Below are 69,156 nucleotides of genomic sequence, written 5' to 3' on the forward strand. Positions count from 1 at the left end.
GCAGAAAATCTCATTTCAGCAATCTTGAAAACCCAGCTGTCCTGCTTCCCCTCCTCCACCGAGCGTTTCTCCAGACTTACCAAAAGGAGGTCGGAGACACCCAAGAGATAAGCCCCTCCCCCCACACACACCCCTCCTCCATTCACAGGGACAGAGCTCAGGATTGGCCCAAGGGCCTGAATGAACACGGAGAGGGACAGCCCCAGAGTGGCCCCATGGCCTGAACTCCCCAGGTTTCTGCTGCCTGTTGAGTCTCCTTGGAGAGTTGCTGGTGTGAGTCCCCAACAGAGGATTTGGGGTTCCTGTGGGAAATCTCCAGGGCCTGCACTCCCCCGCCCCCCTTCAAGGTCAGCCCTCACTGCTGCTTGCCAGAGCCTGCGCTTTTTTTCTAGACTCTCCCTCCCTGAGCCAGGCCGCCAGGGATTTATTTCAGGAGTCTTTCTCGCCCACTCTGCCTGACGTCTGAGAAGCTGGGTGCAGGGGGAGTCCTCGCCATCTGCCCACCTCCGCCCTCAGCCAGGCAGTCCCAGAGCCAGGGGCTCAACTCCCAGGCCCGGAAAGGCAGCTCAGGCTCACTCCCCGCACCTGTACATCCTCTGCAGAACGGCTGAGGATTTCATGTCTTACCTCCCCAAAGGCAAAGGCATTGCAATGGCAACCCAGCAACCCACCCAGCCCGCGCAGGAAGAAGCCTGGAAATCTGGGATGGAGGACAAGGACGCCGCACAGAATTTCTCTCCCCGCCTACACCCTCTGCATGAAGGCATGTTGGCAGTAGCTCTGAAAACTTGAAATTACATCTTTCCTTTGACATAGCACTACACTGAGAAATTCTTATGGGAAATCTCCCAGCACACGTGCAAAGAAAGGGCGTGGGGAGAGGGCGCTTGGGAATGAATGCAGCTGAGCACTTGCCTTGCATACGTATGTGTGATCCTGGGTTTTAGCCCCAGAATCACAAGAAAAGAGAAAGAAAGTGCTGAGGAGGAGTTGGCCACAGGTAGGGTGCCTGCCTTGCACATGGCCAACCTGGGTTCAATCCATGTGAGTATGGTCCCTTGAGCACTGACAGGGGAGTGATTCCTAAGCACAGAACCAGGAATTAAATCCTGGAGCATTGCCAGGTGTGGCCCAAAAACCAAAGAAAAGAAAAAAAAAAGTGCTGGGTAGATGGCCCAAAGGACTGGAGTGAATTCTTTGCATGTGAAAGTCCCAGGTTTAATCTCCAGGACCCCAAATTTAAGTGGCATTACCAGGTATATTGGACTGGAGCGACAGCACAGCGGGTAGCGCATTTGCCTTGCATGCGGCCGACCCGGGTTCGATTCCTCTGTCCCTCTTGGAAAGCCCGGCAAGCTATCAAGAGTATCCCGCTTGCATGGCAGAGCCTGGCAAGCTACCCGTGGCGTATTTGATATGCCAAAAAACAGTAACAAGTCTCACAATGGAGATGTTACTGGTGCCCGCTCGAGCAAATCGATGAACAACGGGGATGACGGTGCTACAGTGCTACCTGGTATGTTCCACCCCGCCAAAAAAAAAAAAAAAGGTTAAAGAAGCATGTGTTGGGGCCAGAGTCATAGTATGGTGTTTGCATTGCATGAGGCCAACCAGGTTCGATCCCCAGCACCCAAAGCATGCCATGAATGTTCCCTGAATATAAAGCCAGGAGTACATCCTGAGCATCATCAGGTGTGGCCCACAAACAACAACAAAAAAGAAGTGTGTGCTGAGGTTGCTTGCTGTGGACCCTGTGGATTTAAGCAGGATTGCAGTGCTCGTTGGCAGGTGATCAGAGGGACTCATACAGTTCCTCAAACGAACGAGTCCCTGTGTCCTGACATTGGATAATGTCCTAGAAAAAAGTGAAATCAGCAAAACTGCCTCAGCATCCCCTGAGCGTGATGTAGACACACCTCTTTGATATGTGCAGAGCAAAACAACCTGAAAGATTTCTTACAAATCCTTGTTCACCATGCTGAGCTAATGCCTAAGTGTAGATTCGGTGCTTCCATTTTCTAAGCTTCTTTCACAACCAAAACCTATTACTTTTCTCATCAACAAGGAAGGAGAGAAAGGTTTTTTTTTTTTTTTTTTTTTTTGGTTTTTGGGTCACACCTGGCAATGCACAGGGGTTACTCCTGGCTCTGCACTCAGGAATTACTCCTGGCGGTGCTCAAGGGACCATATGGGATGCTGAGATTTGAACCCGGGTCGGCCTCGTGCAAGGCAAACGCCCTACCCGCTATGCTATCACTCAGCCCCAGGAAGGAGAGAAAGGTTTTCTTTTTTGTTTGTTTGTGTTTTTTGTTTGTTTGTTTTTTGCTTTTTGGGTCACACCCAGAGATGCTCAGGGGTTACTCCTGGCTCTGCACTCAAGAATCACTCCTGGTGGTGCTCAGGGGACCATAAGGGATGTCGAGGAATGAACCCAAGTCAGCCACATGCAAGGCACCTCCCTGCAGTACTGTCATTCTGGCTCCAAGATTTATTTGAAGAAAGGAAGAAGAAAACATCCCCCTCTTGCTTATCCAGGGGCTGAGGTCTTGTGATTATCCACCCTAGATGCTCCAGCCTGCAATTGGCCTTGGAAATCAGACTTGGCTGCAGCCTGCCCACCACTTCCAGCCCAGAGCTGGCTCAGCCTCCCTTTCAGCTTCCCCCTCCCATTGGCCTGTTTGGAGAACAGGCTGTCCTGGGAACTCATAGTGCTTCTGCAGAATTCTGGGTTTCCCTTTGTGGAAATGTCCATCTCAAGAAAGACTGAAGGGACTCACCTGGGTTTGATTCCCAGCACTCCATCACCACCAGGAGTGACCCCTGAGCACAGAGCCAGGAGTAATCCCTGAGCACTGTGGGATGTGGTGCCTGAAAAAGAAAAAGAAGAAAAAATAAAGACTGAGGGCCAGGAAGGTAGCTAAAAGGGCGAGAGAGAGAGAGAGAGAGAGAGAGAGAGAGAGAGAGAGAGAGAGAGAGAGAATATACAAAGTTTAAGGTACTTGCCCTCATGTGACAGACCCTGGTTCAATTCCTGACTAGGAGGGGTGGCCCAAACCACCCACCCCTCAATAAATAAATAAAGGCTAAAAATATGCTTTGCATGCAAGAACTCTGAATTAGATTCCCACACCATAGGTTCCCCTAACACTGCCTGTGTGGTCCCAACAACAAAAAATAATAGGCAAGTAAATCCTAAAGATTAAGGTGCCAGAGAGATAGTACAGCAGGGAAGATATTTCCCTTACATGCAGCCAGCCCGGGTTCAATCCCCTGTGCCAAGTATCATTCCCTGAGCCGGACCCAGAGCAATCCCTGAGCATAGAACTGGAATGAATCCTGTTCATCGCCACTGGGTATGGCTGGATATGGCCAGTTAATCCTGATTATCACGAATATGACTGGGTATAGCCAGAGAACAAAAAATAAAGCAAAAGCAGAAGGTAAAAAGAAAGATGAGAGGCTGGGTGGGATGCAGCTCAGAGGATGAACACTTGACTTACACTGTGAGTTTTCTGGGTTCCGTCCTCAGCACTGCAAAAAAAAAAAAAAAAGATGGAAAAGGACATATGGTCAGTGTGAAAAGAAAGTGAACATCTGGCCAGATTTAAGGTCAGAGCTCTGCTGGGCTTTGAAGATAAAGCTCACAGCCTCAGGAAGAGGGAGAGGGGGAGGGAGGGAGCTGAGACGGAGCCCTAATCTAATCAGGGCGGGAAGGGGGTGGAGGTCAGAGCTCTGAGATCCTGAACTTGTTGCCTGGCCCAGGACTCCAGAGAGTCGGCCAGGGGGGAAGGATCTGGAAGGAACCACTAAATAGTGTGTCCTCGGCCACGCTGCTGCCTCCCCCGGGACTTCTTTCCTTTGCCGTGCCTTTTTCTCTGCCTTCAGCACAGGCAGCAGAGGCGACTGCAGAAGGTCTGCCTTCTTCATGCTCCTGAGGGGGTTGGGGAACAGCAGGTGCCCAGAGTAAGTGCCCTCCAGGAGGACTTGGCAGGGCTAGGAGGTGGCTAGCCATGGCAGCAGACTCAGAAGGGAGCCCCAGGCTCCAAGGTGACTGACTTCCCTCAACTTCCCCCTCAAGGCCTCCGGCCCCTGTCCCACCACTTCCAATTCCCAGAGACCCCTATGTTCAGCCTCCATCTCAGTCTCTCAGAAATTCTACTTAAGGGGCTGGAGTGATAGCACAGCGGGTAGGGCGTTTGCCTTGCACGCGGCCGACCCGGGTTCTAATCCCAGCATCCCATATGGTCCCCTGAGCACCGCCAGGGGTAATTCCTGAGTGAAGAGCCAGGAGTAACCCCTGTGCATCGCTGGGTGTGACCCAAAAACCAAAAAAAAAAAAAAAAGAAATTCTACTTAATAAAACCAGGACAAAGTGATATGCATGATAGCCTTTCGGTAACAGTACTGCAAACCAGAGTACTAACAAGGGAGGGAGGAAAGAGAGAAAGAGAGAGAGAGAGAGAGAGAGAGAGATCAACATCAACTATAGAGGCAAGCTGGGCAAGGGAGGGGCAGGGGGAGCGCAGGAAGGGAAACTGGGTACTTTGCTTTTTTTTTATTTTTATTTTTTACTTTTTGGGTCACACCTGGCGATGCACAGGGGTTACTCCTGGTTCTGCACTCAGGAATTGCCCCTGGCGCTGCTCAGGGAACCATATGGGATGCTGGGAATCGAACCCAGGTCAGCTGCGTGCAAGGCAAATGCCCTACCCACTGTGCTATCGCTCCAGCCCCTACTTTGCCTTTTGGGTCACACCCGGTGATGCACAGGGGTTAATCCTGGCTCTGCACTCAGGAATTACTCCTAGCAGTGCTCAAGGGACCATATGGGATGCTGGGAATCGAACCCAGGTGGGCCTCGTGCAATGCAAATGCCCTACCTGGGTACTATGGTTCCAGGAAACATACACACAGGGTTGAGTGTTGGAACACTGTATGATTGAAACTCAATCATTGAACAACTTAGTAACTGTGTATCTTGTGATGACTCAATAATATTACAAAAACCATTTAAAATTTAAGTCCATCAAAACTTTAGTATCTCTCTGATTTCTAACTAAACATGCCTTGGTTAAAAAAAATTTTAATTAAATAAAGTTAAAATAGAGGCCATAGAGATAGTATAGCAGGTAGGGCGTTTGCCTTGCATGCAGTCGACCCGGGTTTGATCTCTGGCATCCCATATGGTTCCCCAAGCACCTCCAGGAATAATTCCTGAGTGCAGCAGAGCCAGGAGGAACCCCAGAGCATTGCCGGGTGTGCCTCCCCCGCCAAAATAAAACCAAATAAATAAAAAATAATAAAACTGGGACAAGGAAACTCACTACAATTTGCTCTTGCCCTTGAGCCCACCCCATTCTGAGTCAGCAGTTCCCGTGCAGAATCCCTGAACAGAATCTCTGCAGAGCTGGGTAACCCTTTCTCCTGTCCAAACCAGCCCAATCCACTCGCTGTAAAAGAAGGTGAGCCCTTCCCTCCCCACTCTCCCTCTCTTTCAGGGACCAGGGCGGAGGAATCTTTGTTTTTGTTTTTGTGCCACACCCAGCAGTGCTCAGGGGCTGCTCCTGGTTCTGTGCTCTGGATTGCTCCCTGGCAGTATGCAAAAGATCAGTGAGTGCTGGAGATGAAAGCTGGGCCTCCTACATGCAGAGCCTGAGCTCTGTTCATTGCACAGTCTCTCCAGGACTGTCCCCAAGTGCCCTGTCAGAATGGAGCTATCTTTTGTCGATTTTGTTTGATTTTGGTTTTACACCCTGTGGATCTCAGGGCTCCTCCTTCTGAGCTCAGGGATCACTCCGGGCGGTACTCAGGGGGCCATATGTGATGCCAGGAATTGAACCTGAGTCGGCCAGGTGCAAGGCAAATGCCCTACCTGCCATACTACTGCTCCAACCCTGGAATGGCACTTTCTAACCGAAATTTCTCGAGGCTCCCCTCTCCTCACAAACCTTCTCAGAGAAACTGGCTTCATCTCACTCTCATTTGCCGCCAGGACCCACTTGGGCACCCTGACAGCTGGTTCTGCCATCTGGGCATGCGAGGAAGAGCTGGGGACATTCCTAGGTTTTTGTGAACTGGCTGGGGCTTGGGACTGCATCCTGGGCAGCAAAAATTCCTCTAATCTGCCCAACAGGGTGGCACGTAGGAGGCAGGCCCTCTGCTCCAGAGAGTAAGGGCCCCCCCACAAGTGACCTACAGTGGGGGAATCACACCCTAGGAGATACTGAAGCAGGTGGTGGCGGAGGAAAGGCCCATATCCCAGAGGGGCAGAGAGGGCCTGTGGGCCAGCGCCCATTGCCCCCGTTGCCAGGCTACAGCCAAGGGTACTGCTGAGGACTGAGAGGGATGAGTCACAGGTGTAGGGAGAGGGGGCCCAGGTGGCAAGAGTCCTGACCCGGCAGAACCAGCCTGGCAGCTAGGCGGGGCAGGCCCAGAGCTGACGAGCACCTGGGCACGCTCCCGGATGCGGGCATGCATCCACCCCTGTCCTGCCCGCCTGGGGCAAAAGCTAATGGGAATTGGCCCCAACTTGGCAGCAACTCTTAACTCTGCTCCCCATAGCTGGGGCTGTCAGCACCTTCCTCCCCGCACCCCCCTCAGGAGCAGGCACTCAGCTGTTGGTGATTCCCATTTACACAACAGGCGGGGCTAACTGCCAAATGTGCTTGGTTTTCCGTGCTCAGGAGTCTGACGCGGAAAAATAAGAAAGGGTTGTTCTGTGTTTTCTTGGGCAGGGTTGGCCCTGGCGCCAGTGAGAAGGGGATCACCTCCAGAGTTTGAGCAAGAGCCTCTGGCCCTCACAACACTAGCGTTTCATTCCCGTTGTCACACACACAGCTCATCTCGGTGGTCTCTGCCCTCCCCCCTCCTCTCCTGGAGGCTGGGTGGGTCCCATCAGGCACCAACAGCCACTCCCACAGCCCCCTCGTGGGAACAGCCCCTGTGCCCAGGGCTGGAGGACTCAGGGCTTAGTCAGGCAGCCAAGCTGGCTCAGGCCAACCCAGGCCTCCCCGGCACCACGCACAGCCGCTGCCAGTGAGCTGCAGTCAGCAGGACTGAGCACAGAGGACTGGCTGGAATCCAAGGTGGAATCACTTTCCATTCTCACCGCATCCCTCAGTGTGTGTAGGGGAGAGGCATGTCAGGTCAAACTAAGTACTGAATAAAGGGGGCGGCTGGGCATGAAGAGCTCTTTGATGATTTAACTATATAGTCCCAGGAGGTATCCCCAAGCACAAGAACCGTAGAGCAGCACAGATCCACAGAAGCTGAAGAAGAATCTGCATAAACTAGCTGGTATCAGGGGCCAGGAAAAATCAAGAGAATAAGGAGGGGGCAGGATGGAAAATAGTTAAAATGCACACATACACCCTGACACATACACGTACACCCACTTCTCCAAACACAGCCATAATTTGAGGATTTCCACTCCCAATAATCTCCTAAACACACAATTCAATTTTTAGCAGTATTCCCTTTGTAAATTCTGCTTATAGATCAATGCCTCTCCCCACCACCTCCTCCCTCAACCCCCCCACGCACACCAGCATAAAACCCCGGACTTCACCGAGACAAGGAGTACGTCAGGCCAAGTCTAGTGCTACAGATTCATCAGTCTTTAATAACTTACAGGCAAATGCTAAAAAATAGTTAAGAATAATGATACAGAGACACGCGGCATATAAAAGGGTCGTGGCTGTAAAACGCGAGGGGAAGGGTTGGTGGCACTTTCACATGGACACAAAGACTTGTGACTGGCCTTCCTTGAAAAAGCAGCCTGGGGTGGGGACACACTCCCCTGAGGAAGGCAGGGGGGCAGGGAGGAGAGCTCTTGTTTGTCTCAAATGCACCCTCCAAGCAACTTTCCTATGCCCCCAGAACAGTCCATCAGATGTGTCGGAGAGGCCAAAACAAGGAAGAGGGTCGAGGTAGAGTCACAGTTTACACTGCCATCTCCAGAGTCCTGCAGCGCCCCGACACCCAGAGGTGAGGATGAAGGGGAGACGTGGGGAAGACATCCCACCTCCATCCCCCACATGGCATGGTAGCAGGACCCCCAGTGTGCTCCTCACTCCTTCACTGAGGCAGGCAGGTCCTGACCCGGAAGGGCTTGAGTGAGGGGGTCACGGGCTCTGCCTGGTTCTATCCAAGTGTCCAGACCCCTTTTGGGGGTGGGAGACGAGGGGGGGTCACCGTCTCTTCTTGCTCACCCTGGCCGCCTTCTTCCTCTTGAGGATCATCTCATACAGGCGCTCCAGGCCCGGCTGCAGGCCCAGCCCGTCCACAGCGCTGCAGCCCTGCACGTGGGTGAGTGTGGCTGCTGCCAGCTCCCGCACCGCCAGCCTCTTCTCCACCTCAGCTGCACTCAGCGCCCCGGGCTGATCCTGCTTGTTGGCCAGCACCAGCACGGGCACGCCCTGATTGTCCGAGGCCCTGCTGATCCGGTGCAGTTCCACCTTGGCCTCCTCCAGGCGCTCTGCCTCTGCAGCATCCACCACGAACACCAGCCCGTCCGTCCGGCGGGTGTAGGAGCGCCACAGCGGCCGCAGCTTCTCCTGGCCCCCCACGTCCCACACTTGGAAGGTGATGCCACGAGACCCCCCCAGGGGTACCCGGATCTTCTCCGTGTTAAAGCCTTTGGTGGGGACGCTCTGGACAAACTCCTTGAACTTGAGGCGATAGAGGAGGGAGGTTTTCCCAGCTGAGTCCAGTCCGATGACCACGACGTGCAGGGCCTGGAAGTTTGGCAGGAAAGAGGACGCCGTGGGTGCCATCTCCGTCAAGTGGTTCCCCATCGTGCGTGCCAACTCAGGTGCGGGTGGGCCGGGGGCTCACCGGACAAGGGTACGCAGGGAGGCAGCCTTCAGCTTGCACACCTCAGGTTGATCTGGGCAGGGACAGGCCACTAGAGAGAAAAAGGAGACGTTTAATAACCAAACCTGCAACTTCTTCAGCCTTCCCTGAGCTGCCCACGGCTCCTTTCTAAAACCCCTTTCCTTTGCTTTCTTTTAAAAGCAACTGCGGATGGAATAAGGCAGTGCCCGTCCCTGGAAGCCGTTAGCAGCAGAGATGAGATCTAGGAACCGCCAGGTCCCGGGGTCACTGAGAGTCGGCTTCCAGCGCCTCTGCTCCGAGCTTGCTGGAGGTGCAGGTAGCTGGCGCCGCGACCCCTTTCCCCGCAAACGAGGCGGGAAGGGACAGGCTGGGCAGCGCCTTAAATGACGAGTTAACAGCGGGGACGCTGAAACCAGAGACAGAAGACGCCGTCCACAGCTCCAGGCGGTCGACACGCTCCTCCCAGCCCCGAAACCCTGTCCCCCAACCGCCCCATGAGCCCAGGTCCCCAAGCCGGGCTTCAGGGACGCCTCGGCACGGTCGGTAAGGCCGCCTTACCTTCCGTCAGCCGCGCCGTGCCCGCGCGTCTCCCAGACCGCCGCCCGCAAGCTGCGAAGCCCGTCTCCAAAGCGCCGAGACTGCGGAGCCGGCCCGGAGCGCGGCCTTAAGAACCAGGGCGTGACGTCACGGGGCACAAGCCTATCGGAGGCCCCGCCGCGGCGGGGCGGGGCGGAGCGGGGCGTGGAGATACTCATACGGCGGCCCGGGTGCAGAGAGGGATATTTTTTGCTCCAGCGGTGACTGTTTCATTGGATCCTTTCGACCATGTTCTAATATTTGGAATTAAACTAGGGATTCACTAGGGCCGCCCCAGTCCCTCCCCCGCCGGTTCCACCCGCAAAGCCCACTCCGTTCACCAGGGTCTACTTGAAGATGCTAAGAGATCTTCCGCTTTTGATTTCCTAATCCAGTATTCAATTACGTGTGAACCTGGAATCCCATAAGCACCCTTAGCCCATTAGCACTACTGCCCTTCACAGTAGCCAAGGAGGCAGGAACTAGGCTGTATTCTGTAAGGGAAGAGCTTTCAGAAATGTTCTATGACTGGGGCCAGAGCCACAGGACAGCGGATAGAGCACTTGCCTTGCACGTGGCCAACCAGGGTTTAGTCACCATCATGCCCCAGGATCACCAGGAGTGAGCTAGGACTAATTCCTGAGCATTCCCCCGTATGGTCCAAAAAACTGAAAAAAAAAAAAAAAAAGTTCACGACCAACCTAAGATAAACAGTGCTAGCCAGTAACAAACAAGAGGAAGATGGATCTGAATCTGGTGCCTGAGCCCTGCACCCCTTAGAGATCTATCTCTCTCACGGGGATGCTCTAGAAGTATCTCAGCTGAAGACCTTCAACCTTCAACTACCCACCGGATATAGTGCTGACTGGCTCCAGAGGGCCCGCAGCTCCAGGGCCCTCTCTTGCTACTATGAAGACAAGCTCTTCACCAGGTGGTTGGTGATCTTGTTCCTGCTGTATTCTTCATGAGCCAAAGTGAAATGGTACATAGAGAATGTGCAGAGAGATCATAGAGCAGGTAGGGTTGCATGCAGCCTTGCATGCAGCGACCCTGGTTCGATCCTCGTTCGATGCACATATGGTCCCCCAAGCACTGCCAGGAGTGATTACTGGGCCACAGCAAGGAGGAATCCCCAAGTATTGCGGGGTATGGCCCAAAATCGAAAAAGTGTGTGTGTGTGTGTGTGTGTGAGAGAGAGAGAGAGAGAGAGAAAGAGAGAGAGAGGAAGAGAGAGAGGAAGAGAGAGAGAGGGAGAGAGAGAGAGAGAGAGAGAGAGAGAGAGAGAGAATGTATAGCCCACAGGGCCTGACAAAGTGACCTTGGGGAGTGAAATAGTGGAGGGGCATGGTCAGAGTCATGCACAGGAGCTCAGAGCAGCCCATGTATTGGGCTTCACAAACCAGGAAGGAGAAATACCTGAACTAGATGCTTCTGGAGGGTTACTAGAATTTAGTTACTCCCATGTAGGATTGGTAAAGAGAGAGAACATGACAGGGTGGCATTTTTTGTTTGTTTGGTTTTTGGGTTTGGTTTTTCCCAGCGGTACCCAGGGATAATTCCTGGCAGGGCTCTGGGGACCAAAGTGGGTACAGGGAGAGAATTCAGGTCGAATGCGTGCAAGACAAACGCCCTACCTGCTGTGCTGTCGCTCTGGCCCTGGGAGCATTTTCCCAACCATTACAGCCTAATGCCTTCGGGGATCCCTGAGGAGGAGAAGTCACAAATGGACATCCTGACCAAAAGGACCACAGTGACTACCTGGGGGTGGGGAGAGCGGCATCAAAGGAGAGTGGAATTGAAACTCAAATTGCCTTATGGAGGGTGGATTCCTGTAATTTGGTGTACTTCAGTGTCAGCCTTTTGAAAGTCTGTGTGCTGGCCGGAGTGGCGCAGAGCCAGGGGAGAGGAAACCCTCGTCCGCCGGGAGGGCCTGGCCCTTCCTGCCCACCTGCTTCCCATCTGTTTGGCAACAGCCTGCCTTATCACCTCCTTCTTCCCTTCCCTGCTCAGAAACCAGCTTCCTGGTGACTCTGGCAAAGCAGAGGGCCTCTCCAGACCCTTGAAGAGGACCGTAGGAATGAGTTATAATGCCCCATGTCAGGAGGATGCCCGGCTGCTTGTAGCCGGTGCTCAGGCACAGAGCTTGGAGCTGAGCTCAGGAAGCTGAGAGAAGGCAAGACAAATGAGTCCTAGAGGTGAGGAAATACCACTTCCCTGTCCAGCTGCCCTGCATGCCAAACTCTGCTAGAGGAACTTTGCATACTTAGCCTTTTCCCCCCCTTTCTTTCCTTTATGTTTGTTTTTGCTTGGGGGCTACACTTAGTGGTGCTCAAGGGTTCCTCCTGATCGCTTGAGGGTCACTTCCATGGCACTCCGGAACCATGAAGTGCAGGGATCAAACCCGGGTCTCCAGTTTGCAAAGCAAGCATGCAACCCCTGAGCCATCTCCCCTAGCCTACTCTTCCTTCTCCACTATGCAATTCCACCCATGAGGTAAGTGAGTACAGTTCACTAAGAATGTCTTTATCTGGAATCTGGAGACTATACTTGGTTGGGGGGGGGGGCGGTCAGTGGACGGGGGAAGCCAGAGTGTGCTCTGAGCAGCGCTCAGGGTACCATGCAGGTGACGGTGGTCATCAAACCAGGGCCTCCAGCATGCAAACATGCATGCTAGTCCTCTGAGTTATTTCCCCAGCCTAGTACATTTGTTCTTTTTTTTGGGGGGGTGAGGGGCATACCCGACTGTGCTCAGGCGTCACTCCTGGTGGTATTTAGGGGACCATATGGGATGCCAGGGACAGAACCTGGGTCTACTGCATGCAAAGCAAGTGCCCTACACACTGTACTATTGCCCCAATTATTTTGTGTGTGTGTGTGTTGCTTTGGGGGGCCACACCCAGCTGAACTCAGTGCTCACTCCAGGCTCTGCACTAAGAGATCACTCCTGGCAGGGCTTTCTGGGAGCATATGGGGTGCCAGGGATAGAACCCAGTCAGCTGGAGTGCATGTGCCCTGTCTGATATACTCTCTCTCTCTGGTGCCTCCAGTATAAGTTATTCTAAAGAGAATTCTCCAAGGTCACCCAGCCCAGGGAGAAGTTGACCAGAACTGACTTTTGGGGGCCGGAGCGATAGCACAGCGGGTAGGGCGTTTGCCTTGCACGCGGCCGACCCGGGTTCGATCCCCGGCATCCCATATGGTCCCCCAAGCACCACCAGGGGTGATTCCTGAGTGCAAAGCCAGGAGTAACCCCTGAGCATTGCTGGGTGTGACCCCCCCCAAAAAAAAAAGCAAAAAAAAAAAAGAACTGACTTTTGTTTTTTTGTTTTTTGAGCCATACCCCCCATGATGCTCAAGGGTTACTCCTGGCTCTGCAATCACCCCTGGCAGTGCTATGGGATGTGGGGAATCCCAGCGGGGCGGGCGGGCTGTACACTAGCTCTAGCCCTGTCCAGAACTAATTTGAGCAAATGTTACAATGAGCTTTTAAGGGAAATTGCAGCAAGGACTGTTTCTTCTTCCTCTTTGAAACTTTGTTATTTCTTGGGCAATGCCATGACTTCACACGGGCACAAAATTGTCACTTGACTGGCTGATAAAAGAACTGACACTGGTAATCCCAGGACCCTTCATCTTGTGGTTTTGCCAGGGAAGGTGTTGATGAACAAATGGGAAGGGGAAGGGCTGGGCGGGGGGGGGGGGGGGGGGGGGAGGGGACACTCCCCGCTTGTCAGGCCCCCAACTTATCTCCTCTGAAGGGGAACTCTTGTTCACTCCCCGAGTTGAGCCCTAGATCCTGTGAGCCTCCCTCGGCTAATTAGACCCTTTTGTTTGTCTGCCATCTCATCCCAGCAGTCCATCCTCCCTCCAAGATCACAGCCCTTGGGAGATCCACCCAGGGCGCAATTCAAACATTGAACCATGGTGTGGCTCCTGCGAGGTGCCCCAGGTTCTGGCCTACAAGCCTGAGTGGTATGAGTCAGGAGCTGCTTTGTGGGAGATGGCAGGTCCGTATGCATTTGGGGATTCCATGAGGGAGGAATAAAGAGGATGGACTCAGGAGCCAGGGGTGTCACTCCACCGTGGAACACACACCTTGCATGTATGTGTGAGGCTCTGGCTCTGTCCCCTGAACCAATAGAAGGAGGAAGAGGTGGAGATGGGGATGTGTGTCACCGGAGACAGCAAAGCCGGGGGCTGTGCTCCACGGGACTGGAGGCAAGGCGGGGCTTTAGATGAGAGCGGGGAGGAGTCGCTCTGCAGGGGCTGCCCACTTTGTTGACATTAGAACCAAGGTTGGGGTGATCAGGAGTCAAGCATTCAAGAGAGAAGGACTGGCTGAGCCCTGGCTGCTTCCACCTTCTGGCACCCCACTGGCATCAGATCCCAGTCCCTGGATCCGTGCCAGAGCTGTCACTCCCACCAGCTTGAGCCCCCAAGGCTAGGGGCTGGTTCCTCCCAGCTAAAGCCCTGCAGTGCCAGCACCTGGCTCACAGGAGGCAGTCAGGAAACCTTGCATCAATTGGTGAATGCATGATGGAATTAATTTGGGGATCTTTTTTTTGGGGGGGGAATTTGTTTTGGGGTCACACCCAGCAATACTCAGAGGTTACTCCTGGTTCTATGCTTAGGGATCACTCCTGGGGGGTTCACGGGACCACGTGGGGTGCCAGGGATCGAACCTGCATCAGCCATATGGAAGACACGCTGAACTATTATGGAATTATTAAAAGGCCTCAAGGCAGTTCCCTTAGTATAGGAGCTACCCTGAGCTTCCAGGTTTGAGGTTCTGGGGATTCTCTGTTGATACTGGGTTTGCCAGCATTCCTGAGCTGGAAGGAGAGTGTATCAAGTATGGTCTCCCCAGTAGCACCAGGCATCACTCCTGAGCACAGAGCCAGGAATAATCCAGAGCACCACTAGATGTGCCCCACCCCCCAAAAAAAGAATGAAATGCAGTAGCTGGGGATGTGGCTCAGAAATAGAGCACTTGCTCTGCCTGTGAGAGGCCTGGGTTCGATTCCCAGCATCCCAGTTCCTTAACAACTGGCTGGGCATAGCCCTCAAGCAACACCTCAAACAAACAAACACAAAGAAAGAAAATGGAGAAGATATAGCTTAGCTCTTAGAATAAGTGATAAAAACAGCAACATTAAAAAAAAAAAAACAGGAGGAGACATTGTATAGGCGCTAAGGCGCTTGCTTTACATGTGGTCAACTGGATTCGATCCCCAGCATCCCAGGTCTGCCATGAGTGATGCAGAACACAGATCCAGGACTAAGTCCTGAGCACAGCCTACTGTGGCTCAAAGAAAACAAAACAAAAACAAAATAAACGTGTAAAATCACCCTTTCTCACTACCCGCTAGTCATTCTGTGGCAACCCTCTCCAAATCAATACCCAGGGCTGGGGCCAGGACTGGAAAGCAGCAAATGCTGCCCTCTGGTGGAATTTTTGTCACTACCAATTGCTGAAGAAAAGTAGAAGAATTTGTGCCCTTCCCCTGGAGCCTTTCCTACAGTTTGGGTATGTAAGTGAAAAATGCACCCTCTTCAAGTTTTCTTTATTGTGGTGAATTCAAATTTTTTTTTTTGGCTTTTTGGGTCACACCCAGCACTGCACAGGGATTGCTCCTGGCTCTGCACTCAGGAATTACTCCTGGCGGTGCTCAGGGGACCATATGGGATGCTGGGAATCGAACCCTGGTCGGCCGCGTGCAAAGCAAACACCCTACCCACTGTGCTATCGCTCCAGCCCCGTGAATTCAAATTTAAATTAACATAATTAACACTGAAAATTTCATTTCAGTTACTTAGGGTGCAGGAAAGGCGGAGTGGAAGGAGGTGTCAGGATGGGGAAAGTTGGAAAGTTCCACCACGCTGTGGCAGTGCCTGCAGAAAATGAACCCACGTGGGGACAGATGTCAGTGGACACTGCACTGCCCCAGAGTCTGCCATTCAGGGAAGGTCTTGGGAGAAGGCAGAGAAGAAGTGAATGAACAGGAAAAAGCAACGGAGGCTTGAGAGATACTGCACTGGATAGGGCGCTTTCCTTACATGCAGCCGACCGGGGTTTGATTCCTGGCATTCTTGTATGGTCCCTTGAGCACTGCCAGGAGTGATTCCTGAGTGCAGAGCCAGGAGTAATCCCTGGGAACTTCCCAGTGTGACCCCATACAACAACAAAACCAAAGCACATTGGATGGTTGGTCACTCTAATAGATCCCGGGCCCCTGTGTGGTCTGTGGTCAGTTCAGCCAGTCGGCTATTTGCCCTTCTCTCTATTTCTCTCTGCACAGCCTCTCTAGGCCCCGGGATGTCCCTAGGCCCTTGGCTCTGCTTGTCACCTGCAGACTGGACTCTCCTCACTGGATTAGGGGAACCCCCCCCCCCCGCCAAATACAGCCCCATGTGAACTGTCTGAGGACAGTTAACCTCTGCGGCCCAGAATTTACCTACATATCGAAGTGCATATTGGGAGTCCAAGATAGGTCTCAATGAAACTGAAGAGAAGGAGAGAAGAAACGGATAGGAGAGCAGAGAGAGGTGCAGAGAATCAGATGGTCAGGCTTTGCTCCAGGCTGATTTGTTTCCAATGCATGATTGTCCTTTTTATTTTTTTTTTAATTCTTTAATTCTATGTCGGGCTGGAGCGATAGCACAGCCGTTGGGCTTTCGCCTTTCACGCGGCCAACCCGTGTTCAATTCCTCCGCCCCTCTCGGAGAGCCAGGCAAGCTACTGAGAGTATGGAGCCTGCACAGCAGAGCCTGGCAAGCTACTCGTGCGTATTGGATATGCCAAAAACAGTAAGAATAAGTCTCTCAATGAGAGACGTTACTGGTGCCCGCTCGAACAAATTGATGAGCAACGGGATGACAGTGACAGTAATTCTATGTTGGAGCCAAAGTGATCATACAGTGAGTACGGCACTTGCTTTGCAGTGGCCAACCCAGGCTCAATCCCTGGTATCCCATACAGTCTCCCGATCACCACCCTAAGTAGCCCCTGAGCACAGATCTAGGGGTAACCCCCGAGTGTCACTGGATGTAGCCAAAAATATTCTATTTTATTTTGTTGGAGATCAAACCCAGATCAAAACCTTGTTGAGGCTGCTGCACTACCCCTGTGTTATATCCATGCCCCTACCTTTTTCCTTTTGGGTTTGGGGATCACAGCCATCAGTACTTAAGGACTACTTGCTGTGGTACATTGATCTGGCTGGTGATGTTTGAGTAACCACATGGTACGGGAGATGGAACCAGGACTCCTGTATCAGAGCCTGTGCTCAGTCCATCAGGTGACCTCTCCAATCCCCACGCCCTGCTTTTTTTTCAAGGTCAAAATTCACAGAGAAGCTCTACTATAATCACATGGCAAAGCTGGCATCTCAAGGGTTTTCTTTCTATTTATTTTGGGACCACATCTTGTGGCTATTCTAGGATCTGCTCAGGAGTGACCCCTGACCATAAATGGGGGACCATATGTGGTGCTGGGGATTCAAATCAGGGTCCACAGCAATGCAACCATCTCTTCTTTTCTTCCTGGCATCTCAAGTTTTGGGATGGGGGGAGCTGAGTGAGCTGTTCAAGATCAGATTCGTGAGCAGGCAGGCAGAAAACTGCTCGGTGGTCATATCTTTTTGGGTTTTGTTTTTTGCTTTTTGGCTTTTTGGGTCACACTCAGTGATGCTCAGGGTTTACTCATGGCTCTGCACTCAGGAACTACTCCTGATGGTGCTTGGGGAACCAAATGGGATGCCCAGGATCAAACCCGGTCAGCTGTGTGCAAGGCAAAGGCTCTCCCTGCTTTATAATCACTCAAGCCCCTGTGGTCCTGTATTGAAACCCTTTTATGTGGTGGAAGCAAACCAGGGACCAGGGACCAGGGACCAAACCTGGGGCTTCATACACAAGAAGCCTGTGACGTCTTGAGCACTAGCCACAGCCCCAAACCACTCAATAGCCTAATCTTCAACTCTTGGTGTGTAAGGGAAGTGGCCAGGATAGCAGAGCTCACCCCAGGGGCTCAGAGCCTCCCCTCAAGTGGACACCATCTCCCACCACTCCTGTATCTCCCAGAAAGTGTTCTCCACGCCCCTTTCTGCACCCCGGCCCTGTCCAGCATCCCCACCCTGTCCAATGACCTCTACTGCCTCCAGCCCCAGAAGGGCTAGCAGGGCGGGCAGGGAGAGCTACAGTGGAGAAGCCACCCACATCTTTTTGGCTGGGGCGTGGCAGTGACTGGGCCCACCCAGTGCTGGGGTGCCAATGGAACACTTGCTGCTGGCCCTGCAAGGGGATCCAGAAACCTAGTGTCTCCCAGCACTGAGACTAGAGGTTGGGGTCAGGAGGGCAGGATTGCCACATGGGCTACATTCCTCGGGTGGTGGTCAGGGAACCTCCTTGCCCCACCCCGCAATGCTGGGATAGTCGATGGGAGGGAGCACTGGGCTTTGAGATCACAGGGACCATCCCAAGATGTGGGATGGGGCGGGGCTGGAATAATAGCACAGCGGGTAGGGCGTTTGCCTTGCATGCGGCCAACCCAGGTTCGATTCCCAGCATCCCATATGGTCCCCTGAGCACTGCCAGGGGTAATTCCTGAGTGCAGAGCCAGGAGTGACCCCTGTGCATCACCGGGTATGACCCCCTCCCCCCAAAAAAAACCCAAGATGTGGGGGCGGAGACCCACTGGGCACCCAAGAGTGTCCACGTCCCCACAACAATGTCCTGTTCTGGGCATGTGACATTAAACAGCAAAGAAAGAAACTAAGGTAAGTGGAGAAAGACTTCAGGAGAAAAGGGAAAAAATCATCATCTTGATGATGCTGGTGCTATTGTTGGGTCCATTTTCTTTTTCTTTTTAATGAATAAAAAGCCCACACTGGGCTGGAGTGATAGCACAGCGGGTTGGGTGTTTGCCTTGCATGCGGCCAACCTGGGTTCAATTCCCAGCATCCCATATGATCCCCTGAGCACCGCTAGGAGTAATTCCTGAGTAACACCTGAGCATTGCCGGGTGTGACCAAAAAAAAAAAAAGCCCACACTTTGATTGCATGCCAGGATCCCCCAGGTCCCTCTGGGCCCCTCTAGAGGGAGAGAGCACACAGGATTACATGCATGAAGCTCCATCACCATACGCTTCCTGTGTGGTGCTTAGGGAAGCCCTGGTGGCTGCCAGCCCCTCCAGGCCAAAGCAGCACCCTATCCCTTGCCCTGAGAGGAACTGTCAGAATAGTACTGCATGGCCAGCTCACTGGGAGTGGTCCCCAGGTCCTCAAACAAGGAACAAACATAGCATGTAACCAGTTCTGGGTTATTTGATATATGCTGCCCCAATAACCAGGTAAGCGCAGAAAAAGCTGAGATGGACCCATTCATCTATCAGACTTACCACTGTACCATCACTCATTAGGTCAAAGATGACTCAATGAAAAAAAAGGACCTAGAAAAGAACTCAGGAAAAAGAACTGGGGAAAAACGTATTTTATAGTCTGGAAAGTCTGAAGGTTCCATTAAATTATGCATCAAAATTCAGAAGCCAGGCCAGAGACATCGCATAAAGGTTAAGGCACTTACCTTATATAAGGCCTGTTCTTTTGGATCAATACCAGGTGCCACATATGGTTCCCGGAGTGCTGCCAGGAGTGATTCCTAAACACAGAGCCAAGAGTAAGTCCTGAGCACCACCAGGTTTGGCCCAAACTTCAAAGGGAAAGAAACAAAGAGAGAAAGAAAGAGAGAAAGAAAGGAAGGAAGGAAGGAAGGAAGGAAGGAAGGAAGGAAGGAAGGAAGGAAGGAAGGAAGGAAGGAAGGAAGGAAGGAAGGAAGAAGGGGCTGGAGCGATAGCACAGCGGGTAGGGCGTTTGCCTTGCACGAGGCCGACCCGGGTTCTAATCCCAGAATCCCATATGGTCCCCTGAGCACCACCAGGGGTAATTCCTGAGTGAAGAGCCAGGAGTAACCCCTGTGCATCGCCGGGTGTGACCCAAAAACCAAAAAAAAAAAAAAAAAAAAAAGGAAGGAAGGAAGGAGAGGGAGAAAGAAAAGAAGAAAAAACAGAAGGAGAAAGAAAGAAAGGAAGGAAGGGGGCTGAAATGATAGTACAGCGGGCAGGGGACTTGCCTCACATGCAGCCAACCCAGGCTTGGTCCCCAGCGTCCCCCGGAGCACTTCCTGGAATAATTCCTAAGTGCAGAGCCAGGAGTAACTCCTAACCTTCTCAGAATGTGACCCAAAAAATAAAATAAGGAAGGAAGGGAATGAGGCAGAGAGGAAGGGAGGCAGAAAGGCAGGCTGGGGAGCTAGCTAGTACAGTGGGTAGAGTACTTGCCTTGCATGTGGTCAACCTGAGTTAAATCCCCAGCACCCCGTATGATCCCCTGAGCACTGTCAGGAGTGATCTCTGAGCACAGAGCCAGGAGTAAGCCTGAGCACTGGTAGGAAAATGAAGAAAGTCTATTTTGTGGGGGGTGGAGATCACACTGGAGTTGTGGGAAGCAGTTGTGTGCTGTATCCCTAATGTCCATACTATCTCTGGCTGTGGAAAAAAACAAACATCTAAATTCACCAACCAAATAAGGTTCTGTGTGGAAGAATAACCGGTAAGGTAAATGTGGTACAGGGCAGGCAGGAAAAGCTTTAGCCTCCTCCGTACCCAGGGACAGAGAGGAGACTGACCTTTTGGTGACCTTGTTGGCCAGAGCAAAAGTTCCCCTCATTGCTCTCACAATTCGAAGGGAGTTTTCCAAGATACACTTTTCCCAAAATTCCCACACAGAGAGGCCCAACTGGGAGTCTCTATTGAAGACGGCATGAGCAGACTAAACTCGTGGTCCTGAGTATGGTCAGAGATGAGTTTACAATGGCTAAAGTCACCTCCTAGCCGGATAACGAGTAAGAAGCTATAGGAACTGTGATCAGCAAAAAAAGTTACAGAAGCAAAATAAGCTAGTTAGTGGTTAGGTTGGCTTATGGTCATGGAGAACAACGGTCTTGTGGTTAAGGGGACAATCATGATTGGGGGTCAGTGATTCTGGGAGCTGGACAGTTTGTTTATGGACTGGACTTACAACTGACCCTTGGGAAGGTAGTGAAGAGCTGCCTTCTGCTGGCAGACTAGAAGAAAATAGAGTCCCTGATATCAGGAGCCCTTATCTCACCTCTCCGCACTCGGGGTCAGAACCTCCCAGTTCACCATCCAGACGGGGCCAACGGTCTCCTCATTGCTTCCCCTGTGATTGGAGTCAGACCAGCACAGGGTTGATTCACTCCACAAACATTCACCAAGCAGAGGCCGCGAGCCACGTGTCCCGTGGCGCCGCGGGAGCCCGCTGGGGTTACTCCTTCACTTGGAGGCATCCGCTTCCGAGCAGCTGGGGGTCCCCGCCCCATTTCCGTGAGGGGGGAGGGGGGTGGGGGAGAGAGGATGGACCCAAAGGGAAGGGCTGGGCTTGGGGAAGAGTGGCAGGGTGGGAAGCCAAGCCCCCCAGGGCCCCGAATGAATCCGAGAGTCCAGGGGGCAGAAGGGCCCTGAAGGGAAGGTTCGCGGCCCAGCAGCAGGAAGGCGGGTGAGGAAGAGGGGAAGGGAAAGGTCGTCCAGGCAGCGCGTCCTTCAGCGTGGCCGCGAGGGACTCGGGGACCTGCGCTGGCGGCCGGTTCTACCCGCCGCGTCCCGCCGGGGAGCCTCGGGGGACGCTCGACCAGCCGCGGTCGAGAGAGGCCCCTCTGGCTGCGCTGCCCACCCCCCGGATGCCGCCTTTTCCTCGGTGGGTGCCAAGGAGGGGCTCCGCCCCAGCCCCGCCTCGGCTCCGGGGACACAGAGGCGGTCCCGACAGCGAGTCCCCGCGCGACGGCCGCGCCCCCGGTGGCGGGCAGGGGCGGAGCATGTAAATTAGAAAGGGCCTGGCGGGCCCCGAGCGGCGGGTGGCGGGCGTGGGCCGGTTCGCGGCTCGAGTCGCGGGGGGCGGAGGCGCGCGCGGGTGGCGCGTGTCGGGCGAGTCGCTGGTCCGTGGGGGAGCAGCGCGGAGGCGGCCGCATGCGTGCGTGCTGGCGGCTCACCGTGAGCTGAAAATGGGCGCCGGGGGCAGGGCAGGGCCGCTGGGGCAGCAGTCGGTATCGCTTCTCGGCCTTTTGGCTAAGATCAAGTGTAGTATCTGTTCTTATCAGTTTAATATCTGATACGTCCTCTATCCGAGGACAATATATTAAATGGATTTTTGGAATTAGGAGTTGGAATAGGAGCTTGCTCCGTCCACTCCACGCATCGACCTGGTATTGCAGTACCTCCAGGAACGGTGCACCCCTCCGGGGGAAAAAAAACAGTTAAAGAGCAGTTGTTTTTGTGGTATACTCTATTAAGTGTTTTTACTTATTATCGTTATTTACCCGCTTGGGCACTTTACTTGAAAGCATGATAGCCTCGGGGGCCGGAGCGATAGTTCAGCGGGTAGGGTGTTTTCCTTGCACGCGGCTGACCCAGGTTCGATACCCGGCATCTCATATGATCCCCCCAAGCACCGCCAGGAGTAATTCCTGAGTGCAAAGCCAGAAGTAACCCCTGAGCATCGCTGGGTGTGACCCAAAAAGCGGGGGAAAAAAATAAATAAATAGCGGTCTTGCTGCTATGTTATTGCCCTAGTTCTTATAGTATGTAATATAATGATTTCTTTCTCACTAACGGGGGGCGGGGGCGTTCTGTGGTGGTGTAAACCGATTTTCTCAAACCTGAGTTACTAGTGACGGCTAGGTTCAACCAAGATACACTTCTGCTGCAACCCAGGTGCGGAGACTCAGAAAGGCAGACCCCTAGGTTCCTCTCCACCTCATGTTTGAGGGAAACCCTTTCCCCCCAAGTCCCCAAAGCCCCTGAGCCCGGACAGAGGATATAAAAGCTTTGGCCATTAGAGGAATGAGGCCAGGGGATGTGAGCAGACAAGGGAGAGGGTTCCAAAAGAAACTTGGGGGAACAGCCGTTCACATCCAGGCTCTGACCCATAACTTGAAACAGTCTCTTTGATCTCTTGACAACTACTGTCCCTGTTTCAGTCCCGTTGACTCATCCTGGCCACCATTTCCCAGGAACGCTGTCCCCTGACTCTGACACGTACAAACCAGGTAGAATCCCAACGAAGATTGCTCCCGGTCTTTTGAGTCCTTTGGTTTGCTTTGTGGGGCCACAGCCTTGGGTGCGCAGGTCATCCGGGAGCAGAAGCGGTGTGGCTCCGCGGACCAAACCCCCGTGGACCTCGTGCGTGACGAGCGTCTGGACCTGTACTGTCTCCGGCTCTTGTCCATGGGTGCTCACGGGCTTGTACTCTTGGCTCTGCGCTCAGGGGGTCACTTCGGTGACCCTAGGGGGTGCCGGAGAACGAACCCGGGTGTGCCAAGGGCGTGGCAAACGCCCTACCCTCTTTCCTGCCTTCCCGGAGTTCTGTTCTCTCTCGGTGGGTGCCAAGGAGGGGCTCCGCCCCAGCCCCGCCTCGGCTCCGGGGACACAGAGGCGGTCCCGACAGCGAGTCCCCGCGCGACGGCCGCGCCCCCGGTGGCGGGCAGGGGCGGAGCATGTAAATTTGAACGGGCCTGGCGGGCGGCGGGCGTGGGCCGGTTCGCGGCTCGAGTCGCCGGGAAGGGAGGGCGCGCGCGTGAAGGGCGCGTGTCGGGTGAGTCGCTGGTACGTGCGGGAGCAGCGCGGAGGCGGCCGCATGCGTGCGTGCTGGCGGCTCACCGTGAGCTGAAAGTCGGTGCCGGGGGCAGGGCAGGGCCGCTGGGGCAGCAGTCAGTATCGCTTCTCGGCCTTTTGGCTAAGATCAAGTGTAGTATCTGTTCTTATCAGTTTAATATCTGATACGTCCTCTATCCGAGGACAATATATTAAATGGATTTTTGGAACTAGGAGTTGGAATAGGAGCTTGCTCCGTCCACTCCACGCATCGACCTGGTATTGCAGTACTTCCAGGAACGGTGCACCCCTCGGGGGAAAAAGCTGGTTGTCCTAAGAGCAGTTGAATTTGTGGTACATTTTAATAAGTGATGTGTTTACTTGTTATGGTTCTTTGCCTGGGTGCTTTAACTGAAAACATTATCGTCTTGCTGTTATGTTATCGCTCCAGTTCTTACAGTATGTAATATGTTTTCTCACTAGTGGGGTGCAGGGGGTTTTGTGATGGTGTAAACCGAGTTTCTCAATCCTTGAGAGTTATTAGCGATGACTACTTCCAACCAAGATACACTTACTGCAACCCAGGTGCGGAGATGCAGAAAGGCAGGCCTTTAGGTTCCTCTTCACCTCATGTTTGAGAGAAACCCTTTCTCCCCAAGTCCCCAAAGCCCAGAGTATATAAGCCTTAGCCATTAGAGGAATGAGGCCAGGGCGTGTGGGCAGACAAGGGAGAGGGTTCCAGAAGAAACTTGGAACAGCCGTTCACATCCAGGCTCTGACCCATACTTTGAAACAGGCTCTTCGATCTCGACAACTACAATACCTGTTTCAGTCCGAGGCTGTTTAATCTCAGGTCCTGTTGGTTCACCTCGTTGACTCATCCTGGCCACCATTTCCCAGGAACGCTGTCCCCCTGACTCTGACACGTACAAACCAGGTAGAATCCCAACGAAGATTGCTCCCGGTCTTCTGAGTCCTTTGGTTTGCTTTGTGGGGCCACAGCCTTGGGTGCGCAGGTCATCCGGGAGCAGAAGCGGTGTGGCTCCGCGGACCAAACCCCCGTGGACCTCGTGCGTGACGACCTGTACCGGAGACAGTACAGGTCCAGACGCTCTTGTCCATGGGTGCTCACGGGCTTGCAGTCTTGGCTCTGCGCTCAAGGAGGTCACTTCGGTGACCCTAGGGGGTGCCGGAGAACGAACCCGGGTGTGCCAAGGGCGTGGCAAACGCCCTACACTCTTTCCTGCCTTCCCGGAGTTCTGTTCTCTCTCGGTGGGTGCCAAGGAGGGGCTCCGCCCCAGCCCCGCCTCGGCTCCGGGGACACAGAGGCGGTCCCGACAGCGAGTCCCCGCGCGACGGCCGCGCCCCCGGTGGCGGGCAGGGGCGGAGCATGTAAATTTGAACGGGCCTGGCGGGCGGCGGGCGTGGGCCGGTTCGCGGCTCGAGTCGCCGGGAAGGGAGGGCGCGCGCGTGAAGGGCGCGTGTCGGGTGAGTCGCTGGTCCGTGCGGGAGCAGCGCGGAGGCGGCTGCATGCGTGCGTGCTGGCGGCTCACCGTGAGCTGAAAATGGGTGCCGGGGGCAGGGCAGGGCCGCTGGCGCAGCAACTAGTATCGCTTCTCGGCCTTTTGGCTAAGATCAAGTGTAGTATCTGTTCTTATCAGTTTAATATCTGATACATCCTCTATCCGAGGACAATATATTAAATGGATTTTTGGAACTAGGAGTTGGAATAGGAGCTTGCTCCGTCCACTTCACGCATCGACCTGGTATTGCAGTACTTCCAGGAACGGTGCACCCATTTCGGGGAGTAATTTGTGATAAAGAAAAGTGTATGTTTACAGTGATTATTTTGGTTTTGGGGTTGTATTTACCTAGTTACATTAGAGTCTAAGTATTTCTTTAGGAGTATTGTAAAGGATTGTTTCTGTGCGTCTGGTAATGTTACCTTACTAGTTGCTTATTAAAGTTAAGTGTGATTACCAGTTTTCATGTCTCTCATACTGGTTTTTTTAGAGGCAGTCATTAGTAGACTTTTCTGTTTGCACTGCTTATTCTCAACATCCTTGGTTGGCATTTGTTATTTTCAAAATGTACCAACTCTCGAACTTTTTAGTAAAGTGTTATATGGAGACTATACTAGCCCACAAGAATTTATATATCAGTAAAGTTCAGGAAAGTCCATGAGAGTCAAGCCTAGGACATCCTGGTGACTCATTAAGGAACTGTTTATTTTACAGGAATTTAGCCCTGGAGAGTCAGGAGCCGGGAAGGGAGACTGAAATTTTGCCCAACACAGATAAGGAAAGACTGGCTGAAGAAGTTTTTATTTTAGCTCAAGGATAAGTGGGGAGGGGCGAGGGGGGCCAGGCCTATTCATAGAAGACCTACGTACAATTAGTGAAAAAAGGAAACAAAAAACATTAAGAATTTTATTCATGAAAAAATAAGTCCAAAATTCAATCCTCTGGCCCAAGGGGTGAGAGGATATTAAAATAGTATTATTTAGGGGCTGGAGTAGTAGCACAGCGGGTTGGGCGTTTACCTTGCACGCCGCTGACCCAGGTTTGATTTCCAGCATCCCATATGGTCCCCTGAGCACCGCCAGGGGTAATTCCTGAGTGCAGAGCCAGGAGTGACCCAAAAAAGCAAATAAATAAATAAAATAAAATAGTATTTAACCTGGTTGGTACTTAAAATGACTAATCGATCACTATAATGTTTAAATTATGGTATAATTCTCGAATGCTGTTAGTCACAATTCAAACTGAAAGCCAACCAGACTGTCATTGTTGAAGATTTTTTTGTTCAGCTTCTAGAAGGAGACTGGGCGGGTGTGTGTAATTAATAGGGATCTCATGGTCTCTGTGTTGCTGGGCCCTTCCTTTGTACTTATAGCTAACCAATTAAAGAATGGTGAAATAAAGGTTGGTGGCCAGAGCTGTTTCATGCTTGGGGCACACACTTTTAGGGGGGCCTGGGGGGCTTTTTGGGTCACACCTGGCAATGCTCAGGGATTAGTTACTCCTCCTGGCTCTGCACTCAGGAATTACTCCGGAATTACAAAGCAGTGCTCGGGGGACCATAAGGGATGCTGAGGATCGAACCCGAGTCGACCTCATGCAAGGCTAACGCTTTACACCTGCTGTACTAATGCTTCGGGCCCCATTTCTTTCTTCCTTTTCTTTTTTTCTCTTTCTTTCTTTCTTTCTTTCTTTCTTTCTTTCTTTCTTTCTTTCTTTCTTTCTTTCTTTCTTTCTTTCTTTCTTTCTTTCTTTCTTTCTTTCTCTCTTTCTCTCTCTTTCTTTCCTTTCTCTCTTTCTTTTTCTTTCTCGCTTTCTCTCTTTCTTTCTCGCTTTCTCTCTTGATGAATGCTTTCTTGGACTGCTTGGTCCTCGCTAAACTACGTCGGGCCACGACGGTGGGGGTGGGGACCCTTTGAAGCGGTCAGGAAGTGGGGGCGTGGCGGGCCAGCGCCGCGGGGGCGGAGCGTCCCGGCCGTGTGGTCCCGTGGTGCGTTCTGGCCCTTGTTCCCTCTTTCCGCTCTTCCTGCAGTTGTTGCATCCCCTCGGGAGAGACACTCCCGAATTCCTCTCTCTATGGGAGGCCGGGGACGAGGCTCCTTCCTTGTCTTATCCTAACCGAGGCGGACGCGCAGTAAGTTCAACTAACTCTGGCTCTCTGGGAGTGCGGTGTGTTTTAAACCCTTTTTTGAGGGGCGGGGCGGGGTGGGGAGGGCGGTTCAGGGTTTACTCTTGGATCTGCTCTCAGGGATCACGCCTGGTTGGGCTGACTTGGGGGACCATTTGGGGTGACAGAGACCTAACCCGAGTCACTTGTATGCAAGGCCAGTGCCCTACCTGCTGTACAATGCTGCAGCCCCTGGGACTTGAAATCCTTCATTGGGCTCATCCTCAGTCCCGTTTGCCACCCGGCTCCTACCCATACTCGACTTGGGAGTGGAAAGGGGCTTATTCCCTTCCCTGAGAGAGTGCCTCTCACACATGCTCCCCTAGAGGCCCTTCATGTTTTATTTTGGGGGCACACCCGGCTGTGCTTAGGGAGTACTCCTGTCTCTACACTCAGGGTTCACTCCCCGTGAGGCCTGGGGACTGGTGCTAGGAATCAAACCTAGGTTGGTTTCTGGCAAAGCAAACACCCAAACACCCTACCTGCTGTAGCATAGAGGCCCTTCTTAAGGGTGTATGCCAGAAATCTCCCTCTTGCAGCTGAGAGGTCCCTGGATTCCACATAAGCCCAGGAGTGCGCCTGCCCACCTCGTTCCATCTTCACTCTGAAGTTTGTTGGGGGAAAACCCAGACTTAATCTTTTTTTTCTTTTTCCTTTTTTGGGTCACACCCAGCAATGCCCAGGGGTTACTCCTGGCTCATACACTTAGAAATTACTCCTGGCGGAGCTCAGGGGACCATATGGGAAGCTGGGAATCATATGGGACTGTATGGGAAGCCGGGTCGGCCGCATGCAAGGCAAACGCCCTGCCTGCTGTGCTATCGCTCCAGCCCCTGTCTTGATTCTTCTAACAGATCTTGGACATCCCTAACAGTGCTGAGAGCCTCCCCTAAGCTTGCCTTCTTAGTAGCCCCCACCCACACAGCAGTGAGGAAGCGGTTTATGATCCCATGAAGAACTATTTTGGGGTTTTAGCCACACCTGTCACCAATCTTGATTCTCCCGTTGAGAAAAATCTGCCTTCCTAGTAAGGCACTGCCTTGAGGAGAAATGAAAGCTTGAGTGCCTTGAGGAGAAATGAAAGCTTGTCTGTCACAGCCCTGCCACCCTACTAGAGTCCTCTTCAGAGTCCCTAGTGACTCTTAACCGGGACTCTGGTCTCCGCCCCACTCTCTACCCAACTTCCTTGCCCTGAAATAAATGAGTCTGTTCAGCAGCTTTCTCAGAAAAGAAGAAGCTCAGCCACTCACTTAGGGAAGCCCTTTAAAGTGAATAACTTCCGCTTTACTTTTGCCTCTGTAGGAAAGGCAAATGGAGCACCTGGGATGATGGCAGGAGATGAAACTCCAAGGAGCTTTCGGAGACGCGAGTGCTAACGGCTCGGTTTCCCGCTGAACTGAGAGTCGTGACTCCTTGGCTCTCTTGAGAACATAAAGCCCCTGAACTTGGTTCTGTTTGAAAAGATCTCCCTGAAGGATGCTCTCCCAGCGGGGCTCTCTGGTGGGCGAGAACAGGTCCATCCTACCCCCAACCACCAGCCCCGGCAGCAAGGCTGCCAGCTGCATCAGCTCCTGTGGCAGCAAATCTTTCTGTTCCTGTGTGCCTTGGGACAGAGTTGCTGGAGCCAGGTTTGTGACTTGTCCCACCTGCCAAGGCAGTGGGGTGATCCCTCAAGGTGAGTGGCCCAAGGCTCCAGACATAGGCTGGAATCAGGATGAGTTTCCATTAGCCCACTGGCCAGAACCCCCCCCATGGGGTTGGATTTTCAACTCATTAACCCCTAGTTTCTGGCTGGCCTGAGAGATTCTGATTCTCCCCAGGTTCAGAGCCCTGGGGCAAGGGGTTCAGCAACACTGCTCGCATAGCAACCCTGTGTCTTGGGAACCAGAAAGTCACAAATGACCTCTCCAAATAAGCGGGGGGGGGGGGGGGGGGGAGGGGGGAGGAGGAGGACAGAGGGCGGCGCTCTGATGTTACGGGCAGAGATCTTCCTGACCATTATCAAAAACCTCACTACCAGGGCTGGAGTGATAGTACAGAGGGTAGGGCGTTTGCCTTGTACGCGGCTGACCTGGGTTCGATTCCCAGCATCTCATATGGTCCCCCAAGCACCGCCAGGAGTAATTCCTGAGTGCAAAGCCAGGAGTAACCCCTAGCATCGCAAGTTGTGACCCAAAAAGAAAAAAAAAAAAAAACTCACTACCACCTCATAGGGCCATGTGCTATGCTGCCAGTGTAACAAAGCCTGGCACTTACAGTCTGCCCTGGAGCCCTGGTGGCACACAGCCCTGGCTGCCTGTAAGGGTGATTCTGGGTGGCTGACACAGAAAGTACTTGTTACGGCCTCACCAGGGCCCTCCTTCTCATCCTTTCTCCCCACAGAGCTAGAGAAGCAGCTGGTGGCCCTCATTCCCTATGGAGACCAGAGGCTGAAACCCAGGCGCACGTAAGTTTTCCTACATACCTTGTCTCCCATCTTCCACCTTGGGAGCTGTTCCTCTGTGTCCCTCGTTCGGTGACACTCCAACCCCACCCATCTCTGGCTGGTTCTCTCTGGCTTGGGTCTGAGAGCTTACCATCCAGCCCCACCCCACAGTCTGAGTCTGGCACTGCCTTTCATCAGACGTTCAGTGAGGGGCTGTGGATATGGCCCAGTATAGAGCACCTGCCTGGCACGTGTGAGATCCTGGTTGGATGCCCAGCACAGCAAGCAAAAAAAGACAAAACAGGTGTGAATGATGGGGCTGGAGCAATAGCACAGCGGGTAGGGCGTTTCCCTTGCACGAGGCCCACCTAGGTTCGATTCCCAGCATCCCATATGGCCCCCTGAGCACTGCCAGGGGTAATTCCTGAGTGCAGAGCCAGGAGCAACCCCTGTGCATTGCCAGGTGACCCAAAAAGCAAAAATAAATAAATAAATAAATGAGATGCTGTCTTTTTTTTTTTTTCTTTTTGGGTCACACCCGGCAATGCACAGGAGTTGCTCCTGGCTCTGCACTCAGGAATTACCCCTGGCGGTGCTCAGGGGGCCATATGGGATGCTGGGAATCGAACCCGGGTGGGCCGAGTGCAAGGAAAATGCCCTACCCGCTGTGCTATTGCTCCAGCCCCTGCTGTCTCTTTAATGCATATCTCAATTTGGAATGGGATCAACAAGTGATGTCCTATTCTTTTTTTTTTTTCTTTTGGGGCCCACCCGGCAATGCTCAGGAGTTATTCCTGGTGGTGCTTGTGGAACCATATGGGATGGTGGGGGTCGAACCTGGATTGGCCGTATGCAAGACAAGCACCTTAACTGCCGTACTATCTCTCCAGTCCCTGATAAAATTGAGGACTTTGAAAATTCAGATGGACTTCTTACAGTATAAGAGAAAGAGGCCAGAGTGATGATAATACAGTGGGTAGGGGTAGGGCATTTCCCTTGCACGCGGCCGACCCAAATTCAGTCCCCAGCATCTCATTTGGTTCCCCAAACACCACCAGGAGTAATTCCTGAGTGCAGAGCCAGGAGTGACTCCTGAGCATCACTGTTGTGACCCAAAAATCAAAGAAAAAAAACGAGGGAGTGAGGGAGGGGAGGAGGGAGGGAGGGAAGGAAGGAGGGAAGGCAAGCAGGCAGCCTACCTGCCTCCGGTCCCGTGCTTCTACCCCCTCTGAGCCACCCCTGCACCTAACTGTGCGTCAGTGGGGGAGTGGAGGTAGTGGGGGTCAACAGCAGGCCTTCCATGTGGAGAGCAGTGCATGAACCCCACCAGTCTTGGTTCTCAGGCCTCTAACCTGGGTCCTGCTTTCCCACAGGAAGCTGTTTGTGTTCCTGGCGGTGCTTATCTCCCTGGTGACCAGCTCGCTCTTGTCCTTTGCCCTGTTTCCCCACTCTATCTCTGTGCAGCCTGTGGGCCTCAACTCCTCCACGGTGGCCTTCGACCAGACAGAGGTCCACATCAACATAACGGTGCGTGGGCACCTGTGCCCCAAAGTTCCAGCCACACCCTCTGACAATGTTTCTTGGGAACAACCCATGTACGGGAAACCAGGGATCTCATGGTACCCGGAGGGTATCAAAAACTTTGGGAGAAATTGGGAGCAACCATGGCCCTGACGGCAGATACGAAGTTGGGACTCTCCGGGGACAGAGAAGTCACCATGGGGGTGACTGGGACTCCCTGGGTGGGCAGAACTGAAGGAACCAAGGAGGGTGAGGCTAAACCTGGAGCCAGCTTGATGTCTGAGTAAAAGCTGACACCCAGAAGCCGTGAGAAAGAGCACAGAGTTAGGTACTTGTCTTGCATCCAGCTGACCCCGGTTCTATTGGGGCCCATATATGTTCCCCCAACCCATCCCCAGTCACTACCAGAGTGATCCCTGAGCACAGCTGGGTGTGGCCCTAAAACCAAAAAGAAAACAGCAGGACTCCTGACACTGGTGCTCACCAGCTGACGCCCCTGAGGGAGGGAGGGGGACTGAGGCTGGGTGACTGGGACCCATCAGTGTTCTGTGGAGAGGGTCACCCTCAGCCCTCCTTGCTTTCCTCCCCAGAGCATCTTGAATATCTCCAACAGCAACTACTACCCGATCACTGTGACCCAGCTCACCATCGAGGCCCTGCATGTGGCTCTGGTGGTGGGTCAGGTCTCCCTCAGCCTCCGCCTCCGCGTCGGCCCTTTGGCCACTCAACAGGTGACTCCCTGCTCCCTGGGCTGCCCTGCATACCTGTGTGGTTGGGAGAGGCGGGGCGGGAGGGGCAGGTGTGGGCCTTGGGACTCACTCTGCCCACTGGAACCACAGATGGCGTATGCAGTAGCCACCAGGATCATGGATGAAAGCACGCAGTGAGTACCCTTGCGGCTCTCCGCATAGCCTCTCTCCTGGGTTGGAAACCCGGCGGTTTTGGTTTGATGGTGCTGGTGTTCGTCTGGGTTTGAGGTTTGGGTATTGGACCACACCTTGATGTAAGTTTCAAGAAAAGGTGTGTGGGCACATGGGATGGGAGCGTTCCAGTGGCCAAGAGCCACCTCCCCAGGCCAGATGATGGAGATGAGTGGATGGACAAATGACCAGGGGAAAGGAGAAACAGGACCTGGGCCTCAGGCTGGTCGGTAATCGGTTTATTTGTCTCTCTTTCCCGGCGTAGTCTGATCTCTCCCCTCATGGCACAATTGTAGTCGTCATTTTGGTCATAGTCCCAGTCACCATAGTTCCATCATCCTAGTCTCTTCATGGACCTCAAAGTCCTCTCTTTCATTTTATCTTCTTCCTCGTCTCGATGCAGTTTCATAGTCCTCTACTTCTAGTCAATGGCATCATCTAATCCTCCTCTTAGTCCCCAAAGACCTCGAAACCCCAAAGTCCTCGTTCTCCTCTAGTCTTCAACGTCTAGTCCCCTCTGACCCCCTACAGCATAGTTACATAGAAATCATGAAGGGTGCAGATACAAAAAGGTGAGGTTGAATATTATCCTAACAGATGTAAAGCCACTCCTTCAGGAGATTAACTCAAGGACAAAATCTCATCTGAGGGCTCAGTACTCCAGACTACTTACTAGAAGATCTGCTCCAGGGCAGGATTCCATCCAGGGTGTATTGCTTTCCCCTTTCCTCAGCTAGTAATCCATTTAAACAATCATAGTAAGTTTACTTCTTATAATATTTCTAGTAGTGTCATTTTGTATGAACACAGTAAGAGGTATATTAAGCTTTAAGGTTGGCTCTTCCTGGGGACATCTCGCTATATGTTTCACAGTCCTCAGGCCAGGTTAGTCTTTCCTAACCCCAGCAGGATCCTTACTCAGTTACTACTTTTTGGGTCATGGCAAAGTTTGTCCATGAGCGTTCTCTTATAGTTAAGTATTATGGCACTTGGCCTGGCCCATTTGATGCCAGGGTAGCTCACAGCTTGCCCTGGGTCCATCCAGTCCCTCATCTCGACCCTGCTTTTGGAGTGCTAGGGACTAAGGGCGACTGAGGCTTAAGCCAAGTAAATATGAGTGCCCAGGAGTAAATATTACTTTGGAGTCAATTAACTCCCATGTTATAAAGCATAGGATGAACTGTCTTCCTGTGTCTATACAAAAAGGACATTGCTAAATGAACCTTACAAATGACATAAAGGAAAGAGAAAAGCAGTATAGGATTATTAGTGCTTGATGGAACTGGCTGTGTCTCAAGGGCACTGTTGTGGGAGTAGCTCAGTAAAACTAAGCTCCCTGTGGGAGGAGCAAGGACAACCCCTTGTTATCCAGCACCTCGAGGTGCTCAGGACTTTGCCTCGCTCTGGGCTCGGGACTCACTCTTGGTGCTGCACAGGGGGCTGAGCGCTGCCAGGGCTCCACCCCAGGTCTCCTCCATGCAAAGCAGGCATGCCCTGGAATTAGCTCAGGAAACCCAGAAACCCAGTTTTTACCCCAAGACTCCCCTTGGAGCCCGCATTGAGCCACAGTCTCGGGTAAGACAGCAGTGGACAGGCACAGCAGTCCCCATCCCCCCCATAGGATGAAAAACAAACTGGAATGTGGTTAATCCTGAGAGAATGTCACCCAGGGCCCTTCAGCAGGAATCTCGGTTTCTGCTCAGGGAGACGGGAGGGGTGGGGGAGGGGCGGGAGAGGCACTTCCGCACCCCCCCCCCATGCAGAGCCCAGGAGCAGGCTGGGATCTGCAGGGCTTCTCAGCCTTCTGTCCAGTGAAACGGGGGCTCATGCGCTCTCTCTCTCTCCTTCTCTTTCAGCAAAATCTGTTCCAGGCAGGAATTCAAAGTCCACCACGTGCTTTTGCACATCCAGTACGTAGCATGCGGAGCTCTGTGGCCCCTTCTGTGATTCCACTCTCACCTTGGCTCCCCTCCTGACTGGAGAAAAAGTCATCCAGTCTTACCCCAGGATTCTCTGTGGGTTCTGGGAATCATAGATCTAGCCCACCTTGCTTAGAAGCTAGTGGAGTGACCACCACAGAACTATCTGGAAGAGGGGCTGGAGTGTAGAACACTTGCCTTGCATGTGGCTGACCTGGGTTTGATCCCAGGCATCCCATATGGTCCCCCAAGCACTGCCAGGAGTAATTTCTGAATGCAGAGCCAGGAGTAACCTCTGAGCATTGCCGCGTATGATCTCTTTCCCCCCCAAAAAAAAAAATCCATCAGGAGTGATCCCTGAGCACAGAGTCAGGAGTAAGCCAGAGTACTGCTGGGAGTTAGCTCCCAATAAAACAAATAGTGCAGCTTCTGGCCGCAGTGCCTGGGCAGAGTGGGACACAGAAGAGGGGAGGAGGAGGAGGGGAGGGCAGACAGATTCCTCCTGCCAGACACGACACTGATGCCTGCTTCCTCTGCAGGGGCACACTGACGTACTCCTGCCTCAGCCATTCAGAGCAGAAGGTCTTCGAGAGCCAAGAATACGTGGACTGCCATTCAAACTCATCACTGGCCCCCATGCCTGCCTCTCTCCTGCTCTGACCCTAAACTCCAGGCACAGGAGTCGCAGATCTGTGTCTGCCACTATTCCATGCTGCTCAAGGAAGGGCTAAAGTGACTTCAGAAAGGAAAAGTTTTTGATTCATGCTGCCCTCACCCCCGCCCCCAAATCCTTCAGCATAGACAACTTTGTGTGTAACTAAACTGCTTGCTCACATGCTCACACACTCACACTCACACATGCACACACTCAGACACTCACCTGCTCACACACTTAGACACCCACTCACACATTCACACACTCACCTGCTCACATACTCAGAAACCCCCTCACATTCAGACCCTCACACACCCAAACACTCATCCGCTCACACACTCATCTGCTCACACTCGTACGCTCACAGACTCAGTCACTCACACGGATGCATATCCACTTACACACTCTAGACGATGCTTACTGCTCACACATTTACCCGCTCATACTCACATACTCATACACTCGTGCTCATACAAACATACCTGCTCACAACTGTTTACACATTCACTGACACGTTCACATTTATGCATTCATATGCTCACAAACATACATGTTCACATGCTCACATACTCAATGCACCACAGGAACAGAAGCTTCTGCTGTCCCTCAGCCACTGCCAGCAGGGACGGGCCTCCAAATTGTCTTTGCCGTCACTCTGTGAAACTAGACCCCCACATACCCTCCAGGTCCCCACTGGGCTGCAAGGAGAGACGGTTTTGTTTCTTAGCTGAGCAGGAGCCATTTTGCTGGCTAAAGGTGACTGATTTTTAATCATCAGGCAGAGATGACTCGTGGTGGTAGCTGCTAGACCTGGAGCAGGATGGAGAGAGGGGGAAGAGGTGAGGGAACTGGGTGTCAGGCTGCCTGAGCAAGCAGAATGGAGGGCATCCTGTCTCCAGGGTTTTGTGTCAAGGGAATGGGGAGCAAGGTAGTGCTGACAGAAGCACAGACATTCCAGAAGGCCAGGATGTTGCTAAGTAACCAGGTTTGGCTTCATATGAAGCAAACTATGCTTGCTAAGTATGAATAAAGTATAAATTGTAAGTTTCCTGCTGACAGGAGTTGGTGGACGCTTCCCAGCTGCCGTTGGTTCTGCACGTCCTTGGGGGCATCAGGCCTCTTCCCAGGCCTCTTGCCCTGTAGTTCTGGCTCCCGAGGCGCACTCACAGGAGCGCCATCTCCCCTTTCTCCCATATCCTATCTCTAAATAGCGTTCTCAAACCAGCGCTGACACGATGCGAACTCACCAGCCCACATTCATGGCTAATCTCAGAAGAGATGCAATCCCGCTAAAATTCAGTTTCGCAAATCTTCCGGCTGAAAATTCTGGAGCAGTCTTGGGAGGGGTGTGGGTTGAGTCCCCACTCTGCCAAAGACCCAGCCCCTGCATCCACATCCCGAAGCCTCCAGCATGCCAGTGACCCAACTTCACTGCTTTACCGCTAACCACTGCAACAACATCAAACCCACAAAAATTCCAGGTACATCAGCTGGGGTTTTCTCAAAGTGGGGGAGGGCAGTCTCTCCCCTGCCCTTTGGCTGTACTTCTGGAAGTCCCCCCGTCCGTCACACCCACATCCCACAGCCGCTGCGCCACTAACTTGGCCCAGTTCTACGGATCCTGGAGTTTCTGGAACACAGTCACGAGACACTTCCAAATTCCTTACCACTGACAGCCCAGTAGGAGCATAGCAAATTAGATGGGAAAGTAGCATAGATGCCATCTAAGCTCAATAAACAAATAATAATACAGACAAGGACTTAATGACCCCATGTGAGATATAACAATTTTCACAAATTTTCTTTTACTGAAGTTTTTTTTTTTCTTTTTGGGTCACACCTGGTGATGCACAGGGGTTACTCCTGGCTCTGCACTCAGGAATTAACCCTGGCGGTGCTCAGGGGACCATATGGGATGCTGGTATTCGAACCCGGGTTGGCCATGTGCAAGGCAAACGCCCTACCCGCTGTGCTATCGCTCCAGCCCCTTACTGAAGTATTTTTTGATAATTCCATTAGCCATTTAGTTGTTACAGGCAATATAAAAATAAATTACTTTGAGGAGCTGGAGTGTTAGTAGAGCGTGAAGAGCATTTGCCTTACACACAGCTGGCCCCGGTTCGATCCCTGACATTCCAAGCACCACCAGGAGTAATTCCTGAGTGCAGAGCCAGGAGTAACCCCTGAATACTGCCAGGTGGCCCAAAACCAAGTAAAAGTAAATTATTTTGTACCTGCTAAGGGGGTAGGTTTGGGGGTTGGTGGGAAACTGGGAGCAATGGTAGAGGGAAGGTCACACTGGTGGTGGGATTGGTTTTAAATGTTGAGTCCTTATAGCAACTATAGCATGAACAACTTTGTAAACCATGGTGTTTAAAGAAATATTTTCACTGATGGGGCAGTAGAGGTTCTCAAATTACATTAGAGCTGGAGAGCTAGTTCTGTGGGCAAGGCTATTTTGCATGCAGCCAACCCTGGTTTGCTCCTTGGCACCCCATATGATTCCCCCGATCCCCACCAGGAGTGATCCCTGAGCACAGCCAGGTATATTTCAGTTAAATCCTACTCCCAGAGAGAGGAGATTCTGATTGTCCAGCCCTGACTTCCTCCTGCGTCCTCAGCCTTTCTCCAGTAAGCCCTTCAGGCAGCCCTTTTAGGGCCACAGCTGTGGCTGAGCATTACAGAAGGCACATGACTTGCATGCATGAGACCTGGGTTCAGTTCCTAGCACTGCAAGAGCAACTCCTCTGCAAAGCAACAAACAGTTCCCCCCACTGGAGCTTCTGGAACATAGGCTTTGATGCAGGAGCTCCAGGTTCGATCCTCAGCACCTCCAGGTCGCCCCTTGCCCAGCACCACGCCAGAAGTACCACCAAGTACGGCCCACAAACATTCAAACAAAAAAGAGCTCCTGTTGCATCACTGCCACCTCTGTTCTACCTGCCCAGGTAGAATGTCAGCCTCTCCCCCTAGACATTGTCCCCGGGGGCAAGGAGGGAAGGGATGAGCTGTTCAGAAGTGGCTGAAATTATCATAGTCATCCCCCCTCCCCCCCCCCGCCAACCCCTGCCAAGATCCTGTCTCGCACCCCGCACACCTCTACACTAGCGCACTCTCGGACACCCAGACCAACAGACTGCCCTCCCCCGCTGTCTCACCGTCAGTCTGGGGCATGAAGTAGTGTTCTGGAGTTTAGGTTGAAGCCAGGGGAAGGTTGAGGTTAGCTTGGCATGAATTCTTGAAACCTGATGAGGAAGCAAAGGACACATCACCCGCCTCACAGCTTCTGAGACCGGTTCCCAGTGAACTCTTTGTTTTGTTATTTTTGCTTTGGGCTACACCTGGCGCTGCTCAGGGGCTCCTCTTGGCTCAGTGCTTGGCCCGTTGCTCCCGGCAGTGCTCAGAGAACATGCAGTGCCAGAAGTTCAGCCTGGGCCTCCCACACACAGAGCAGTTGCTCCAGGCCAGGAGCCATCGCCCAACCTGAATTGCACCTTGTCCCTTGAATCTTGGGGACAAGCCACAGCCCCCTACCTGGGACCAAAGTCCAAACTGAGCCCACTTGGAAAATCCTCAGGTTGAGCCAGGGCCTCCCGGGGCCGGGTGGATCTGCTGCAGCCGCCTACGGCTCTCGGTGGGCACAAACCACACCGAAGAGGTAATTCCCGGGGTGAACTGCAGGTGAGGCGGAACAAATGGCTTCAGGACTATGGGGTGAGTCAAGGTAGGGGCTCTCCCACCTTTGCTTGCTCCCTGCCCTCTCACTTTACTAGTCCTGGGGGGATTTGCTTCCCTCCTTGGAACTTACCATGAGCAGCGTTGAATACATCTGCAACACGTTGAGTCCCCATTGAGCCAAGCTGTGGGCCTGGCGTCGGGGCACCCTGGAGGACCTGATTGCTGGTGCACTGACCGTCAGTTCCTTGGCGCCTTGAATGTGATGGTGACTGGGGCAGCAGTGGTAGCTGCTGCTGGACCAGTGCTGGTCCTGGCTCTAACCAAGCTTCCGACCATGTGTGGGCATCATTCTCAGTCTTGCATTCTTCTCGGAGTCTTTTCAGTTCCTGGGAAGAAGTCCAGGTGATTGCCATCTTCCACCCTCCTCCCCGCAGCCCCACCTCCAGCTTCTATCTCCCAGAGATCCACGAAGCAGACTCTAGAGCTGGAGGGGCCCAAAGGGTCTCTGCTCCTGGAGAAACTGAGGAAACTGAGGCTGCAGCCGGGACCCTCCCATCATCCTCCACAGCTCCCAAGAATTCTCTAGTACCAGTGACCCCCAGCATGACCCAGGAACCTGAAATCTCTAAACACTCCTCGCTTAGAACTGCGCTGAAAATAGTTCTGAGGGCCAGAAGATAAAGAATCTTTTCCTTTTCTTTTTTTTTTTAGTTTTTTATTTTTTTCAGTTTGGTGATACTCAGGACTTACTCCTACTTCTGCGCTCAGGGGTCACTCCTGGAAGGACAAGGGGGATCATATGGGATGCAAGCGCCCTACCTGCTGTATTATTATTCCAGCCTCCCCCCCTAGAGAATAATTTCTTAGAAATGCTTTGTAATGGTTGGAGTGATAGTAAGTTAATAGGATATTTGCCTGACAGACCTGGAAGTGATCCCCAGCACCCCGTATGGTTCCCGAGTCCCATCATCAGGAGTGATCCCTGAGCACAGAGCCAGGAGTCAGCCCTGCACGTCACTGGTTGTGGCACCAAACTGAACCAAACAAAAACACAAGAAACAAACTTTTCTTAATTTTGTTTTAATTAAAAAAAAAAAAAAGTTGCGGAGTGATAGCACAGCGGGTAGGGCGTTTGCCTTGCTGGTTCTATTCCCAGCATCCCATATAATCCCCTGAGCACTGCCAGGGTTAATTCCTGAGTGCAGAGCCAGGAATAACCCCTGTGCATCGCCGGGTGTGACCCAAAAAAAAAAAGTTGGGGAAGAGGGCCACATCCAGCAGGTCTCAGGTGTCACTTCCAGATCAATGTTTGATGGTGCTCAAAGGAGCATGTGGTGATCAAACCTGGGCCTCCTGCATTTATGCTCCAGCCCACAGTGCTTCCCCTGGCCCAAAAAATTTATTAAAAAATTTTATTTCTGGGGCCGGAGCGATAGCACAGCGGGTAGGGCGTTTGCCTTGCACGCGGCCGACCCGGGTTCGATCCCCGGCATCCCATATGGTCCCCCAAGCACCGCCAGGAGTAATTCCTGAGTGCAAAGCCAGGAGTAACCCCTGAGCATCGCTGGGTGTGACCCAAAAAGCAAAATAAATAAATAAATAAATAAATAAATAAATAAAAATTTTATTTCTTTGGGGCCTGGAGCAATAGCACAGCGGGTAGGCGTTTGCCTTGCACGCAGCCGACCCGGGTTCGATTCCCAGCATCCCATATGGTCCCCTGAGCACTGCCAGGGGTGATTTATGAGTGCAAAGCCAGAAGTAACCCCTGTGCATCACCAAGAGGTATAAACTTGCAACAGGGGGACTCGTGGGTGATCTCGGATCGGGGCAATACTGGCACGCTCTCCACCAAGATGCGACCCGGGTGGCCGCATGTTTGTGCGGCTGCTCTGCTGCTGATCCACCATGATCCAGACGCCAGCTAGACTACTTTTTTTTTTTTTTTGCTTTTTGGGTCACACCTGGCGATGCACAGGGGTTACTCCTGGCTTATGCACTCAGGAATTACTCCTGGCGGTGCTCAGGGGACCATATGGGATGCTGGGAATCGAACCCGGGTCGGCCGCGTGCAAGGCAAACGCCCTACCCGCTGTGCTATCGCTCCAGCCCCTAGACTACTTTTGGTACCAGCAGCTGCTTGGAGAAATGTCTCTAGACTGTGAACTAAGCCATAGCCCTATGCTGCCCCAGGAAGGGAAATGATGCAATTTCTAACATAAATCTCCCTGGACTTAGTTACTAAAATACTAAAATACAGAAATCCCAAACCCAAATCACAATAGCAGCCACGCGACTTCATATCTCTTCATTCTTGGCAATGGAAAACTAATTATCAAATGCTTCCTTTTCAGCAGAGCTGTTTTTTTGGGGGAAACGCCAACAATAATAGTGAGGTTTGTGTTGAAATATGGAATGTAATCAAGGTAAAGAGAAAGTGAAGTGAAATTTATTAGCTACGCAGGTGGGGGTGGGGGGTGGGGGTGGGAGGTATACTGGGGTTTTTGGTGGTGGAATATGTGCACTGGTGAAGGGACGGGTGTTCGAGCATTGTATAACAAACATAAGCTTGAAAGATTTGTAACTTTACACATGGTGATTCAATAAAATAAATGAATTTATTTCTTTAATGTTTTGAGGACTGGAATGATAGCACAGCAGGTAGGGCGTTTGCCTTGCATGCGGCCAACCCGGGTTCAACTCCTCCGCCCCTCTCAGAGAGCCCGGCAAGCTACCGAGAGTATCCTGCCCGCATGGCAGAGCCTGGCAAGCTACCTGTGATGTATTCGATATGCCAAAAACAGTAACAAGTCTCCCAATGGAGACATTACTGGTGCCCGCTCGAGCAAATCGATGAACAATGGGATGACAGTGCTACAGTGCAGTGTTTTGAAGTCACACCCAGGGATGCTCAGAGTTTTCTCCTGGCTCTGTACTCAGGAATTACTCCTGGTGATGCTCAGGGATGTGGGGATTGAACCTGGGTCAGCCATGTGTGCAAATCAAACACCCTACCTGCTGTACTATCCCTCCAGTCCCCAATATACAAATTGAGCATTAATTTTACATTTAGGGGCTGGAGCAATAACACAGTGGGTAGGGCGTTTGCCTTGCACGTGACCGACCCGGGATTGATTCCCAGCATCCCATATGGTCCCCTGAGCACCGCCAGGGGTAATTCCTTAGTGCAGAGCCAGGAGTAACCCCAGTGCATTGCCGGGTGTGACCCAAAAAGCAAAAAAAAAAAAAAAATACGTTTAGGGGTTGGAACGACAGTATTATGGGGAGGGCGTTTGCCTTGCACAAGGCCAACCTGGTTTCAATCACCGGCATCCCATATGGTCCCCTGAGCACCGTAGAGCCTCAGTACAGAGCCAGGAGTAACCACTGAACATCACCTGGGATGACTCAAAAAGCCAGAAAAAAATGATGAGATTAAAATTTTATGTTTAAATATATTGATTACAAAATTTAAAATTCACTCTTTGCTTCCTTGCTCTCACTACATTTCTTTTTTATTTCTTCTTTTATTTTGTTTTTTGTTTTTGTTTTTTTGGTTTTTTTTTCGGTTATGGGTCACACCTGGTTGTGCTTAGGGCGTACTCCTGGCTTTGAGCTCACAGATCATTCTTTGTGGTGCTTAGGGAACCATATAGGGTGCTGAGGATTGAGCCCAGGTCAGCCGAGTGCAAGGCAAATGCCTTAAGCCCTGTACTATCTCTATGGTGCCTCACTCACTTTTTCAAGTGCTCAGTAGCACATGTCTCATTGTCACCTTGATGAACAAGATGGCCATAAAATCTCCTGGGCGGGGCTGGAGCAATAGCACAGCCGGGTAGGGCGTTTGCCTTGCACGTGGCCGACCCAGGTTCGATTCCCAACATCCCATATGGTCCCCTGAACACTGCCAGGAGTAATTCCTGAGTGCAAAGCCAGGAGTAACCCCTGTGCATCACCGGATGTGACCCAAAAAGCAAAATAAATAAATAATAAATAAATAAAATCTCCTGGGCAAGGGGCCAGAACAATAGCATAGCTAGTGAGGCACCTGCCTTACATGCAGCCAAGCCAGACCCCCCAGGAGTAATCTCTGAGCATAGAACCATGAGTAAGTCCTGAGCATTATCCACGGCGTCCCCCCAACCAAAATAAATAATTAAACCTCGAGGGCCTACACCAGAATATAGTTAATGACAGAATATTTGTTTTGCAGGCGTGAAGCAGAATATTTATTTTGCAGTGAATACTTGTTTTCAGTGGCAGAATACTTGTTTGCAGGCGTGGTGTTATCAACACCACAAAAATCAAACACAGCAAAACAACAATAAAAATAACACACCTCCCAGGCTGGACGCAGGGAGAAGTCTCAGAGGAGTAAAGCACAAGGAGGCTCCAGGTCTCATCTGCAGGATCCCCTTGGCACCTTTGAGCACTCCACTGGGACCAGCCCCAGAGCACCTCTAGGTGTAGCCCAAAACCAAAATAATAATAATACAATCATAATTTAAAAATTCTGGCCCGGCTCCCCTGAGCCAGGTTCCGGGGGCAGCGGGCGCCGCGCGCAGAGCGCCGATGGGTCGGGCCGCGGCGGGGCGCGGCATGGCCCGGCCCGTGCAGCTGGCGCCCGCGTCGCTGGCGCTGGTGCTGTGCAGGGTTGGAGGCGCGGGTGGCGGCGGGGGCGGACGAGGAGCCAGGCGGGCGCGCCGTGTTCCGCGCGTTCCGCCGCGCCAACGCGCGCTGCTTCTGGAACTCGCGGCTGGCGCGCGCCGCCTCGCGGCTGGCCTTCCAGGGCTGGCTGGGCCGCGGGGTGCTGCTGGTGCACGCGCCACCCGCCAGCCTGCAGGTGCTGCGCGACGCCTGGGGCCGCGGGGCGCTGCGCCCGCCGCGCGGCTTCCGCATCAGGGCGCTGGGTGATGTCTTCCCAGTGCAGATGAACCCAATAGCTCAATCTCAGTTTATACCTTTGGCTGAAGTTCTTCGCTGTGCTATCTCTGATATGAATTCAGCTCAGATCATGGTAACACAGGAATCCCTATTGGAGCATTTGAAGATTCACTACCCAGGACACAGAGTCTGGCATCTAATAATTCAGTCATTTTGGATGGACTGAAAAGACGACAGAATGTTCTACAGAAGTTTGAAGGCGCAAAGACCAGCCAGATGCTCTGCCCCAATTCCTTATTGCAACTAACTCCAGCCATAAATGTTTAGTTCTTATTTTTCTTTTAGGAAATGGTTTTTGTAAAAAGTACAGCATTGATATAGACTTCTAATCATTGACTATATAATAATCTCAAGTCAATCATATATACTATTAACCTCATATTTTGTTGTAGTTCCTGATCTTTTTTTTAACATCTTATAGTTTTTTAAAAGCCTATTTTACTATCAATTTATTGGAAATATATAGATTACAATAAAACATGGAATTATTGGGACACACACAAAAATACTCTACTAGGCCTTAATCTCTTACCCAGGCATGAGGGTTCCCCCCACACAGGGTCAGAGCAATAGCACAGCAGGGAGGGCGTTTGCCTAGCACACGGCTGACCTGGATTTGAACTCTGATATTCCATATGGTCCCCTGAGCACTGCCAGGAGTAATTCTTCAGTGCAGAGCCAGGAGTAACCCCTGAGCATTGCCAGGTCTGACCCACTGTAGCACTGTAGCACTGTCGTCCCGTTGTTCATCGCATCAGTAACGTCTCCATTGTGAGACTTGTTGTTACTGCTTTTGGCATATTGAATACACCACGGGTAGATTGCCAGGCTCTGCCATGCGGGCGAGATACTCTTGGTAGTTTGCTGGCTCTCCGAGAGGGGCGGAGGAATTGAACCCGGGTTGGCCGCGTGCAAAGCAAACGCCCTACCCGCTGTACTATCGCTCCAGCCCAGGAGGTCTGACCCAAAAAGAAAAAAAAAAACAAAAAAGAACAAAACCCACACACTCTGCATCCAAACGCCCATCAAAGGACCTTGCTTTTCCCCTTCATCTCAGCAAACAACATTCTCCAGATTCCAGCTCCCGGGGTCTGGCTGCCCTTCCTCCCTGGCTGTCCTTGGGCTGACCCTGCAGCCTGTCCCTCTCACGCACCTGCTCTTGCTGCTGCTGCTGGGCGAGGGCCCGTTTCCTCCGCTCCAAAACCATCTGCCTTCGCCGGGTCTCCCAGTGGTAAGCACTGCCCATAACAGCACGGGCAGTGGGGATGGCAGAAGATCCCACACAGGGCCAGGGGCCCGCAGAGCCCAGAGGCTACCACTGTCCCCCTCCCATCTCTCTGTTTACACTCGCTACCTATAGCCAGAACCACCTCACAATGTAGCACCAGGGCAACTGGGCAGGGCACCATCCCTGGGACTGGCCCCAGGTGAATAGGCCTCACGGAGGGATAGTGCTATCACTCCAGCCCCCACCCTACCTATTATTACTCCAGCCCCTGCCTATCTTATTCCTTCTGAGCTAACCTTTGATACATCAGAGGGCCTTAGTACATGGGGACAAACATCTTTGGAATGGGCTTTTTCAAGGGGAGATTCTTCCTGGAGAAGGAGCAGAGATAGAGCAGAAACAGGACCCCCTGCAGTTTTCTGCCTCCAGTTACCAGCACTCTGCAGCACTCTGGGGTCAAAGGTCCTATAAACTACCCATTCTGTCTCCGGTTTTTTTTTTTTTTTTTTTTTTTTGCTTTTTGGGTCACACCTGGCGATGCACAGGGGTTACTCCTGGCTCATGCACTCAGGAATTACCCCTGGCGGTGCTCAGGGGACCATATGGGATGCTGGGATTTGAACCCGAGTCGACCTCGTGCAAGGCAAACAAACGCCCTACCCGCTGTGCTATCACTCCAGCCCCCGTTCTGTCTCCTTTGGACTAGATAGATCATCAGGGACTAGATATCTATTTAGTTCCCAGCATACCTGCCCAAGGAGAAGGGCAGGTGTTTGTCCCAAATGGCCCAGGGCAGCTGTCTCCAGGAGCTTGGGCAGGGAGAAGCCTCCCAGTGGGCCCCAGGGCTGTTCCAACGCTGACCAATGTTTCTCTCTGCTGGGATCCACTCTTAACCAGGATCCCAGCATCCTCCTCTGGCTCTCAGCAAATCTCTCCCCAAAGGACTCAGGCATTACCTTTCCCTTCGTTGCTGCTCCCCTCCTTGTCCAAAGAAGGAAAATGTAAAATTCCACTAACCTTTGGAACTTGAGAGATAGTGAGTGCGGTGCTTGCCTTGCACGTGGCCAACCCGGGCTCAATCCCCAGCCACCTTCTATGGTCCCTCGAGCCCCATGGGGTATTTCCCGAGCACAGAATTAGAGTGAGCCCTGAACACGCTGGGTCTGGTCACAAAATAAAATAAAAATAAAAATAAATAATAAAAAAAGAGAAAAAGAGAAAATTGATCAAAACAAAGTTTCACTAACCCTTTCTGGGGTCTGAGCAAGGTGACTTCTTAGAAGAAAACATTGCAGGGCAGAGAAATAGTACAGCAGGTAGGGTGCTGACCTTGCAACAGTCAAGCCAGGTTCAGTCCCTGGCACCCCAGATGGTCTCCTAAGTCCCCCAGGAGTGATGCCTGAACACAGAGCCAGGAGTAAGCCCTCAGAGGCACTGCCGGATATGGCAAAAAAAAAAAAAAAAAGGCATGTCATGCTGGGACTCTGGAATGCCTATGACCTACCTTTTCCTCTGACTGGCCCTCTCTGAATCTGGGCCTCAGTTTCCTTGCTTGTAATACTAGGGTAAGGTTGTTACCTTCTTCCCAGGGCTATATAAGGACCAAATGGTTTCATGGATGAGAGGTATGCAAGATGAAATATACAGTTTTTATTCATTAAATTCATTAAATACACCTACAGTTTTTATTCATTAAATTTTTGAGGAAGAGAAGAAATTGGGCCACACCTGGGAGTGCTCAGGGACTATTCGTGGCTCTGTCTTCAGGAACTCTGTGTTCTGGCTCTGGAAGTGTTCTGGGAAGCATATGCAGTGCCAGGAATAGATCCAGGGTAAGTTACATGCAAGGAAAATGCATTTTTGGGGGGCGGGGTGCAGCGATACTCAGGGCTTACTCCTGGCTCTGCACTTAGGGGTCATTCTTGGCTACTAGACAGACCATCTGAGAATCAAATGAGTCAGCCACATGCAAGGCAAGCGCCTTACCTACTATACTATCTCTCTGGCCCTTGTTTTGCTTTATTTTTTGTTTTGGGGTGTGTGTGTGTGTGTGTGTGTGTGTGTGTGTGTGTGTGTGTGTGTGTGTGTGTGTGTGATTGGTTTTGGTTATGGATCATATGTAGGGCTGCTCAGAGGCTGGATTCAGTACTTGGGGGTCATTTCTGGTGGAACTTGGAGAATCACTGGGTGTTGGAGTGGGAACTGGTGCCCCATCTCTTCAAACTACCTGCCTGCCTACCCTATTTGTGTGTGTGTGTGTGGGGGGGTGTATTTCTTTCCCACATTCCTCTTCCCTTCATCGTTGGTGTGACATTGTGCTGACTGGGTTGCATACACGTCTGACCGTGGTGCTTGAACATTAAGCTGGGATGCTCTTGGGGTGGGGAGGGGTCACACATCAGGTTGCTGTGCTCACACACATTGCAACAAGAAGCTCTGTGCTTACATTATTTATTTATTTATTATGGGGGGGTATACTGGCTGTGCTTAGGGCTTACTTGTGGTTCTGTATGCAAAAATTACTCCTAACCACAACTGTGTGTGGGGGGGAGGGGGAGAGGGTATGTAAGATAGAGCAGAGACCAGTATGATAATAATAGTTGGGAATGATCATGCTGGACAAGAACTGTTAAAAGCAGGTAAAGGGATATTCTTGATAACCTTTCAGTATCAATATTGCAAACCACAATGCCCAAAAGGAGAGAGGGAGGGGAAGGGAGAGGGGGAGAGAGAGAGAAAGAAAGAGAGAGAGAGAGAGAGAGAGAGAGGGAGGGAGAGAGCGAGAGAGAAGGAGAGAAGAAAAGTGCCTTCCATAGAGGCAGACAGGGGCTGCAGGGTGGAGGGTGACAGGAGGGAACCTGGGGACACTGGTGCTGGGAAATGTACACTTGTGGAGGGATGGGTGTTGGAATACTGTATAACTGAAATCCAATCATGAGCAGCTTTGTAAGGGTCTATCTCACAATGATTCAATTGTCACTGTCACTGTCATCCTGTTGCTCATCGATTTGTTCAAGCGGGCACCAGTAATGTCTCTCATTGAGAGACTTATTGTTACTGTTTTTGGCATATCTAATACGCACGGGTAGCTTGCCAGGCTCTGCCGCGAGGGCTCGATACTCTCGGTAGCTTGCCGGGCTCTCCGAGAGGGGCGAAGGAATCAAACTGTCGACCGCGTGAAAGGCGAATGCCCAACCGCTGTGCTAAGCACTCCAGCCTATGATTCAATTAAAAAGTTTTTAAAAAATTACTTCTGGTGGTACTCAGGGGACAATATGAGATGCCTGGAATTGAACCAGGGTCCACTGCATGCAAGGCAGGAAGTGCCCTCCCCATTGTACTGTCTTTCCAGTCCCCCAATTCAGAGTTTTTGGAGGTTGGGGGGAGTTGAGCTCCATCCAGTGGTGCTCAAGGCTTACTCCTGGCTCTGTGCTCCAGGATCATACCTGGCTATGCTCAGAGCACCATACAGGGTGACAAGGATCAAACCCAGGTCAGTTCTGTGCAACACTAGCACCTGACCCACTGTACTAACTCTTTTATTGTTGTTGTAACTCTGGAACTTCGAATACCCGGCAAAGTTCTGGAGTTACTTCTGGCTCTATACTCAGGAATTACTCCTGGCAGTGCTGGGTGACCGTATGGGATGCCGAGGACTGAGCCTGGATCAGCTGCGTGCAAGGCAAGCATCCTACCCGCTGTGCTTATTTTTGCAGCCCCTGTATCTCTTTGACCCAAAAGATGAAGTCTTCTGATTTTCTGCAATGGGAATGGAACTGGAGAAATAACGTTTAGCAAAATAAATCAGATGGAAAAGAATAAATGCCAGATGCTCTCATTCACCCTTGGTATATAGAGAAATGAAGCAAAGAAATAGTATCAAACAATGATAACTTTACACTCTTGGATTACAAAACAGATTACCAAACAGTGGGGTAGGGGTGGATGAAGAAGTAGAAGGGGAGGGAAGAGGGAGATTAGAGGGGACGTAAGGACAGTGGTGGAAGGTCCTGGGCATTTTGGTGATGGTGAAGGCCCTGTAACTTTGCAAGTCAAAGTCATAAGTGTAACACTATTATAACTGTGTAACCTGAACTACAATAACAACTTTAAAATTAGAGGTTGAAGAGATAGCACAGCAGTCAGGGCACTTGCTTTGTGCACACAGCTGACCTGGGTTCAATTTCGAGTGCAATAAATGGTCCCTTGAGCACTGCCAGGAGCAAACTCTGAGCACCACCTGGTATGGTCCCAAAAATAAAATGAGGGGCCTGAGAGAGAACAAATTAGGTGTTTGCCTTGCAGGGCCCCAAACCTGCTCTATCATCAGAGTGCCAGAGGTCACTCCTGAGCACTGAGTCAGAAATAGCTCCTGAGCCCTGCAGGTTTACCCCAAACTCTCCTGCTCTTATGGGTAGCACTGTAACACTCTTCTCCCATTGTTCATCGATTTGCTTGAGCGGGTACCAGTAACGTCTCCATTGTGAGACTTGATGTTACTGTTTTTGGCATATGGAATACACCACGAGGAGCTTGCCAGGCTCTGCCGTGCGGGCGGGATATTCTCGGTAGCTTGCCCAGCTGTCTAAGAGGAACGGAGGAATCGAACCCGGAATAGCCGCTTGCAAGGTGAAAACTCTACCTGCTGTGCTATCGCTCCAGCCAAAAATTATGTGAAGTTCATGCCCAATTCTATCAGATTAATCAATGGCTGAATAAACAGCAGTACTCCTACATTATTTTAAATAAATAAATAAATAAAATTTAGTAATCTGTGCGGGTTGAAAGGGATCTTGGTGGAGGGAAGTGGGTACTCTGGTGCTAGGGATGGAACTGGAATGATGTATGCATGAAAGCCCTATGAACAGCATTATAAATTACAGTTCCTCAATAAAGATTACAAATTAACAATAAGTTCATTTTTCTTCCACTAATCTGTTTGATATTTGTTTGACTATTTTCCCAGTTCAAGAAGAGTCAGAGGGGGGCTGGAATAAATGCACAGCAGGTAAGATGTTTGCCTTGCACGCAACCGACCCATGTTCAATTCCCAGCATCCCATATGGTCCCCTAAGTACCGCCAGGAGAGTCATTCCTGAATGCAGAGTCAAGAGTAAACCCTGTGCATCACCGAGTGTGACCCAAAAAAGAAAAAAAAAAAAAGGTCAAAGGTACCAGAGCAGGGGAGGACATTTGCCTTGCACACAGCCAACCTAGATTTGATCCCCAGCACTCCACCTGGTCCCCCAAGCTCCACCAGGAATGATACCTGAGCAAAGAGGCAGGAATAAGCCTGCCTATGGGGTATAGCCACTGACTCCCCCTCCAAAAAAAAAAAGACCAAGAACCCAGGCAGGAGGGGGGATTTTCCCTACAACAATCTATTACAACAATAGAACCTCAGAGGTTTTCAGACACAATCGATGAAACAAGACTGGACACTTACTTTCATATAAATTCATCCTAAACCTATTTCCATGAAAAACAATAAGAGGAAGAGAAGGCAGCTGCAATAATGAAATTGGCAAAGGAGGAAGTGACTGGATTCTTGTTTGCCTCTCCTCCTCTCCCTTTGCTCTAGAAAAAAAACTGAAATCAGCTAGGAAAAGAGGTCGGATGGGGGAGGTGCGCATGGTTGAGTTTGGGAAAATTTCTCCAAGGTTCTGAGCTCTGAGCAGTTCTCAAGCCAGAGGGAGAATCTCCAAGACCAACTGTGCCTCCTTGTCTGCACCCCGCTCCTTCCTCCCTGCCTCTCCCAATCATGCTTCTTCTCTCACACTTCCCTCTTGCTGGAGGATTCTTCTCCTCTGCATCTCACCCTCCCCCTTCCAGTTCAGAAGTAGAAAGATGGCGGTTCTCGGGGCAGAGCAGGTAGGGCATTTGCCTTGCACTCGGCTGACCTGGGTTCGATCCCCAGCATCTCATATCGTCCACTGAGCACTGTCAGGGGTAATTCCTGAGTGCAGAGTCAGGAGTAACCCCTGTGCATCGCCGGGTGTGACAAAAGAAAAGAAAGAAAGAAAGAAAGAAAGAAAGAAAGAAAGAAAGAAAGAAAGAAAGAAAGAAAGAAAGAAAGAAAGAAAGAAAGAAAGGAAGGAAGGAAGGAAGGAAAAGAAAGAGAGAAAGAGAGAAAGGAAGGAAGAAAGGAAGGAAGGAAGATGGCAGTTCTCAGGCACTACTCCCAGTTTGGTGCTTGAGGGCCTGAGAAGCCGGGGATGGGACTTGGGCCTCTAGAAGCGAAGCCTGCACACCAGTCCATTGAGCTCTCTCTCTAGGGCCCAGTCTGGATTTTAAGTCATATAAGCCCTTAGCAAACTTCCCATCTTCTCACATGATTATCGCCATTTCCTGGTTTTGGTTTTTGAGTCACACTAATCTGTGCTCAGGCTTCTGTAGGCCAGACTCAGAGAATCAGGCTCCTGCATTCACTGCATGTGCTCCAGGCCCTCCTTACAGCTCCCCCCCTCTCTATTTTATTTTTCTTTTTGGGTCACACCCAACAATGCACAGGGGTCACTCCTGGCTCTGCACTCAGGAATTACCCCTGGCGGTGCTCAGGGGACCATATGGGATGGTGGGAATCGAACCCGGGTCGGCCGAGTGCAAGGCAAACGCCCTACCCGCTGTGCTATTGCTCCAGCCGCACCCCCACTCTTTTTTTGCATTGAAGTCAGTTCCCTGTCCCAACCCCCCCCTTTTGTTTTGTAGTGCTGGGTTTCAAATCTAAGATCTCACACATGTGAAGCATGTGCTCTAAGCTGAACCACATTTCCAAACTGTTATCTCCTTCTTTTGAAAAAATACTACTACTCTGTTTTTGGTTTTTAGGGCCACACCTTGGCAGTTTTCAGGATCCACACAGGAGACTGTGCTTATAGACCACACCTGGTCTGGGGACCATATGTAGTATATTATCTCTCCACCCCTACTAATATACATGTTTTTTGCTTTTTGGGTCACACCCAGCGATGCTCAGGGGTTACTCCTGGTTCTGCGCTCAGGAATTGCTCCTGGCGGTGCTCAGGGGACCATATGGGATGCTGGGAATTGAACCCGGCTCAGCCACGTGCAAGGCAAACACCCTACCCCACTGTGCTATCACTCCAGCCCTGCTACCCCTACTATTTCTTCTCCTTCTCCTTCTCTTTTCTTCTCCTCATTATGAGGCAGGCAGACAGATAGATACAAGAGGGCCCATGGCAATGGACTTTCTGAAAAGAAATAAATCCAATAGTCCTGAAGCTGCAAGAATTAAGGCCTGGGCCTGATAAGATCTTCCTGGTGTTTTGTGGCCACAAGCCTGAGTTCAGCCGCTGATTGAGACACACAGACAGGACAGATTTTTCCAGCTTTTATTTGCATACCAAAACACAACTCATACAAGGAACTCAGCGCTGAGGGCACTCATACAAGGTACTAAGAGCTGAGGATTCACAAGTCTAAGAGACTTGGAACCCCTATTGCCTTCTGGGAGAGGTTTTTAAGCCCTAAGCCTTCCTGCCTTTGTGCCCGGATGCAAGCCCGCATGTCTGGGTGCCCTTTGTCAAGTGCATTCTCACAACCTTGAGCAAGTGGAAGGTGCAGAAGTGGAGCAGAGTGGTTGGTCAACACTTTCTGTTACGTTGACTTGAATCATGCTCCTTATCTGTGCTCAGATGAATCATGCTCCTTATCTGTGCCCATGGTTTATATGTCCATGGCCTTGGGGTCTGGCATTTTTTTTTTTTTCTTTTTGGGTCACACCCAGCGATGCACAGGGGTTACTCCTGGCTCTGCACTCAGGAATTACTCCTGGCGGTGCTCAGGGAACCATATGGGATGCTGGGAATCAAACCTGGGTCGGCCGTGTGCAAGGCAAATGTCCTACCCGCTGTCTATTGCTCCAGCCCCTGGCATGTTTTTCTTACTAGATGGTAAACACATGACCCTGAGGCACACAATGGAGTGTGGCTTTCCAAAATGGAGTTTCTGTGGTCCTTTCTGGCGCCAGTGGCAGACCCTGAGGAGGCTGGATCCCACAGAGACACAAACTTCAGCAGAGGCCATCTGCAGTGAAGGACCCAAAGGAGATTTGACACTTGAACGATCCCCACCTCTGCAGGAGAAACTCCACACCAAGGCACCCCTTCCTTGGCAACCACCCTAGCAACGGACTCTGATCTACCTAGAAAGCTTCATGTCGGGCACCTCGGGAAAAACCCTATCAAAACCACCTTGAGGGGACTGGAGCAATAGCACAGCGGGTAGGGCGTTTGCCTTGCACGTGGCCGACCCGGGTTCAATTCCCAGCATCCCATATGGTCCCCTGAACACCGCCAGGGGTGACTCCTGTGTGCAGAGCCAGGAGTCACCCCTGTGCATCGCCGGGTGTGACCCAAAACCCAAAAAAAATAATAAAAAAAAATAAATAAAAACCACCTTGAAAAAAGGGCACACATACGCTGCCCGAGCCCAGGTGCTGCTTGTGCCCACATGGCCGTGCACATGTGGTGCCTGAGCACATGTGTTGCCCGCATGTCCCCTCTTGAGATGAGTACTGAGGCTCTCTCCACCTTTGGAGAAGCCTGCATTCTCCCTTGAGAGCGCTGTTCTCTCTCACTTTCTCTTCCTCCTCCCCCTTCCTAAAAACCTCCAAATAAAATCTGTTTTTACTTCACTGCTTGTGTACTCCTAAAATTCTTTTTATTTTTCTTGTAGGCCTTTTTGGTCACACCCAGGAATGTTCAGGGGTTCCTCCTGGCTCTGCACTCAGGAATTACTCCTCAGGGGACCACAGGGGACACCAAGGATCAACCCCAGTCAGCTGCGTGCAAGGTAAATGTTGGGAGCTTGTGCTAGTTAATATTAAGAAAGTTCTTGTCCTGGCGACGTGTTGTCTAAAGACTGGTTTATAGAAACCATTGTCTTGGGGTTACACATTCTAAGAACTATCCATGGAGTTATTTATTTATTTATTTATTGTTATTTATTTATTTTTTGCTTTTTGGGTCACACCCGGCATTGCACAGGGGTTACTCCTGGCTCTGCACTCAGGAATCACACCTGGCGGTGCTCAGAGGACCATATAAGATGCTGGGAATCAAACCCGGGTCGGCCATGTGCAAGGCAAACGCCCTACCCTCTGTACTATTGCTCCAGCCCCAACTATCTTGTTTTTCTAGCGGGCTCTTGCCTTGTACTTATGGCAGAACATGTTGCTAAGGTGTATCAATATATAACCAAGGAAACTATCATTGAAACAATGTAATTATAGAAAAAACATCATTGATGTGGAGAAGCCCAGTACATTCTAAACTTATGTATCCTGAACATTCCTCTATATTTTGCCAGTGTATGCTTCCTTCTAGAGACCTATAAATTCTGTTGCTTGTTCAATAAAGACGCTGCATGAGCATTGCTTGTCAGCCCTCCTTACCCCGTTGCCCTTCTCCCCCCCAACCCCCACTCCTGCCTTGGGGACTGTGTTCGACTTAGCCTTGTGGGGACACAGCAGGTAAATACCCTCCCTGCTGTACTATTGCTCCAACCCCTACCCTTGAAATTCTTTTCTCCAAGGAAGACAAGAACCTATAAACCCCGGGTAAGGCCTACGACTGACTCTCCTTTCCTGCAAAGGGCAAATCCTTGCTCCATCCTGAGACCTAGCCTTCCCAGCCAGACCCAGGGTGGCAGAGGCTGACTGGGAGAAAGTGACTGTCTTCCCTCCTCCCTGCCTCACATAAGCCAGCCAAGGGGCCCCACCAATTTCACTTCTCCTTCCTCCTCTCACCTCCTCTTTTTAGATCATACCCAGTATTTGTGTCTTACACCTGGCATTGTGCTCAGGGCTCACTCCTGAAGGTTCTCAGGGAACCATGTGTGTTAGGGGAGATTCAAACTGGAGTTTGTTCATGCAAGGCAAATGCCTTAACCTTTGTGCTCTCTCTCTCCCTCTGTTCCTCCTCCCACCCCCCATTTTTTTTTTTTTTTTGCTTTTTGGGTCACACCCAGCAATGCACAGGTGCACAGGGGTTACTCCTGGCGGTGCTCAGGGGACCATATGGGATGCTGGAATCGAACCTGGGTTGTGCAAGGCAAACGCCCTACCCGCTGTGCTATCACTCCAGCCCCCTCCCCCATTTCCTTTTTATTTAACCTTGGTGCTCTCTCTGTTCCCGCTCCCACCCCTCATTTCCTTTTTATGGGGGGCACACTCTTTGGTGCTTTGCATTTAAGGATAACTCCTGGCAAGGTTAGGGGACCATATGGGGTGCCAGGGATTGAATGCAGGTCTGTCACTCCAAAACAGAATTAGCATTTATTTTTATTTATTTATTTTTGTTTTGGGGTGCTCACTCTTGGCTTTGTGCTCAGAGATCACTCCTAGCAGATTCAAGGGATCATATGGGGTGCCGTCAGCATTTCCTTCTTTAAATAAAACTTCTTGTTATTCAAGATCCAGATTTTTTTTCCATTTGGGGTCATCCCACAGTAGTTCTGAGGGAGGTTGGGAGAGACCCCAGGACCATTCCTGCCCATACTTAGTTAGCCTGGCAATGAGGTACTACAGCCTGGTGGTGCTGGCTGGGGAGAATCTGGGCACCAAGGTTACACCTGGAATTGCTGTGGGGAAGGAGTCATGTGATCTGGGATGGGCTCAAACTCATGACCTTGCATGTGCCCTACTGCTTGAGCCAGATCCCAGGCCCAGAATTTATTTGGCGACTGGTGGTACTGGGTTCATACCCAGTCGTGTTCAGGGATTAGCACCCAGGGGATCATATGAGGTGCTGGGGATTGAACCCAGATTGGCAGCAGACAAGGCAAGCACCCTACCTGCTGTACACCCAACCCACTGGGCTCCAAGCCCAGAACTTATTTTGGGAGGGCACAATGTGCAGTGGTGCTTGGGGGCTACACCTGGTACCATATTTGGGAGTCACTCCCCGTGGTCCCCGAAATAAAATAACATTCAAAATAATTCTGGGGTGAGCCAGTAAATAGTACAGCAGGTTGGGCACTTGCCTTGCATGCAGCCAACTCAGGTTCAATCCCCAGCACCCAAGATGGTCCCCAGGGCTGCCAGGAGTGATCCCTGAGTGCAGAGCTAGGAATAACCCCTGAGCACTGCTGGATGTGGCACCCCCCCAAAAAATCAATAAATAACCTGGGGTGGGTGAGACAGTTCAAAGGGCTGGAGTTCATGCTTCTGCTTGGCAAAGTTGCATGTGGCGTCCAAAATAATGTTGTTGGGGCCGGAGCGATAGCACAGCGGGTAGGGCGTTCGCCTTGCACGCGGCCGACCCGGGTTCGATCCCCGGCATCCCATATGGTCCCCCAAGCACCGCCAGGAGTAATTCCTGAGTGCAAAGCCAGGAGTAACCTCTGAGCATCGCTGGGTGTGACCCAAAAAGAAAAAAAAAATGTTGTTTTACCTTCCCCCTTCCATTTCCTTTTGTTGCTGCTGTGATGCCTGGGGGCCCCATGCTTGGTTGTGGTGCTCACACACAGCAGCCAGGCTCCCGGAGTCCCCCGGTTCAGCTGCAGTGCTTGTACGCATGATGTCCGGGGGTGGGACTCCGTCCCTGTGCATGGTGCTCGGACCTCTTCTAGTGGCAATGCTCGCCAGGGTGGCTGTGGTGCTCACACTTGCTCTGTGGAAGTCACACTCTTGGTCTCGGCTCAAACAGCCAACTGAACTGAGAGCCCCAACTGTCCTTCATGTTCGGTATTTATTGCTGTGAACCAGGAAACAGAAGGGCAGCAGCATTCCTTGATCATGAGCATAATAACTCTTCTTACCCAGCCAGGCTAACTCTTGCACAACCACGAGCATCAGCATATTGGGACAAACATCTTTAGTGTGGACCCTTGGCGGAGTCTATTTCCTCAGATCAGGGGCCTCCAGCAGAGACACAGCAGATACAGGATCCTTGCCTCACTGCTATTTTGTGTTGGCTAGCGCCAGTTTTCTTACCACCAGCTCCCTGTTTTACTGCCCATTCTGGCTGTTTCCTCATTCTGCCTAGCTTAACCCTATGTTTCCAACAGTGGCAGGGCGACACACACCTGGCTGTGTGCTGGCCAGGGCACCACAGCACATGGCAATGGCACTGGGATGGATCTCACGGCCCCATGTGTGTAAGTCAGGCACCTTCATCAGGACCCAGGACCCAGAATCACTGTGTGGAAGGACCAGTGTATAATAAGAAGCACCATCCTGTTGGGAGCCTGTGCTAGTTAATATTAAGAAAGTTCTTGTCCTGGGGACGTGTTGTCTAAAGGCTGGTTCACAGAAACCATTGTCTTGGGTTTACACAACCTAAGGGCTGACTTTCTTGTTTTACTAGCAGGCTCTTTCCTGTTCTTATGACAGAACATGTTGCTAAGGTGTATCGATATATAACCAAGGAAAATATCATTGAAACGATGCCATTATAGAAAAACATCATTGACATCGAGAAGCCCAGTACATTCTAAACTTATGTATCCTGAACATTTCTGTATATTTTTCCAATGTATGTTTCCTTCTAGAGACCTATAAACTCTGTTGCTTGTTCAATAAAGACGCTGCATGAGCATTGCTTGTCAGTCTTCCTTATCCCGTTGTTCTTCTCCCTCTGCCTCAGGGATCCTGTTCAACTTAGCCACACGCAACATCCTGTCACTCACTCATCTGTGAAGCAGAAGAGGAGAAAAGACTGTATAGGAAGATGACAAACCGGGGCTGGGGCAATAGCACAGCGGGTACGGTGTTTGCCTTGCACGCAGCCGACCCGGGTTCAATTCCCAGCATCCCATATGGTCTCCTGAGCACTGCCTGGAATAATCCCTGAGTGCAGAGCCAGGAGTAACCCCTGTGCATTGCTGGGTGTGACCCAAAAAGGAAAAAAAAAAAAAAGGAAGATGACAAACCCTTGATTTGGGATTAGAAAACTCAGTTTACCAAACAAGAGGAATGGAGGTAAGGGTAGGAATGAAGGGAATGAAGAGGTGAACCGGAGCTAACATCAGGAGGGCCAGAGAAATGGGCAGGGGTTAAGGCACTAGCCTTGCATGTGTCCAGATGCCGCCCGATTCCCTGCCCTGCATATGATGCCCTGAGCACTGCCAGGACTAACCCCTGACAGAGCCAGGAGTAAGCACTAAGCATCTGATTGTGGCCCCTTAAAACCAAAATAAAATAGCTTTAGAATATCAGAGGAGGGCACTTTGATGGTAACTATATATCAAAAGCACAAATATTACTATTGAAGTGGGCCTACTGAACTTCCATGCAACTCACTGACCTGTTTGTCCCAGTTCATGTCAAGAAAACAATTATCGGGGCCGGAGAGATAGCACAGCGTGTAGGGCGTTTGCCTTGCACGCGGCAGACCCAGGTTCGATCCCCGGCATCCCATATGGTCCCCCAAGCACTGCCAGGAGTAATTCCTGAGTGCAAAGCCAGGAGTAACCCCTGAGCATCGCTGGGTGTGACCCAAAAAGCAAAAAAAAAAGAAAACAATTATCGAGAACAATCAATGATGCACACCCTCAAAGGTTCTATCCGCACACAATGCATTTCCCTCTATTCAAATTCTCTGTATCTGAGCTCCCCAGCTTAACTCATTCCTAAACTAGTCGGTTCAATAACTGACAGGGAAAAAAACAATAGAATGGTATACCACGCCTCCCTATCCAAATGGCTCCTAGCAGTGGGAGAGGAAATTAAGAAAGATCAAAGGCTCAAGATTGTTCTGGGCAGGCCTTCCTCTGAGGTCTTTGCTGTACTCAATACCCCCTCAAATACTATTGTCACATGTTACCTAAATCATAACCCGCGGGGGGCGTGGCAACAGGCAGGCCAGAGCAGATAAGAAAAGTCCCTGAATAGTGACTCAGTAGGGAGTGTCTGGGCGCTTTTTACAAGCACCAGGTATCTGGTGTTGAGTCCCATCCCCCAAGAATTATCATCTAACTGCATTCCTAACTGCAACATCTAGTCTTATATAGGATTAGGCTAGGGCAAAGCAGAGTTGGAAAGGTGATAGGTCAGTAATCTAAACTTAATGTGACTGGACCTTCCTCTTAAGCCAAGACCTTCTGTAATATATGTGTGTAGTTGACAATAAAGTGTGAGGCCATCAATTGTCTCCTGGAGTGGCTTCTCCGCGCACCCATCATCCTTCGCCCTGCGTCTGCCCGGACCCGGTGCGCAAAGTGTCTGGGCATGTTGGGGAAAAACAGTTCCCCAACAATAATCATGATCTAAAAAAAAATAAAATAAGAGGCCAGAGCAACAGTACAGTGGGTAGGCGCTTGTCTTGTATGTAGATGATCTGGGTTCAATCCCCAACACCACTTACGGTCCCCTGAGCATCTTCAGTGGCAATCCCTGAGTGTCCACAGGTGTTACCCAAAAGTAAAGAAATTGAAGTTTAAAGGTCTGTAAAATACCAGCTGTGCTATTAGCTGAGGCCCAGTTTCTCGCTCTGATCAAGTCCCCCATCCTCCAAGCAGGGGTTGTAACACTTCCATCCTCAGGCAACACTGGGTCTTCGAGCATCACGTTGAACTGGTTGGCTGAGAATCTCCAAGAGGACTTCCCAAGTCACCTGAGGACTGCTTGGGAGACCCCCCCAAAAAAGAAAACGTGGGGCTTTGCTTGCACACTTTGGGTGCTTTATAGGAGTGACCAAGGGGTGCAGGGAGAGTTCAAAGAGCTGAAGAGCATGCGCAGTACCCACAAGACCTCGGGTTTGCTTCCACCCCACAGGTCCGCTTGGAGGCCCTGGAGGCCTCCAGCGGCGGCATGACGCCCCTGAGAATTGTTAGGAACCATTCCCCAAGACTTAGTTATGGTGAGCAAGTTTTGGAGCTCAACTTTTGGTCGTGTCTAACTAGTTTTATGCCTCCAGTCTAGCTGGGCAATGCAACTTGCTGTCTGGTACATAAGCTGTTTTAATCACAGAGCCCAGGGGCTGGAGAGATAGCACAGCAGGCAGGGCATTTGCCTTGCACGTGGCCAACCGTGGTTCGATTCCCAGCACCCCATATGGTCCCCTGAGCACCGCCAGGAGTAACTCCTGAGCATCGCCGGGTGTGACCCAAAAAGAAAAAAAGACATAATCATGGAGCCAGGCACGTTCAGGTGTGTGCTAGACACTCATCAGGCCTGTGCGCTCCTCATTCATGCAACATTCCCAGGAATGCAATTTCTCCATAAACCAGTCTCTTCTTTGTTTGGGCAGGCGGGTGCCATCAGGGGACCCATAGTGGGTCATTCCTGGAATAGCCGCAGGGCTATTCCTGGTTCTTAGCATGGACCCATATTGCTGCTCAAGGGACCATATATGGTGCTGGGAACTCAAACCCAGGTCAGCGGGATGCAAGGCAAGCGCAAGCACCTTAACCCCTGTAACATCTCTCTGTCCTCCTGCTGCTTTTTTTTTTTTTTTAACTTCATAAGGTTGTTCACATTGATTACATTCAATATTTCAACACCAATCCCAATACCTTCCCACCACCAGTATTTCGAATTTTCCCACCACCATTCTAGCCTGCCTGCCGGGGGCAGATGATAATTTATTTTCGATTGCTTATTATGAATATCATGAGAGGTCAGGCGGCTGCAAAACCGGCCATGCACTTCTGGAATTCTAAAATTGTAAATGATTGGGCTCCGGAGACATCTGTAGGGAGCTAATCCATTTTGGGATTCATTTGTGAGTCTCAGGATCAAGGCCTTTAATGTACTGAGATGGCGCCCAGAGGCACTTCATGGGCGTGATGGCCAGGACCCCAGGAAGGCAGGGAGACCAGAAGGGCCAGCTCGTCTCTCCACTGCCACCATGTGGCCTGGAGTCTTAGTCCCTGATCCCACATACCTGGGTTTTTCTTCTGGAAGCTCTCGGTCACCGGGACTTCATCTGGAATGGACGGAAAGGGACAACTCACTCCATCTGAGGTGTCCCCGTGGAATTGGCTTGGTACAGGTTCCGATATGCTTCTTTCTTTGGATTCTAATTATTCTCTGTTTGGGGTAACTTATGAATTGTGAAAATGAATGTAATAAAAGAGCCTGGGGCAGAGAGACGACATAGTGGGCACCCCCCCACTTTGGTGCTTGTAACCGCTTCCCCACCGGGCCGGCTGTTGTCTGTCCCGCAGGCTGTTGTCTTGGACAGACGGAGGAATGAGGGCCAGGCTGGTTTGTGATTAGTTGCTCGTTTCTCCATCTCTCGCCTTTCCCAGCTCTCTCCAACCGCTGTGCCACCTCTTCAACTCCTTCGTCTCCTCTAACTCCCTGTCTCACTTAATCTTCCTCTCTTTCTGTAAGGCCTCCCGCAGCTCTTTTTTACTTCCTTTTCAACCAGGACTCAGCATGGGAAGCAATCAAAATGTTTTTTCAGTCATCCTGACCACCTGCAGCCCCCAGGGCAAAACAGCCCTTAAGGTGTGTTTCTCTTCTCCTTAGACCAGCAACTAAGTTAACATCTTTAATTCTACTTCCTAATGTTTACCATTTTGTGTGGACACAGTAATAGACACTTTTAGGCTTGTAGGGTGACTCTCCTAGGGACATCTCACCAGACTCAGACTACAGTGCTCAGGATGGATTAATCATTTCTAACCCCAGCATCGTCCAAATCTTATTACTTCTTGAATCACGATAGAATTTGTCCATGACCATGCTCTTAACGTATACTTAAGCATTACGGCACTTTGGCCAGGCCCATTTCGATGCCAGGGTAGCTAGCTCACCACTTGCCCTGGGTCCATCCAGTCCCTCATCGGGACCTACTTTTGGGGATCTAGGAAGTAAGGGCAACTGAGGCTTAAATCGAGAGAGCACATGTCCAGGAGGTAATATTGTCTGGAGTCAATCAACTCCCAAGCCACAGGCTTGTCTTTTTAAAGTGTCTTCCTGTATCCATACAAAAAGTAATTGCTGTGAAATAACTAACCATGCAAAGGACAGTAAGGAGAAGAGAAAGACAATATTTACAAGTCAGAGTCTGATCAGGAGACAAAGGTAATTGACAGGTTCAGGGAGCGGCCAGGGAGGAAGGGCAACCAATGTTATCCTACTCATACCCGGCTGTGCTCAGAGCTTACTCCTGACTCTGCACTATGGATTACTTCTAGCAGGGCTCAGAAACCATAGGGGGTACCGGGGACAAAACCCAGGTCAACCATGAGCAAGGCAAGCGCCTACCTGCTCTACTTGCTCTACTCTCTTTCCAGCCCAGAGAACACCTTGTTCTTTTTTTTTTTTCCGGGAGGGGGAGGCACACCCAGCGATGGACAGGGGTTACTCCTGGTGGCGTTTGGGGGACCAAATGGGATGCTGTGGCAATCAAGCCCGGGTTGGCCAAGTGCAAGGCAAGCGCCTACCCGCTGTAATCCAGCCCGGAAAACACCTTGTTCTAAACGGAAAAACACCTGAGAACCAGGAGTGAGGGTTCCCCTCCCCACCCATGAGTGCGTGCTTTGCATGAAGGAGACTGGGTTCCAGACCTGAAACCACAAGGTCCCCCAGGCACCGAGCTGGGAGTTGCCCTCAAGCAACTTTGAGGTGCTGCCCCACCTCAAAGGAAAAATAAATAATAATAATAAAATGAAGGAGCCATCACCTACCTCCTAGAATAAATGAGGACAGAAAGGAGTGTGTGAAATGTCCTTTGGGTATTTTGCTCCCTGCCCAGAGGCCCTTCCAGGCACACCCTTCCCCAAACGAGCCGGGCTAGACAAGAGCAGCAACAGATGCTGCCTCCTGGTGGCACGTTTGTCAGCAACAGCTTCCTGTAGAAAAGTGGGCAAGCAGGGAGTTGGTGATTCAGGCGCTCCCGCCTCCCTCTAGGGCCTTGCCTGCATGTTAGGTTTGCAAACAGAAAATCCAGCCTCCCAAAAAGAAAAAAAAAAAAAAAAAAAAGGGGGCTGGAGCAATAGCACAGCGGATAGGGTAACACCTTGCACGCGGCCAACCCGAGTTCGATTCCCAGGATCCCATATGGTCCCCTGAGCACCGCCAGGGGTAGTTCCTGAGTGCAGAGCCAGGAGTAATACACCTCTTCGGAAAACGTCTCATTTCTGGGCTAAAGAGGGTACAGCAGTTCAGGCTCCGTACATGGCCTACCCGTGTGAACCCTTGGCACCACAGCAGGCCAGTGAGCACTGAAAGTGGTGACTTCTGAGCACAGAGTCAAACACAGTTCCTAAGGGGCCAGGAGACAGGACAGCGGGTAGGGCGTGTGCCTTGCTGACCCGGGTTCCATCCTTGGCATCCCATACGGTCCCCAGAGCGTGCCAGAATGCAGAGTAAGGAGTAAGCCCTGAGCAGAGAAGCCTTGAACACAGCCATGTGAGGCCGAAACACCAAAACATCAACAAGACCTGCTGGGGGTGGCCGCTACTGTCCCCACCCCCTTGCCACCCTCCTTCCAGTCAGGTTCCCACACCGGGCTGAGGGCTTCCTTGACACTTTCCTAGTGACCCAGGACAGGCTGAGCCCCAGGAGGCATCAGGGTGGGGAGGTGGGGAAGAGCCTGCAGCCCTGTGGCAGTGTCTGCAGGGATAGGGTCCACAAGGGGACAGACGTCAGCTGGCATCAGGGCTCTGCCGCTCAGGAGGGGCTTGGGCGAGGAAGAGTGAGCCGAGCTGATGCGCGACTCGAGACTCGGAGCATTTCCCGCAGCACATGGCGCAAAACAGAACCAAAAGGCACCTAGAGAAGAACTAGAAGAAGAGAGCTGGGGGAAAGAGACTCTCCAGCGGGGAAGGTGTGAGGGTTCCGGGACACTCTGCCTCAAAACTCAGAAGCCGGGGCCACAGTTCCAGCACAGAGGTGAAGGGGCTTATGTGGCAGAAGGCCTGTCATCGATCCATCCCCGGAGACGACAGAAACTGTTCTCGCAGTGGTGCCAGGGTGATCCCTAAACCGAGCCAAGAGCAGGCTAGTCACCTCTGGGAGAGAGAGAGAGAGAGAGAGAGAGAGAGAGAGAGAGAGAGAGAGAGAGAGAGAGAGAGAGAGAGAGGAGAGAACGAACTGGAGCTGCAGGAACTATGTGGTGTGACTAAACCCTTAACCACCAAACTCTATCTGTAGAGCTAAACAAAACAAACAAAATATGCAGCGAGCAGGTTATGCTTGGGAGAACAGCTAAGGCAGGTGCCAGACAGGGCAGCCCCCCCATCTCCAGGCGACTTAGCCCCACTGTTTGCAAGGACAGAGAACAGCTGAACACTTTGACTGGAGGCCTCGGTGCTCAGGGCAAAACGTTGCTGCACTGCTCGCACTGCTCTCAGCTCTGCACTCGGGGTCAGAGCCTCCCAGTCCCCCATCGGGACGGGGCCAGCGGCCTCCTCATTGCTTCCCCTGTGATTGAGTCGGACAGACCCACCCGGTCGATTCGAATCGCTCCACAACAATTACCAAGCAGCGGACACGAGCCACGTGTCCGGAGGCGCCCCAGGCGGGCGCCCGCTGGGATTATTCCTTCACTCCCGGGCATCCGCTTTCGAGCTGCTGGGGGTCCCGCCCCGCACGTGTCAGAAGATTTCTGTGCAGGGGAGAGGATGGACCCAAAGGAAAGGGCTGGGCTTGGGGAGAGTGGCAGGGTGGGAAGCCAAGCCCCCCAGGGCCCCGAATGTTCGAGAGTCCAGGGGGCAGAAGGGCCCTGAAGTGAAGGTTCGCGGCCCCGCAGCAGGAAGGCGGGTGAGGAAGAGGGGAAGGGAAAGGTCGTCCAGGCAGCGCGTCCTTCCGCGTGGCCGCGAGGGGCTCGGGGCCCTGCGCTGGCGGCCGGTCCTACCCGCCGCGTCCCGCCGGGGAGCCTCGGGGGACGCTCGACCAGCCGCCGTCGAGAGAGGCCCCTCTGGCTGCGCTGCCCACCCCCCGGATGCCGCCTTTTCCTCGGTGGGTGCCAAGGAGGGGCTCGGCCCCAGCCCCGCCTCGGCTCCGGGGACACAGAGGCGGTCCCGACAGCGAGTCCCCGCGCGACGGCCGCGCCCCCGGTGGCGGGAGGGGGCGGAGCATGTAAATTCGAAAGGGCCGGCGGGCCCCGAGCGGCGGGCGTGGGCCGGTTCGCGGTTCGAGCCGCGGGGGGCGGAGGCGCGCGCGGGTGGCGCGTGTCGGGTGAGTTGCTGGTCCGAGCGGGAGCAGCGCAGAGGCGGCCGCATGCGTGCGTGCTGGCGGCTCACCGTGAGCTGAAAATGGGCGCCGGGGGCAGGGCAGGGCCGCTGGGCAGCAGTCGGTATCGCTTCTCGGCCTTTTGGCTAAGATCAAGTGTAGTATCTGTTCTTATCAGTTTAATATCTGATACGTCCTCTATCCGAGGACAATATATTAAATGGATTTTTGGAATTAGGAGTTGGAATAGGAGCTTGCTCCGTCCACTCCACGCATCGACCTGGTATTGCAGTACTTCCAGGAACGGTGCACCCCCTTGGGGAGCTAGCTGGTAATTAAAAACAGAGTTCTGCGTTTTTCAGTCTTTTAGGCATAAATAAAGTTACATGCGTTGAGAACTATTTTTGTCTTCTTTATTGATAAGGGAGATATAATTTCCAGGCAGGGTCTAGAAGTATCTTGAGTCTTTGTTCTATGTTTCTGTAGTCTACTTTAAGGTAATAGCTACTAGTGATGGTGGCGTTATATATATCCCCATCCTCGCATCCAGTGTCATTATAACAGGTGGGAGGCTGGGGGCCTCCCAGGAGAGTCTGATAGCAACCCAGGTGCGGAGGAACAGAAAGACAGACCCCTAGGCCTACTCTTATCTCCTCGAATTGGGGGGAAAGCCTCCAGCAGCTCGCCGGACCCCAAACGCGTTGGAGGCCGTTTCAACCTTACCTCCACGAGACTCTCGGCTGTCCTGAGATCACATGGGAAACACCTAAACCTCCCGACCCAAGTGCCCAAGTGCGGTGCAGTTAGGAAGGAGACTGCGAGCAGACCGTCTGGTTCACCTCGTCATCCTGGCCACCATTTTCCCGGAACGCTGTCCCCTGACTCTGACACGTACAAACCAGGTAGAATCCCAACGAAGATTGCTCCCCGTCTTGAGTCCTTGGTTTGTGGGGCCGCAGCCTTGGGTGCGCAGGTCATCCGGGAGCAGAAGCGGTGTGGCTCCAAACCGCCGTGGACCTCATGTGTGACGAGCGTCTGGACCTGTCTCCGGCTCTTGTCCATGGGTGCTCACAGGCTTACTCCTGGCTCTGCGCTCAGGGGGTCACTTCGGTGACCCTAGGGGGTGCTGGAGAACGAACCCGGGTGTGCCAAGGGCGTGGCAAACGCTCTACCCTCCTTCCTGCCTTCCCGGAGTTCTGTTCTCTCTCGGTGGGTGCCAAGGAGCCCCAGCCTCGCCTCGGCTCCGGGGACACAGAGGCGGTCCCGACGGCGAGTCCCCGCGCGACGGCCGCGCCCCCGGCGGCGGGAAGGGGCGGAGCATGTAAATTCGAACGGGCCTGGCGGGAGGCGGGCGGCGGGCGTGGGCCGGTTCGCGGCTCGAGTCGCGGGGGGCGGAGGCGCGCGCGGGTGGCGCGTGTCGGGCGAGTCGCTGGTCCGTGGGGGAGCAGCGCGGAGGCGGCCGCATGCGTGCGTGCTGGCGGCCCACCGTGAGCTGAAAATGGGCGCCGGGGGCAGGGCAGAGCCGCTGGCGCTGCAGTCGGTATCGCTTCTCGGCCTTTTGGCTAAGATCAAGTGTAGTATCTGTTCTTATCAGTTTAATATCTGATACGTCCTCTATCCGAGGACAATATATTAAATGGATTTTTGGAACTAGGAGTTGGAATAGGAGCTTGCTCCATCCACTCCACGCATCGACCTGGTATTGCAGTACTTCCAGGAATGGTGCACCCCTTTAGGGGAGAAGTAGTATCCAAAAATAAGAATTTGAATTGTTATTTGTGGCAGGTTGTCTTTTAGTACTTCGGTGGCAGCTGAGGTTTTGTCGCACCTTTTTCTTGTAGGAAGCTGTAGGAGTTCTTCAAGCAGTATCATTGGGGAGTGAAGTTATAGCTGTTTTTTCTCCTGTTATGTAATTTTGTTTAAATTTTCCGGCGACTTTGTATTTTTACTTGGGTTCTTTAAGGCTCTTGGTACTCTTTTTCTCATCAATTTGGCCCCAGTCCAGCTCTCGGCCACCTTGCTCGTTCCCGCCTTCTTCGTCACGGTCCGGGTCGTGCGAGACACCACGGAGTCGCTCGGGAAGCAGGTCTTGAGGTGGGGCCCCACGCTCGGCTCACTCATTCCCCGCCCTGATCCCTGCTTCTCTCTGGAGCCTTTGGCAACAGGCTTTAGAGGGTGGAGGAGTGTGTGTGGAGGTTTCAGGTCCTCAGTTCTCCCGCCTCCTCCTCACCGCGGGAATGAGGTCTGACCTACGTGTGGAGTCCGGCCCCCGCACGATTAAGTTGGAACCCGGACCGGGGGAGGCCGCGGGGAAGCCCCGGACCTGGGCCGCGTCCTCCCAGGTGAAGGCGGCGGTTTGCGAGAGGGGCGGGCTCGACGGGCTGGAGCGGAGGCTTTGCCTGAGGGAGGCCGGGGTAGCGCAGAGTCTCGCAGAGCGCGAACGCCTTCGCTCGTCACAGCGGCCCCGCATCTCCCTGCTCCCCTCCGGAAACACACCAATGGCTCCATGGGAGTTCAGGCATTCGGCCTGCGACCGCGGGGCACGTCACCCCGGAAAGGGTCCTCCCGAGAAGGACGACAGCGGGCGCGCGGTGCCTCCCGCTCGCCTGGAATACGGAGGGGGCGCAGATCGGGTCGGAGCGCCCTCTCGGGGCTGGGGGTCCCTCCCGACTGTGTGGTGGGCGCCCGGGGCCATCCGCAGGCTGGAGGCGCGCCGCCACGGAGGAGTCTCGGAGAGTCCGGGGCTCCCGGTGTGTGTGTGGGGGGGGGGCAGCGTGTCAGTGTGACCCGACCCCGAGTCTGTGGAGGGCTCCGAGGTCCGCTCCCCCGCTCCCCCCGGCAGTCCCGGGACGCCATTTGCCCGCCCAGCCAGCCTCGGATCTCTGCGCGGGACTCGTCCTGGTGACCGCGGCCCACCGGTTTGGGCTTCCGGCTAGCCGGGTCCGTCTCGGGATTGGAGCCGCTGGCGGTGGCCCCGCCTCCCGGGGCGGGCAAATACCGGAGTATGCAGATTAGAATTAGACTTGAAGCCTGGGCAACTGGGGAAGAAACCGGGGCGCGAGACTTTTCACTCTCAGTGTAGACGACCGAAAAATCTAGAGGCGAGGCTAAGTAGCATCCAGCGTCCTTTCAAAGGACGGCAAAGAAGCGGACAGGGTGATGGTGTCTGAGATTTGTCACCATAACTTTAAGATGGGTGACCGAGGAGGATACCGGCGAAGGGGTTGTTAAACAAGTATCGCTTCTCGGCCTTTTGGCTAAGATCAAGTGTAGTATCTGTTCTTATCAGTTTAATATCTGATACGTCCTCTATCCGAGGACAATATATTAAATGGATTTTTGGAATTAGGAGTTGGAATAGGAGCTTGCTCCGTCCACTCCACGCATCGACCTGGTATTGCAGTACTTCCAGGAACGGTGCACCCCCTTGGGGGAATAAACGTGTAATAAGAAAAGGATTGTGTATGTCTTTCTTTTGTCTATTTGCTTGTTACTTTGAGTTTTTTTTTTTCAGTATTGATTCTTTTTCTGTGGAGGATCTGTACTCGTTTGTGCGATGTTCTTCCATGCTGTTTTGTTCCAGGCTTTTGATTTTGCACTACTTTGCTTGTGTCGTGGCTGTCAGGTCCTTCTTATTAAAGTTAGTTTTGATATTATTTCATTGATCTTTCAGGGAGCAACCTACATCTACTAACAGCGTTTTTAGTTTTGCAGATATATTTTTTCTTCTTTATCAGCTATTGTACCGCAGCAATGTGAGAACATCCTGAATTCAATTAGTGTTTTGGTACAAGGGGACCGTCCTGATTTTCGGAGCCTCTTTCGTGGTTTTTGATGTTTTGGTTACACCTGCTTTGCTGTTCACGCATCAGGCGGGGGCACCTCAAACGACCAATCCTGGCCTTGTTCCCGTCCACCCCTGCTGTGTATTAGTTCATATAGCGGCAGCAGGCCCTCAGGTTCTGTGACATGCAGCCAAGAGTGACATCAAAAGACCAAGAGATAGGAAAGGAATGCAGGGAAGCTCTGGGACTATATGTCGGAGGGGCTCTGGGGACCTCAGACTAAGCGTCAGGTCCGAGGACCCACCGCAGGTGAACGGGTTTCCTGAAGGAGGGAGGCCACGGGAATATGAGTTAGAAATACGAGAAAAACTCCATGTTGGGAGGGGACGTTTGTGAGGCCTGATTTCCCATCACAGGGCTTAATTTATTGTTTTAAATCAACAATCCTCGGGATAAACAGGGGAGTTATCTCCTCTGGCAGCTATCATATATGTGATCTGTGGAGATATAAGCGTATTTTTTCCTTCGGATTAGAAATTCTCTTGCGACCCCATTCATGCTCTGTCTTGACCCAGATGAGTAGGTCAGATTCAAAATGATGATCTCCTGTTGTGTAACCTTTTCTTGATGGCAAATTTTAAAATATTAATCGGGGCTGGAGCGATAGGGCTAGAGCGGGTAGGGTGTTTGCTTTGCACCCAGCCCACCCGGATTCCATCCTAGGCATTATGCCATATGGTCCCCCGAGCACCGCCAGGAATGATGCCTGAGTGCAGACCCTTGAACATCGCTGAGTGTCATAACCAAAAAGTAAAACAAAAATAATAAAATTATGTGCATTCATCTCAGATACATTGCATCAACTGATATGAGAAGTTTCACTCGTAGAAACTTTCTTCCCAACGATCAATGTGTGGAGCCAATTCAGGTGCATCCTCGTCACGGCACGTAGGACGTATGTGGTACAGAGGGCCAAGAGAAACAAACCCTAGGCTAAATGTCAAGGAAGTGCTTCAGGGGCTGGAGTTACAGCAGTTACAGCTGGAGGGAGACAGCCGCATGCAAGGCTGACCCCCAAGTTCAATTCCCAGCATCCTACGTGTGGTCCCCTGAGCACCCTGCCAGGCAAGGCCAGGAGTAACGCCTGTGTGTCCCGAGGTCTGATCCAAAAAGGAAAAAAAAAGTGCTTCATGAGTTCTTGAGAAAAGTGGGGTATCTATCATCCACCCAGAT

General features: G+C 52.0%; 2 protein-coding genes, 6 non-coding genes and 1 pseudogene across 10 annotated transcripts; 8 read left to right on the forward strand and 1 right to left on the reverse strand.

Annotated features, from left to right (window-relative positions):
- Positions 1-7,595: 7,595 nt before the first annotated feature.
- On the reverse strand, positions 7,596-9,529 carry ARL4D (ADP ribosylation factor like GTPase 4D). The gene is made up of 2 exons (XM_004620969.2): positions 9,394-9,529; positions 7,596-8,905 (listed from the first exon to the last, which is right to left on the reverse strand). The coding sequence occupies exon 2, from the start codon at positions 8,793-8,795 to the stop codon at positions 8,190-8,192; it is 606 nt and encodes a 201-aa protein (XP_004621026.1). The 5' UTR covers positions 8,796-8,905; positions 9,394-9,529; the 3' UTR covers positions 7,596-8,189.
- Positions 9,530-20,934: 11,405 nt separating this feature from the next.
- Positions 20,935-35,564, forward strand: TMEM106A (transmembrane protein 106A). Of its 3 annotated transcripts, XM_004621020.2 has the most exons (8): positions 26,619-26,726; positions 28,062-28,434; positions 29,142-29,205; positions 30,558-30,711; positions 31,296-31,436; positions 31,545-31,588; positions 33,482-33,535; positions 34,084-34,233. In XM_004621020.2, exons 2-8 carry the CDS (start codon positions 28,236-28,238, stop codon positions 34,202-34,204), a joined length of 777 nt encoding a protein of 258 aa, XP_004621077.1. In that variant the 5' UTR covers positions 26,619-26,726; positions 28,062-28,235; the 3' UTR covers positions 34,205-34,233. The 3 variants fall into 3 exon arrangements, with proteins under 3 accessions (XP_054988629.1, XP_004621077.1, XP_054988628.1); XM_055132654.1 differs by lacking the exons at positions 26,619-26,726; positions 31,545-31,588 and adding an exon at positions 20,935-21,180 and having other exon boundaries at positions 34,084-35,564; XM_055132653.1 differs by lacking the exon at positions 31,545-31,588 and having other exon boundaries at positions 34,084-35,564.
- Positions 21,529-21,719, forward strand: LOC129403712 (U2 spliceosomal RNA). Its single transcript, XR_008629408.1, has one exon. It is a non-coding gene; the product is annotated as a U2 spliceosomal RNA (small nuclear RNA).
- LOC129403711 (U2 spliceosomal RNA) lies at positions 23,195-23,385 on the forward strand. Its single transcript, XR_008629407.1, has one exon. It is a non-coding gene; the product is annotated as a U2 spliceosomal RNA (small nuclear RNA).
- Positions 24,682-24,872, forward strand: LOC129403719 (U2 spliceosomal RNA). The gene has a single exon (XR_008629415.1). It is a non-coding gene; the product is annotated as a U2 spliceosomal RNA (small nuclear RNA).
- A 6,912-nt stretch (positions 35,565-42,476) lies between the features above and the next one.
- LOC101536812 (storkhead-box protein 1-like) lies at positions 42,477-42,987 on the forward strand (annotated as a pseudogene).
- A 21,277-nt stretch (positions 42,988-64,264) lies between these two features.
- Positions 64,265-64,455, forward strand: LOC129403713 (U2 spliceosomal RNA). The gene has a single exon (XR_008629409.1). It is a non-coding gene; the product is annotated as a U2 spliceosomal RNA (small nuclear RNA).
- Positions 64,456-65,680: 1,225 nt separating this feature from the next.
- LOC129403716 (U2 spliceosomal RNA) lies at positions 65,681-65,871 on the forward strand. The gene has a single exon (XR_008629412.1). It is a non-coding gene; the product is annotated as a U2 spliceosomal RNA (small nuclear RNA).
- Positions 65,872-67,375: 1,504 nt separating this feature from the next.
- Positions 67,376-67,566, forward strand: LOC129403714 (U2 spliceosomal RNA). The gene has a single exon (XR_008629410.1). It is a non-coding gene; the product is annotated as a U2 spliceosomal RNA (small nuclear RNA).
- The last annotated feature ends 1,590 nt before the right edge of the window (positions 67,567-69,156 follow it).

This window comes from Sorex araneus, chromosome 3 (genome assembly GCF_027595985.1).
Source record: "Sorex araneus isolate mSorAra2 chromosome 3, mSorAra2.pri, whole genome shotgun sequence".
In the NCBI taxonomy this organism is placed as follows: Eukaryota; Metazoa; Chordata; class Mammalia; order Eulipotyphla; family Soricidae; genus Sorex; species Sorex araneus.

Coding starts and splice junctions, on each gene's coding strand:
- TMEM106A (XM_055132654.1), top strand. CDS start 28,236: ATGCTCTCCCAGCGGGGCTCTCTGGTGGGCGAGAACAGGTCCATCCTA. Junction 28,435..29,141: donor CAGTGGGGTGATCCCTCAAG/GTGAGTGGCCCA, acceptor TTCTCCCCACAG/AGCTAGAGAAGCAGCTGGTG. Junction 30,712..31,295: donor AGGTCCACATCAACATAACG/GTGCGTGGGCAC, acceptor TTTCCTCCCCAG/AGCATCTTGAATATCTCCAA.
- ARL4D (XM_004620969.2), bottom strand. CDS start 8,795: ATGGGGAACCACTTGACGGAGATGGCACCCACGGCGTCCTCTTTCCTG.